General features: G+C 33.2%; 4 protein-coding genes across 11 annotated transcripts; all 4 read right to left on the minus strand.

Annotated features, from left to right (window-relative positions):
* Window positions 1-9,227: 9,227 nt before the first annotated feature.
* Window positions 9,228-16,816, minus strand: LOC25496938 (disease resistance protein RUN1). Its single transcript, XM_024785575.2, has 8 exons — window positions 16,157-16,816; window positions 14,854-15,958; window positions 14,451-14,720; window positions 13,032-14,365; window positions 12,262-12,759; window positions 11,361-12,064; window positions 10,755-10,968; window positions 9,228-9,896 (listed from the first exon to the last, which is right to left on the minus strand). Exons 1-5 carry the CDS (start codon window positions 16,654-16,656, stop codon window positions 12,495-12,497), a joined length of 3,474 nt encoding a protein of 1,157 aa, XP_024641343.1. The 5' UTR covers window positions 16,657-16,816; the 3' UTR covers window positions 9,228-9,896; window positions 10,755-10,968; window positions 11,361-12,064; window positions 12,262-12,494.
* A 4,061-nt stretch (window positions 16,817-20,877) lies between these two features.
* On the minus strand, window positions 20,878-29,504 carry LOC11436783 (disease resistance protein RUN1). Of its 6 annotated transcripts, none has more exons than XM_039826717.1 (9): window positions 28,693-29,441; window positions 27,397-28,498; window positions 27,028-27,291; window positions 23,950-25,322; window positions 23,232-23,416; window positions 23,020-23,115; window positions 22,417-22,799; window positions 21,553-21,641; window positions 20,878-21,016 (listed from the first exon to the last, which is right to left on the minus strand). In XM_039826717.1, the coding sequence occupies exons 1-7, from the start codon at window positions 29,190-29,192 to the stop codon at window positions 22,552-22,554; spliced, it is 3,768 nt and encodes a 1,255-aa protein (XP_039682651.1). In that variant the 5' UTR covers window positions 29,193-29,441; the 3' UTR covers window positions 20,878-21,016; window positions 21,553-21,641; window positions 22,417-22,551. The 6 variants fall into 6 exon arrangements, with proteins under 6 accessions (XP_039682651.1, XP_024641341.1, XP_024641340.1 ...); XM_024785573.2 differs by having other exon boundaries at window positions 21,553-21,644; XM_024785572.2 differs by having other exon boundaries at window positions 21,553-21,720.
* Window positions 29,505-32,898: 3,394 nt separating this feature from the next.
* Window positions 32,899-38,645, minus strand: LOC11440018 (disease resistance protein RUN1). Of its 2 annotated transcripts, none has more exons than XM_024786015.2 (8): window positions 37,997-38,645; window positions 36,733-37,834; window positions 36,345-36,641; window positions 34,858-36,251; window positions 34,140-34,324; window positions 33,928-34,023; window positions 33,364-33,704; window positions 32,899-33,224 (listed from the first exon to the last, which is right to left on the minus strand). In XM_024786015.2, exons 1-7 carry the CDS (start codon window positions 38,494-38,496, stop codon window positions 33,499-33,501), a joined length of 3,780 nt encoding a protein of 1,259 aa, XP_024641783.2. In that variant the 5' UTR covers window positions 38,497-38,645; the 3' UTR covers window positions 32,899-33,224; window positions 33,364-33,498. The 2 variants fall into 2 exon arrangements, with proteins under 2 accessions (XP_024641783.2, XP_024641782.2); XM_024786014.2 differs by having other exon boundaries at window positions 33,364-33,707.
* A 914-nt stretch (window positions 38,646-39,559) lies between these two features.
* On the minus strand, window positions 39,560-46,004 carry LOC11427581 (polyprotein of EF-Ts, chloroplastic). Of its 2 annotated transcripts, XM_039826718.1 has the most exons (7): window positions 45,839-46,004; window positions 43,253-44,443; window positions 42,826-43,189; window positions 42,545-42,640; window positions 42,142-42,303; window positions 41,090-41,801; window positions 39,560-40,525 (listed from the first exon to the last, which is right to left on the minus strand). In XM_039826718.1, the coding sequence occupies exons 2-7, from the start codon at window positions 44,384-44,386 to the stop codon at window positions 39,892-39,894; spliced, it is 3,102 nt and encodes a 1,033-aa protein (XP_039682652.1). In that variant the 5' UTR covers window positions 44,387-44,443; window positions 45,839-46,004; the 3' UTR covers window positions 39,560-39,891. The 2 variants fall into 2 exon arrangements, with proteins under 2 accessions (XP_039682652.1, XP_003620654.1); XM_003620606.4 differs by having other exon boundaries at window positions 42,826-44,443.
* Window positions 46,005-57,064: the final 11,060 nt, after the last annotated feature.

The raw sequence follows: 57,064 nt of genomic DNA on the forward strand, positions 1-57,064 counted from the left end.
GTCTGGTTGTGCAGTGCCCTTTGAGAAGTAGAGTCGGGAGTAATTCAGCATATAACATTGGTATCAGAGGAAAGGTAGGTCTAGCCTGTTGCTGCTGTCGTTGTTGAGCTGGAGGCTGTTGTTGCATTCGCTGGACGACGGCATTAACGGGTACCTGAGGTTGACCCGATGGCAAAGGATACTGATGATAGAATGGTGGAAAGAAGGGATGCTGAGAGTATTGCGCATACGTGTACGACGGAGGTAGCTGAGCAGCATTGATGTCCATGACCTGGAACGTGATCAGAAAGGTTTCGGGACAGATAGTTATTGGCAGATCTATCTCCCCAAGAATGTTCTTACGGGATCCGTCGAAGGCTTTAACCAGAAAGGTGCTCATTCCCAAGGGAGTTCCCCGATAGCTCAATCGATCCAGAGTGGCCGTTGTCTGAGGCAAGGTGGTATTGACAGAGACATGGTTCTTCCCAGGAATCTGGCCATTATTGACAGTACCAGAAACGCCAGCTGCAGTACTGGGAGTGAAGAACGGTGGAAGCCCATACGGAAACCCAGCTGTCATAGCAAAGCGAGCGTCTGCAGATGTGGTTGGGAGCACGCTTGTAGTCACCGGTGCAGCTGTGGCTATAGGGATAGCCGTAGCTGATTGTTCTTGAGCGGCTAGCAGAGCAGTCATGACATCATTAGCTTTAGCCAATTCCTCCCTTAGAGTGGCTAACTCGGTACGGAGCTGAGCGTTCTCTTCTTCCATAGCCTTTTTCCTTCTTCTGTACTCTCTGGTTCGATCGATTCTATCAGGTTCGTAGACCTTCTGAGCACGAGCCACTTTTCAAACTGTGGCAGAGGAACCAGGAAGTAGTGAGCAATTGGAAGCCTTTGTGACCGATGTATGATGCATATGATGCATGATATGCAGATGCAAATGCAAAAACGACTCTTTTTAATGTCATCGAAGGACTTTTGAAACAAATTCGAAACATTGTAAACACTGTTAAACAAGCAAAATAAGGTTTTACAATGGTAAACTTATGAATACAAGTTCACACCTGCGGTGTCTTACAATGTTTCGATCTGTCTAAAAAAATCTTCGATGTATGCGTGAAAAAAAACTTATGCATGAATGCATGTATGCATGGTTGTTTTGTTTAGTTACAAAGAACAAGGTGGGTTGAGATTCAAAGTAACAGGGCCATGGATGGACACGGCGTCCGGTGAACTAAGGCTTTGGATAGTAGTAACCAAGGTTCTAACACAGTTCCCAAACTGCAACCTCTCTCACATATATCATGGTAGTACAGGACGACACCCGTTCCATGATTATTTGTGAGAAGGTCTAGTTTGAGTGTAGTATCGCGTGACGACTAAAGTTTGAGACAACACTCAATTTAGCCACCGCACTACGTCCTAAAAAGGCTAGGATGGGTTTGGTAACTACGGTTCATAGCTTCGTCGAACAATTGAAAGTGAAGTGCCTAAGCATGACAACACACGCCGACAATATCACCTTCAAAATGCCTCAGCTATGTGAGATTGATCGCATAATCCAATACACGAGGCAACCCCCGGATCGAATTGTCGATTATATCTCTACCTAAACATAAGTTCACTCAGCCCGGGTATAGGACTTTTGATATTCTCACCCCACACGTCAAATGAAAATAAACAAGTATTCACATATGTAAGCAATAAAACAAAGCGTAAATATAAACTAAGGAAAACTAGGCGCGACCCGCTAAAAAGAATCCCCAGTGAAGTCGCCATTTCTGTTATCATGGTTTTTGGGTGCCAAGCCATTAATTGGACTTGAACCTTTTGACCGTTGATATTCTCTATTTTTTCTTGGGAAGGGCAAAATTGAGAAAAACCCTTAGATTCTAAGTTCGGGGGTCGTTTTCGCTACGGGAAGGTGTTAGGCACCCGGAGCGATTATGGTATTCCATAAGAACCGTTCTCCTAAGTTTATTTCTACGCTTTAGTTTTATTGCTTATTCGTATAAAAGGAAGTGTGATTAGTTAAGAATGGGGGGTGAGAAGAAGTAGAATTTGATTTTATTTCGGCTTGGATGAGTTTTGACTCATTGCCTACGTACCCTTTTAAGGGATCAAAACCGTTCGTAGTTCATTCTCAAAAATGGTTTTTGTTTTTGTTGGTTGATTTTAAGTTTGAAAAGAAATTTTGAAGAAAGGAGATGAGAGGCCTCAAGGGCATAAGATTTGGAAAGTGTGAGGTGGAATTAGTCATTTTGCAAAAATAAAGTCCAAGGAGGATTAAGATTTATTGAAAATTTTACTTAAGAAAATAAAGGGGGAAACAAGGAGTTTTGACTCCATTTTATTTTCAAAAAGGTTTTCAAGTGTTATTTGCATGTTTTGGAAAAAAGTTGATTTTTATCTAAGTGTTTAAGCCTAAGCATTCATCTAACCATACAATCCTATGCATACATCTAAGGTGAGTGTGTGCGTGCCGGTGCGTCATAGTGTCCATAGTCTATATTACAAAAATTCCCTAAATACATTCTATGGCCTCTTTGCCAAGCTACAAACCAATGGTAACAAATTACATCACCAAATGAATTAAAACTTGCAAAAAATAAATGCTAGGCTTAAAGAAAGTGGAGAGTGGAGAGGGTGGTGGAATGCTATGAAATGTATGACACATGAGATGAAATGGTTAGTAATCATAAAGCACAAAATAGTAGGAAGTAATTAAAAGGAAATGCATAAAAATGGCAAAGAAAAGGTAATAAAGTGGCAATAAACCTAAAAACTTTGATGTGATACCTAAAGGTGCTTGTAACCCATAATCATCACATCATGGCAATTTTGAAAGAAATTTTGTTTCAAGCCATGACATGAAATTAATGGAAACACATGCAAGCAAGGTATCACACCAAATTCATAGAGAAATTTGACACTTTATTCTCTAAAACAAACACTTGTTGCTCGTAAAACAAGAAATCCATAAAATCATATTCAAAACAGCAAAAAGAAGCACATGTCCAGAGGCATATTCATCATAAGATATGGTATCATTTATTCATAACACATATCAAAGTATCAAGAACAAAAACATAGCAAAAAGTATACCAAAAGTGTAAAAACACATGGAAATTAGTTCATGCCATTTTAACATTTTTTACATGCAAGAAAACACCATAAAAATGCCAAAAATATACCAAGAAACAACTAAGAATTTTTTAGGAATTTTTATAAAAAATGTAGGCAAGGAACAGGTTCAGATAGCAAGAAAAGCAGTGCAAATAGCAAGAAAATAACAAAAAAAACGTAAAAAGAACTAAGCCCAAACCAAAGCCCAATCCTACAAGGATCCGGATGCACAGGGGACGTACGATTGATCCAGGGTTCTGAAACCCTAGATCAAACGGCCAGGAACAAAAGGGACTGGACCGGTCTTGGACCGATCCGGTTCACTAGCTTATATAAACAAGAGAGCACCGGTTTTTTCCATTTTCCAAATCCTTTCTCTCTCTTCTCTCAGAGCTTCTCTCTCTAAACTCTTCTCTCTTCTCTCACCTCCACCGGTTTCTGGCTATGTCGCCGGAGAAGATGAAGGTGACCGGAAACTTCATCTTCTCCGATGAACCTCCTAGGGTTCCGGCGAAGAGATTTCCAGAATTTCAAGATTCTTACATCTTTTGATTCGTCTTATTCTACTGGTTACGTTTCTGGTACTTGTTTTCACATGCAAGGTCTGGATCCTTATGGATCTAGGTTTGAACTGACGGTTTTGATTTTTTTAAGTTTTGGAAATTCTGGATCTGTTCGTTTTTTACTTCACTGATTCATGCTTTTTCAAAGAAAGTGATGATGAAGTTGTTTACCTGTGGTTTCGGTTGGAATTCTGATGACGATTTTCTTCGGAAAACTGTGATCTGCTTGCTGCGTTCTTGATGATTTTTGTTGTTGAGCCACTGAAAATAAATCAGTATTTTTGCACGCGAATCTTCATCTTCTTCACCGGTTTAAACCTAGCTTCTTCCCTCTTCTTTCTCTTCACTGTTTCCTCGTGATCAGTGCTTGAGTTCGTCGCGTTTCAGTGATGAACTCGCACTTTGAATTGCGAGGAAATTGGTTCTGTGATGATGATTCCGTATTGAATCTCTGAGAATCAATGAGTAATCAAAGAAACTTGGTTGAGTTCTGTTGAATTTGGTGTTTTTGTGTTGATTCGGTGGAAATCAATGGTGGATTGAGGTGGTTAGGGTTTCTGCCATTGATGAATCTTTGAAGCTCTTTGTTGATACTGTTTTGATCTAACAGAAAGAGAGAGAAAGTTGGATTCTGTTTTGGTGAGTTGGCGCTTGGTAAATGGAAAACGTGTGAAATTCATTGCCACTGTGTTGCTTTTATAGCTGACAAGTGTGTATTGGAACCAATAGGAAACTGACATGTGGCATTGGACTGAAAAAAAAAAGCGCTGCCCTGTAATTTTAACTTGAAGGACCTGTTTGCAAATTTGAAAAATATATGGACTGGACTGAAAAAAAGAAAGTAAGGACTAAAATGCAATTAAAAAAAATTTGGACAAAACATGCAATTTTGGGATCTCAATTTGAGGGACCAAAATGCAATCTAAAAATAAAATTGAATAAAAAACGTAATTTGACCAAACGTAAAGCGAAACAAAAATAAAATTGACAAAACGGACTAAAACGAACCAATGGCCTAAATGAGGTACTTCAAAGTAACCTCCCCATGCCGAAATTTTATGTGAAATGACCAAAATGCCCCTAGGGCTAAAAATGACCTAAACAGATTCAAATTGACTCGACACTGACTCAGATGCAAGTTTGAAATGAATTTAACAAGGTTCACTAATGAAATGTTAAAAATCAATCTGAAAAGACTCAGAGACAGTCACAAGGATGAAAATGGGTCCCACTGCAGGAAATGACCAAAATACCCTTCTGTACGACTTTTTGCAAATTTTGAAATAAACTGTAGAAAAAGCAATGTAATGATTCAGAGACACTTTTGAATGACTTACAAGACAAGTAAAGACATTTCGAAAGGTTTTATGCAAGAAAAACACAGGTAAAATTGTGATTGAAAATACTGCGAGGCAGAGACAATTTGAACTGTGCAGTTGAAATTTGATAATTGACAAAGTTTGAAATGAAATTGGGCCCAGTATTTTTAGGTCCAAAAACAGGGTATAACAATGTCCATATATCACTATGCACAATATCAAAAGGTAATAAGCTAGACGACAATGACTCATAAAATGGTAACTTTATTTGTTTTCCAAGTTGACAAGACTGACAAAAGAAATTGTTCCGAAACTTGTTACATAAGATAGAATTGTTTCGGTGAAGAGAATTCAAAATAGATACTCCCGGATGTCCTAAACGATTATGCCATATTTCATTGGATAAAGCAGCAAAGGTAGATGGTGTGGTGCTTGGATAGTATGGTCTTGTGGTTAGAGGATAAAGCTCACCTGAGCTATTACATCTCATTAAAGGCATCCCTGTCTGAAAATCCTTCACAGAAAAACCAAAAGGGTCAAATTCAACAGAAACTTCATTGTCAATGGTAAATTTTCTCACAGAAACAAGATTTTTGATCAGTTTGAGTGCATGCAAGACATTGTTTAAGGTTAAGGGATATAGAGGATTCTGTACTAATGCATTACCACAACCAATAACAGGAATATTATGACCACTACCGACAGTAATATTGTTGCTAATATTGGAATAAGACGTAAGATTACCTCCATTTGCTGTCATGTGAGATGTAGCTCCGGTGTCCATGTACCACTGTTCGTCAGGAGGAGCAAGAGAAAGAGAGTGCATAGCGGCTTGGATGTCTGTTGGTGCATATGATGACGGAGTGGCAGCAACATGCGCTTGTTGTGGTTTTGCTCCAAGAATACCATCCTGACGATTTGGAACTACCTGTCTTTGCCAATTTCCGGTTGTAGGATAAGGACAATGAGGAGTGGCCCATGGCTGCCACTGTGCATTCCAAGAAGGATACTGGTAAGGAGGATAAGCCCACTGATGTTGCGGTGCCTGTGGTTGCTGCCATGATCCTTGTTGATAGTTATGAGATCGTCCGCCTCGACCTCCACCTCGTCCGCGACCGCGACCACCACGGTTATTACCAGAACCGCCACGACCACCACGACTGCCATTATTGTTGTTATTGTTGCGGTTGGGACGATGAGAAGGTGAATTACCTGAGTTGTTGTCTTCTTGAGCGGCTAAGAAAGTGGAATTGGCAGTGGTAACAGCCGTTCGTTTTGCACGTGCTGTTTCTTCCAAGACAACCATGGAACGAGCTTTGTAAAAAGGAGGAAGAGTATCAGAATGGCGGATTTGAGAACCGACAGTGTCATAAGCTTCAGAAAGACCGGAGACAAGTTGAAGCACCATACGATCATTGGAAACAGGTGCACCAACATTAGCGAGTTGATCGGAGAGAGACTTGATGTGTTGGCAGTATGACGAGGCATCAGAAAATTGTTCCATGGAAATTTTGGAAAATTCTTGCTCGAGGTAGAGAGCTCTTGAATTTTTGTTATAAAAAAATATATCAAAAAGGCGATCCCAGGCAAGTTGAGCTGTGGAATTACGTTCAAGAATGGTATGAAGCAGATCAGTAGAGATGGTTCCATAAATCCATTGTAAAACAATGGCATCTAGGCGTTTCCATAAGGCTGGATTGGTTTCTTTGAGAGAGGGTGAGGAAGTGGGATCGGTTGGTGAAGGGGGGATGATGTGGTCGAGAACATCATATGCTTCGGCATGGATTTTGAATAATTCAGACCATGTATTGTATTGGATTTTCTCAATGTCAAGGGTGACTTTGATGAAGTTTGTGATGTTAGAAACAATGAGTGCAGGGTGAATTGGAGATACTGTGGTTTGGACAGCATGTTTGGATGTTGATTTGGGAGAGGGGGGAGGAGTATTTTCGGCCATGATGATTTGAGGAATTAGGGCCGGCGGCAATTTGGAAGGAGTTCATTGAGATTTTAAATATTAATGTGGTGACATTACAATATTTGGAAGACCAAGTTCAGAATTTACTTTTTTTTTTCTTCTGAAAGAAGTTCAGAAATTACTTAAAAATTAACTAAATTTAATGAAAGGGGATATTTACATAAGGATGAGAAGTGAAAATCATAATTAAACAACTCTGCAACTGAACTTTGAATTAGTATGACCTTTTACACTAATCAGAATATTAACACAAAAGTTAAAAAAATAAGTAAACCACTATACCCCCTCCTCTTTATATTTTAAAGCATCTCTCTCATTTTTCATAGATAGTGGAGATTTTAGTGATGGAAATTTGACATGAGATAATCCATCATCAACATACAATATGAATGACTATCCTTTATATTTTAAAGCATCTCTCTCCCTTTGTGATTAAGGAGATTACTTATGAGATCAGCCAAAACGGAAGTTTTCAACTTGCAAGAAAAATAAAACTATTGATTTTGAAAGAAGAAATCAACACCATAAATTGTTGGAGGAAAACAATAATAATGCTCAAACTGTTTTGAATATTATTGTACATATGTTGAGTGACAAAGATTCAGGCCAATGTTTTGATTTTGATTTTGATTTTAATAATTTCATAAGTGCATTAAATTTATATAGTTTACAAGAAGCAATCGTTACGTTAAGATTGGCCGCTCCTAACTGATACACATTATTCCTTTGTTATTCAACAAAATCTGCAGCTGGGTATGGATCTTATTCAATCTAATATCATGGACTCGAGATGGGGAAGTATTTTCAAGTTTCAATCTAACATCATTCCTTTAATAGTATGATATCTTCACATTGTAACAAGTTTATAAGGACATTGATTCCATGTCATAAGATACCTGTTGACGGTCCTTGTTTCTTTTACGCTATTATTCACGAGTTATTATTCTTATTTGTGTAAGGTGTTTGAATGTTCTCTATGTGTCGAATTGGTTTGTGTTTTAACTCTTGCGATTTTACAACACATACCTGAAATTACATTGCATTCATTGATGGGTGAATTTTCAAACAAGTAGTTTATTTTGGAAATCATTTTCAATAACTGGTTTATTTTTAAAAAAAAAAAGTGATTTTCATTATGGTAAACAAATACAAAGTAGTTCCTACTTTTTTAAAGAATCTCTAAAATTTAATCTCAAGATTATGTATTGAGTATCATAATCACTTTTTTATAACTCTAACAAACAGATCCTTAATCTATGTTGTTTTTCAACATGAGTGAGTTTTTCCCTCATATGTGATGTGACAATACCATAAGTTAATTTTTATATGATTGCAGCATGTGAAATGTGCAGCCTTAAGGGATTTCAATGCTAGAAGTGCTGAAGTCATCTCATATCTGTGACGTGAGTGCAGTTGACTATATAGGATATTTCTGAGTCGCATTGTAAAAGTTAATAAATTTGTTCATGAAATTAAAAAAAAAAGCGTATTACTCATTTCCTTGTTGCGAACACATGGTTACTTTTCATGTTCCGCTTTACTGTAAAGTAACCATGGTGCAATTCTGGACATGTTCTCATATTGTTGAAATCTGATGTTGAGTTAAAACAGGTTTGAATTAAAAACCAGATTACAATCCGGTTTTAATAAAAAAATTGATTCAAAACTGATTTTGGAAGAGAATCCGGATTTTATGACAAACCGGATTTGAACTGGATCCAAACTGGTTTCAAACCATATCCGAACTTGTTTAGATAAGAGGTTTCAAAAACCAAACTAAAACTAAAATTTGGTTTGGATTCAAACCATGAACACCCCTACTTTGCAGGTTAAGTTTTATGTATCAAAATTGCACAAATTTCAAAAGAATAAAGAGGTAGATATCACTGTAGACCTATGGCATTTTTTATGTGCAAGTCACCAAAGCGAAAGAATTTAGTACAGACAGAGATTGTGTAATATTGCAATAGATGATTAGAATTGTGAATGATAGTTTACCATTTTTTTTTTGTCCACAAAAGTTTATGAATAAATCATTAGTTTTATCCTCCAGAGATAAAGTAATGACTTATGTCACATTGGTCCTTTAAATATATATGCCATCATATTGGTCCCATGATTTCCAAATTAATTCTTCAAACAATACTACTGCAAAATTTATCATTGTTGTTACTTTAAACAACCATTTTGATGAAGTTCATGACCAATTAATTTGAAAAAAAGATCCACTGAATGATTATTATAGTGACACTTAATGTTTTAAGGAACTAATTTAGAGATTAAAAAACTTAAAAGATTAATGTTTTTATGAAAGTAATATGGACTTGTTAACTTGACATCGCACAAAACCAACATATAGTTTGCCTAATGCTTCCGTCAAATGAGCTGTGCTGCTGTGGTCCAGGATCTATTGCCAAGGTTGTTTCACAGAGTGAACCGAACAAAACGCCCAGCTTTAATGTTCTCGCCAATGGCAGCTATACTTTGCCTCACCAAGTCTTTCACTGAAACACTGTCATCCTTAATGAAAGGCTGCTTTATAAGAGCGAGATCTGGTAACCTCTTTGAGATTCTTCCCTCAACAATTTTCTCTGTTATGTTCTCGGGTTTCAAAGCAAGGTCTTCTCTCTGCAACTCAAGTTCTTTTTCCTTCGTCACAATGGTTTCAAGAATATCTTCAACAGATACAAACTGAACCTCTGGACAAGCAAGCAGCCACTTGCATTGCAAGATCATCAACCAACTCCTTAATTTTCTCACTTCTGCCGACAAAGTCGGTTTGACAGTTCACTTCAATTAGAACACCGATGTGTGAATAGTGAATGAGAGACCCTTTTTTCAGCAAGAACTTTCTTACAGTCCATCATCTCTGCACCTGTTTCTTCTTGCAGTTGCTTAACCAAAGAGGCTGAGACCACTACCGTTGATTTCCTGCAAAACAACATTGAGCAATTTAATATTTGCATCAAAGACATCCATTTTTTTCTAAACTTTTCTTGAGTACAACCTACACATGTGGCTACGTTCAGTTGTTGCATTTTCTAAAATTATTACCAATGTCGACATGCCAGCGTTAGTATCGTGTCAAATGACCGTGTTTGTGTGGGAGCTTTCATAGACTAACGGTCACATGTCATACACATTCACTGATTAGGTTATGTTTTGTCTATACCAAGAACAATTCAGATAATGTTTAACATATATATAAGCATGGAGGGAAGGTTCGGGTGAAAATATTCTAGAAGCTTAGCATCCAGATAAAGCTTGGCATAATTATGGAAATGTTATAATGGGAAAAACTACAACATGTTCTTTAACTTAATTTAAATTTTAAACAGATCCTTTTATCTTTTCTTGGTGTCAAATTAGTCTTCAAAAATATTTACAACACTGAACCAACTTTATTCTTAGCCGACTTCTGTTACAGTTTTTAGTACACAATCAATCAATGATCAGTACAACAAGGTCACAGTTTTAGATAAAAACAAAAAACTGTCGTAACCTTAGATGAAACCTTGATGAATTGAAGATGTAATGTACCTTTTAAAATGGTCAGCTAGACATTTGGTAACATACATAAAAAATGACGCTATTGTAAACAAAACTACCAACTTGACATGAAGAAATGACTAAATTAACACGAAAACAATATCAAGGACTTGTTTGAACCTTTAAATTAAGTTAAAGGACCCCTGTTGTAGTTTGTTCTTTTAGAATGTAGTTTTCCAGGAACTAATTACCAAAATTTCATAATTAAATAACTCAATAACAAGTAGGAATTCATAGAACCTATCCTTCCTTTGGAACTTGTAAGAACCATCCTTCCTTCGGCAGCTGCTTTGGATGCTTTCTTGTCTGCACACTCTAATTAAGCCCTTTTCCCTAAGGAGCTCCTGTGCTTTGATAATGTCACCTTCACTCCCTGATAGAGCATTTTTGCAGTCCATCATTCCAGCCCCCGTTTCATTCCGAAGTTACTTCACAAGTGCTGGTGATATAGTTGCTGCAATCCAAAGGGCGGCGGAACAGACATTTAACGATTAGAAATCTTATGTAAGAATTCAAAGATAGGTGAACAGGCTGGAAACCTAAGATAAACAGCCTAATGAAAACTTATAAGATAAGCACTTTACATATAAGTGCTGATGTATAAGCAATTTTTATAACAAAAGATAAAATGAAGTCATACTTATGCTATAAGCTATTTTCATAAGCTTTTCTAGACAGTTTATGGAAAAAAGCTGAAAACAACTTTTATGGACATGTCATGAGCTGTTTCCATAAACTCTTCCAAACAGTTTCACAAGTGCTTATATCAGTAGATAAGTTCAAATGCATCCTTGTTTATACATCTTTCAGAAATGAAATATGAAATAAATAAGATGAAATTGCAACCTTTGCTCAAGCCTTCATCTGACGCTGTAATTCCGGTTTGTCCATTAGAGTTAGATACGCTGTTGTTTGTTTTTTAATGCAATTGCAACTTCTTCACCTTCAACTTGTACTGCTACTGGTGTTTGTTCTGGCACTTCTTCAGTTGGAGGACTTTCAGGAGAGGGAACTTTATTCTTTTCTTCAGTTACATTTATCCATAGAAGATTCAAAGTTAAATAAAACTCCCTTCATAACAAAAGAAAAAAAAAATCATCCATCTGTTAAATAATCTAACTATTATGATGTCATTCAATTGCTTTGGTTGCATAAAGTTGATTGATTCGGATCGTGTAGAAATTGAACGGGGTACAATATCATACAATCTGTGGTTTATACATAACAAATTCTGAAAACTTGTGTCAATAGTGACGCTATAGTGCTATAGAGAGTGGAATTTGAACAAATTGCTATTGTTCAAAATTACGATATTTGGTTCAAAATGTTGTGAAATAGCCTCTATAGTGGCGCTATAAAACTATTGTGTAGCGGTAACAAATTGTTACTTTCGGCGATACAAGAATGACAACACTAATTCAGTCAAGCAAGCATGATTTAAAAATGAATTGAGCCTTTATTCAAGATTTTCTCAGAAGACAAATCACCGCTTTGTCCAGTCAAACTAGCAGCGATCTCATTGTTCTCTGGAACAGCTCCAGCATTGTCACCTATTTGAAATGCAAAGGAAATATTATTCGGTAAGTTAATCGGAAAAACCATGTATATGTGTGTTACTGCAAAAAAATATGATTGATTTTTGTCGTAATTTCGAAAGAAACAAAAAAATACATACAATCAGTATTTCCATATGTAAAATACTAATGAGATAAATTAGCAGAAAAAGTGTGAGATAGAAAACTAGAACCTTCTCCTTCTTGAGCATCTGGTGCACTTGAGGTATTCAATAATTGAATTTACAGCATCTAAGTCTTCTTCAGAAACCAAACTTTTGGCATCTGAATTTACAGTGTCCGTGTCGTATCGGATGTCCGTATCCGTGCTACCTTGTTTGCAACAGTTGTCGAGGAACCGACCAACCAGTGAGTCATTTTCGACATTGCTTGTTGCAATATCTGTCTGAATAGGTTCTTCAATAATTTAAATTACAGCATCTGAATCTTCTTCAGAAACCAAACTTTCAGCATCTGAATTTACAGTGTCCATGTCGTATCTGATGTTCGTATCCGTGCTACCTTGTTGGCAAAAGTTGTTGAGGAACCGACCAATGAATCGACAAATGATATGGAGGTTTGAGATTTTTTTCTGTTGAGATTCAGTAGAAACTTCATCTGCAACAGGTGAATCTGCTGCCTCCACGGATACTTCTCTTTCTGTGGCTGATATGGAGGTTCGAGATTTATTTCTGTGGATGACATGAATGCAGATCTCAGTGATAAAGTGTTCCTAAAATTGTTGTTGTCTATGAAACACAGACACAGAAATCGAAAACGACACGGAGATTACAACCTAACACAAATTTAAAACCCCCACCAAACGGCACATCCACACCGCAAATTATAAAATTCAGTATAAATTGAAAATCAAACAAACATAGTCTCACTTCTGCCAACAAAATCAAGGAAAAAAAATGAATGATATAAAGTTAGCAAGATTCTTTTGAATTATCTTCAGTACCTCTGCTTGCGGTTGACAACAGAGATTGTTTTTGCGGTTAACTTGTTATCACTTGTTGAATTTTTTGTGATCCATCTGTTGTTTCTTCTCGGTGTACTAGTTATGACTTGTGACATGAATGATTCTTGTTGTGGTTGTAGTTGTGTCCCATCTTCAATTGCCAAAATCTTACACTTCGGAGCCAAGGAATTTTCGTGATTTATCATTGGTAAGTTGAATTCTTGTAGGTCTTGTTTACATACCCAACGATACCCGCAACTCTTCACCTCCATACCCAAAGCTTGCCCCTTAAAAATGTCAAAACAGATATTTCCAAATTCATCCGAGGACTCTCGTGGGAAGTAGATTATCCATAGGTGACTTGATTTGGTCGTAACAAGACCTCCATTGAGAATGACTGGAACACTCATTTTGATAGGATGATTGAAACTCAGTTTCATATTGGCCCATGAAAAGCACTCTGGATGAGGTTCCATTGTAAATACTGCACAACATAGAAAGCCAATGATATTATTGTTATTGTCATGCATAATAGGCAATTTGTCTATTAGTATTGAATCACCCATGCTCTGATTGTTGATCCAACTCGGTATTTCACTTCCTGTAGTAACAATTTGAATCGTATCAAAATAGGCAGGGTAGGTTTGTCGGTTTGCCTTAATAAATTGTGTCATCCATGAAAATGTCATGCTACTGCAACACTCCCTATCACCCAGTTTTGGACAGTTGAAAACGATCAATCCTGTGATCCACCCAAACTTATGCTTGTTCTCACGATGATCCCGCCCAATAGTGGTAAGAGAAGGAAGTTGAGGAAAAGATTTCAAGAACTTGCAATGCTCCAAATTTAAATATACAAGTTTGGAAAGCTTCCTCAAGCTAGGTAGTGTCACAAAATCGTTTCCCCCTAAATTTAATTTTTCTAGTGAGTGTAAACATTCAATTGAATCGGGAACTTGATTTAGATGACAAAAGCTAATGTCAACTTTACGCAAACAATTTAAGCTATGCACGGATGGCAACAAATATGTGTTTCTCATGGGAGTAGGCAACATGATGCTTGAACTGCTAAACGCTTTGGAACAACCACATATATTTAGATCTTCAAGAGAGCTAAGACCGGATATGTTGTTGGGTATGCTTACTAGATTTACGCAACCTTCCAAATTCAAGTAAACAAGCTTTCTTAGAAGTCCAATAGATGGATCTAACTCAACAAGGTTCGCACATAATTCCAAATTTAACCACTCAAGATTCGGGAACTCTCCAAAATCTACTATCTTTTCTAGATTTCTGGAGTGTCTTAGATCCAATCTTCTCAAATTGGGAAGATACTGACATGAAAAAACAACAAAAATAGAACCATTACAAATTTGTTTATATTTCTAAGATAAACATTAATAATCAAATGTATAATACCTTCTTGTTCTTCCATAGTTGTTTGATGTCGCTATACATCAAGATCAACTCTACAAGATCACTGGGGTGAAAACTTGATGGCAAATACTTGAAAGGATAATAATTCCACTCAACATATCTTAATGTGTTTGAAAGACTCGATGGGCTACTTGGGATATTCGGACCCCACTTGATGATGAGTAATCTAAGATTACTCATTTTTGACAACTGTTCAACGTCCACCTCTTCAACATCATCATCATTCAAAACTATGGCTTCAACATGCCTTTCCTAAAGCATTGCAAAAAATAAAAGTAAAAATAAATTACTTTCGATATTTGTAGTTTTTATAAAAATGGAAACATTCTGTCAATAAAAAATTAAAATTAAAATATGTTTCTTTATTTCTAAATGGTAATTTTACCATTTTCTCCATCGTAACATTGTAGAGTTGTTTTTGGGACCACACCCTGCTCCACTTTCTTTGCTCTTTGCTTGAATTTTCTCGCACAATTTTTCTGCCTAGCTCAACCAATAAAGAATGCATTTCAATCACTGAATCACTATTAATGCTTATAAGTGATTTATCAATGAGAACTCTTAATCCAATATCAGCATGAAATCCACAATGATTTAGAACGTTTTTTACATATTTCTCTGATTCGCGGTTGAAAAAACAAGCAATATCAAGAAATATTTCTTTTTCCATATGATTTAGACCATCAAAACTTAACTGTAGCACATCCATGACATCGTTATCTGGCCTTTCTCTCAATCTAGCCAATGCACTCTTCCATTCAGTCACATTACGACCAAACAAAAATGAGCCCAATACTTTAATTGCTAGTGGAAGACCATTAGCATAACTCAGTATCTCAAAATCCAAATTTTGGTAACTACTCATAATAATTTTCTCATGTTTGAAAGCTTTTTGACAAAATAACTTGTGAGAATCGGTCCGATTCAAAAGTGGAACTTTGTAAACTACGTCCACTCCATACTCTTTCAATATATGCTCATCTCTAGAAATGATAATTATTCTACTACCTGCACCTAACCACTCACGATGCACAGCTATTTTTTCCGATTGTTCACCTTGATCCACATTATCAAGAATCACTAGGGTCTTTTCACGACTTAGCCTACGTCGTATCAAATCAGTTGCAATGTAACGATTGCATATTTGATGGTGTTTTATGTCGAGAGTTTGAAATAGAATTTGCTTTTGTGCATCCAAAGGACCATCACATAATCTATATATTTTGCTTACATCATCAATAAAACAATTTGCACTAAATCGATGAGATATTTGGTCATATAAAGTCATGGCAAGGGTTGTCTTCCCTATTCCTCCCATTCCACAAATTCCTATAGCATGAACACCATCAACTGAGTCCAAAAGCAAATGATTTTGTAATGCTTCTATAGGAGAATCAATCCCTACTAAATCTTTCGAAACACATGAAGAATTGCACTCCAATATATTCATTATCCTTTGAACAATCTTTTTAATCTCACCAACTTGTGGCCTGAAAGTTCAAAATGTTGTTCAATAAAATTATACCATCACGTACAAAAACCCAAAAAAAATGTTTAAACTCCAAATATTTGATTTTGAGACAAAAAAAAAAAAAAACTTTGAGTTTCTGTTCAGGACTCGTGCACCATCTCTTCAACTTATATTTTCTACGGAAAAAAAAAAAAAAAAAAAACTATAAATTTCTTACTTATCACATAGATCCCAACCAGAGATACTCCCCACTTGTTTTAGAGCTTCTCTCCATCTTGACACCATCTGAGAGTTTTGTTGGAATCTTTGTTCATGTTTGACAAAAGCTTTATCATAAATTCCACTTTGCTTTCGAACCTCAGAAGGATCAACATCATAAAAAACAGGAAGAACAAGTTTTTCGGATCCTTGGACACATTCCCAAATCTTCTCTATTTCTTGCAAACACCATGTTGAGAAAGCATAGTTTCTTGAGAAAACCGCAACATAAACCTGAGATCCTTCGATTGATTGAAGAAGTTCAGGTCCTATGGATTCACCTTTTTGAAGATTTCTGTTATCCCGAAATACAAGAATGCCTTTTGTTTCCAGGGCATCAAAAAGAAAATCAATGAAATTGTTGCGAGTGTCTTCACCTCGGAAGGTGACAAACACATCATAATAATATCTTTTTGAAGAAGTCACAAGAGCTGAAGATGAGTTGCTATTGCTAGCCATCTGAATAAGCTAAATGTTTAGCTGAGTTAATTGGACAACGTGAATGGATTGGAGTATAATCAAAACAAACATATATTATGAACAAACGAACTTTATGCGTCCATTTCGTGGCACCTTCTTTTCTTAATTGAATGAATATAACTTTAAGCGTTAATTCCTCTCCTACTTTTCATAATCGCTGCTCTTTACTTTTCATTTTTTATTATAAACGGTGCATTCCATTTAAACTTTATTGGGTAGTAAAAATAGCGCATAATTCATAAGATAGTTGATAGTTTATAGCTGATGATAGTTGATAAGATAATTTAAATTTCTTAATATAATATATCATTTATATTATATTATTAAATTAATTTTTATTCAACAAAATTTAGTTTCATATTTATTTCATTTAGAAGTTTATACTACATTATTTTTTTTATAGAAAATGTTAATTAGTGCTCCGAAGAGACAGGTTAAAGAAACAAAAATAGTTTGAATTTTGTGGAACTTATGTAATTAAATACTTAAAGTGTAAAAAAAAAAATTGTTTTCAATGCAAAAATTACCTTTTTATAAAAAAAAAAAAGCAAAACTTGTCATTTTTGTTTCCCTAACTAATGCCTCGGGGCACAGTTATAGCATGACCCACTCTTTTATTTCTTTTATTACAATAGTACTGCATTACTAGAAAGGCAATTAACCAAAGTTTCTAGATATGTTTTTTTTGTTACAGCGTTTCTATATATGTTTGATTTCGAACAATATATAGTTTACTACCTTTTATAAAGAAAAATGGTATTTAGTTATCATCAAAGGCATTTTAAAGGCAATTACTAAATGTCTAAAGAACAACTTTCATATTAATATTTTAAACGATAAACTTGAGACTTTTGAGATTTTGGGTGCTAAAGATAAACTCCCATGATTTCATGGCACCTTTTTTTCATAGTGGAATATCTCTGGAATTCACGGGTTGCCTATTGACACACAGCTTTCCCTATTGCCATATGGTCTTTTATTTATTTTCAGCGGGGTTTTGATGCCCTATTGACACATTATGAAAAAACTTTCTTTATGAGAACAAATTTGTTACATTCAAACAAAGGTTTTCTGTAAGCATTTTATTTTCGGCTCATACACACTACAGTAGATGTTTGATTATTCTTAGTAAAGTATGGCTGAGTTTATTACTTGTTAATTGTTATGAAGCAACAAATTAATGTGATGTTGGTGCATGATGAGAATGTTTAAAAATATATATAAATGAACATTTTAAACATTAATATTGATCTAATGACCGAAACAGATAATAAATTTCAATGTTCTTCGTACACATCAAGAGTTTGAGTCTAATCAAGAATTAGGATCCAAACTACAGATATCGAGAGTTAGGACTTAGGGCCGGATAGGTTGGATGGTAAGCTTTGATTATATTTTTTGGGTCATGTGCTAACAAGTGCTCTAAAAGTGTTGTTTAAGAAAGCTACAAAGGAAAAGTTTGTCTTCGAAATATAAGTATCTATGCAAAAGTTACTTCTTTTGATTTTTTAAACGAGCCATGCTATATCTTGCAAAGAGAGTTCTCATGAATTCCGTGAATACGGCGTTTTATACTTCTCTCTTATATGCTCTTAAAGTCCTCTAATATTTATAGCTAAAAAGAATAGATGATTAATTGTAAGGACCATAGGTAATAGAAAATCAAGAATTTATGCAAATTTCCATGGACACATACACCATCAATATTAAAGCTGATTTTTTTTTAAAAATAATTATAGTTCAATTTGCTGAACAGCTTCAAACATTTAAATTAGTAAGAACCACTGATTTCTTGGCATGTTTAGAAGCTTCAATTTCTTATGGTTTTTGCATATATTCCATAGCCAACCAATTCCACGATCTTTAAATTTCTAAGAACCATTTAAATTAGTAAGAACACATTTTTTTTTATGTTAACTCTAATTTCTAGAGAAAACTCTGTCTGATAGGGTTTAAATGTCGACCAGATAATAATGTGTGTGATAAAAATAGGGAGCTCGTATTAAACGACTCTCTCCCATCCACATTGATGTGGATAAAAGATAGAAGGGTGCTCCTATACCTTTTGTTTTCCAATTTAATCCTCGTAATAGACAAAAATTATACTCCTTTAATTTTATATATAAGAGAAATTTGAGTCAATAAAAGTTGATGTATCTAGTTTAAAATTTTAATCAATTACATCAACTTTTTTTACCCTAATTTTCTTTTATATATAAGCCCTGAGAAGTATAATATAGAATTGTATATTATTTTATAAGAAAGAATATTATTGTCTATTCAAAATATAAAACTATGCTCTTTTTCTTTTTACTTGAAGTCACAAATACACGCTCGTGATATTTCCCGAAGAATAATTCGGGACATATATAGCATTGCTCTGATAGATTTATTCTATTTCTTTCTTATTTTTCTCATTTACAAATCTTTCTCACCTCTTTCTTTCTTTACATCTTCTTCTTACAACAAAACACTATAATTAAACATAAAAACGAAACCACGTGATGATGACTAAGCATATGTTTGTTTTCACGTTCAAAGACCACCCCACATGCTACCAATGTGAATATAAATTTTGTTGCTTTCTTATTTCCCAAACCATCAAGTGGCCATAGAGCAAGAAGCCAAAAGGAAACACTGGTAAATGCACGTTTCACTTCTCCCCAAAAACATAAAAATATAGTAAACAAACAACTAAACTCATGTTATTAAACATATCAAACATAACAAAAGTTATTAAACATAACAAAAGGGGACCATAATGCATGTTTCCGTGGCCATAGAGTAAGAAGCCAAAAGGAAACACTTCTCCCAAAAAGCAAAGCACATGCACGTTCCACCCAAAAAGCTTAAAAAAAATAGTAACCAAACCACAAACAAACTAGAGTAGAACTTTTTTTGGTCGCGTAATTTTTTGACCATTCTCGTACTGTTGAAATCTTTTATATTTTGGATGCAAATTTCAGTTTTCATAAGAAGAAAGAGGTAGATATTTGAAATTAGAAATATCAAATACTCCTATATAGTAAAATAAAACTAGCAAAATAAAATTAGAAATATTTAAAATTAGAAATATTCACCTTCGCTTCTTGTGGTATGCTTTTGTTATGACCTATGGCGTTTTGTACCTGTAAGTGATCCAAGCAGAATCATTTGGTAAAGACATTGTGTGATATTGTAATTGTATAATAATAGATTATGATAGATAGAAAATCAAATTATTTTGGGTAATTCCTCTTTGATAATTGCGCACAACTTATGAATTAAATTATCTTGTATTAACAAATATTTGTTGTTAGTATGTTATGTTAGAAGTCAGGGTTTCAAGTTGGTGTCAAGGATGTATGACTATGAATCATAGTGATGTGTTGCCACTTTATTTACTGAAGTGATATTTTTATCATCAAATTACCCTTTTATTCATTGATTGTCAACCTATTAGTTTCTATCACTGATTTAGTCACAAAATTTTTACCAATTTTTATCTCCCCAAAAGTTTATGAATAAATAATTAGTTTTATGCTCCAAAGATCAAGTTATGACTTATGTCTCCATGATTTCCGAATTCATTCTTCAAACAATGCTACTACCAAATTTATCTTTTCTTGTTGTTACAAACCTCCATTTGGATGAACTTGATGGCAAATTGATTCTAAAAAAATCCACTGAATGATTTTTGTAGTGACACTTCATGTTTTGAGGAACTAATTTAGAGATTAAAAAACTTAAAAGATTAATGTTTCTATCAAAGTAAAATTGACCTGTTAACTTGTGATCGTACAAAACCCAACATATAGTTAGCATGAGAATGAAAAAGTGAACACATTGGTTTAATATATCCTTCGTTTACACTCTACCGTCAGATTCACTTACACTCTTTGAGATTCTTCCCCTCAACTATTTTCTCTCTTATGTTCCCGGGTTTCAAAGCAAGGTCTTCTCTCTACATCTCGAGTTCTTTTTCCTTCGTCGCAATGGTTTCAAGAATACCTTCAATAGATACAAACTGAACCTGTGGACAAGCAGCCTATTGCATTGAAAGATCAGCAACCAACTCCTTGAATCTATCACTTCTGTGCCAACAAAGTCGGTTTCACAGTTCACTTCAATCAGAACATAGATGCGTGCATCGTCAATGTATTTACCGATTCTTCCTTCAGCTGCTAGCCTACCGGATTTCTTGTCAGCTGATGAGAGACCCTTTGTTCTAAGGTATGATTGGGCCTTTTCAAGATCACCTTTAGTTTCGGCTAAGGCTTTCTTACAGTCCATAATCCCAGCACTTGTTTCTTGACTTAATTGTTGAAATAATGAGGCCGAAACCACTACTGTTGATTTCCTACAAAACAATATTGAAGAGTTTAAGACTTCTAAAAATATTTACAATGTTGAACCAACTTTATTCTTAGTCTACATATATTACAAATTTGTGTACAAAAAATCAATCAATGATATACTATAAAGAATGTTTCATCACTCAGTACCACAATTGGACTTTTGTTAGACAGCGAGGTCACAATCTTAGATAAAAACTATAAAAGATCATATTAATTCTGATGTAATTTAGATGTAATGTACCTTTTAACATGGCCAGATATAATTTTGGAAACATACATAGACGAAAAATGAAGTTTGGTCCAACATTGTTGAAGTTTTTAAACATAAAGGACTAATTTAATATGAAGAAATGACTTATTCGACACGAAAAAAAATACTATGGACCTGTTTGAAACTTTAAATTATGTTAAAGGACCCTTGGTGTAGTTTTGCCTTTTAGAAACTAAACACCAAAATTTTATAGTTCACTTTCAATTAAGTCGGTTTCATAGTTCAATTCAACTAGAACACTAATGCATGAATTGTGAATTTATGTACCGGTTTTTCCTTCGGCTGTTAGTCTTCTCGATTTCTTATCAGCAATTGGAGAATTTCAACAAATTCTCCAAAGAATGTATTCCATATTTCTTCTATATATCAGCCAACAGTAAGCAAACACAACATTTTTAGTTCCATAATGTATTCCCATCCTTTCATACTACTTTTCTGGAAAAAAAACTGCTAACATATCTTATTCACTAAGAAAAAAAATTACCACTACAAATTTGAATCATCCATATTGCTAAATCAATATAACCAAAACTAAGTTTTCGATCCAATTATCCAAGTCAATATAAATATGTCATAGCATCTGATTACTAGTTGCTTTCAAGATTAAAAAAGAACATTAAACCAACGACCATACTGTTAGCGGCCAACACTAGGGTGGGATTTAGTCCCACATCGGATAGATAGGATTCTTGAGAAGAGTTTATAAAGAGGAGGCACTCCTCATTGTAAAAGCTGGTTTTGTAAGGATGAGTTAGGAGCTGATTTTCGTTACATGGTATCAGAGCCTGTCGGGTCCATCGTTGGGCTTCCTGCATCTCCACGCTTTAGACCGGGCCTGAAGCGTGACGGGGTGTGTTAGCGGCCAACACTCGGGTGGGATTTAGTCCACATCGGATAGATAGGATTTTTGAGAAGAGTTTATAAAGAGGAGGCACTAAAAGCCGGTTTTGTAAGGATGAGTTAGGAGCTGATTTTCGTTACACATACTACCAAATGCCAAAATATATGAGGATAAAAGATGTCATTTTTTAAACATTTCTCCTTGTAATTACAATAAAGAATGATCAAGTTAAAGTAAGGTAGATATTCCATGAATGATAAATTGCTAGTTCGGTGAGCATTATTTCATACCTTATGTGTTATGCTATCACTACTCTTCAATTTCCAAAATCTTGCACTTCTGAACCAAGGAATTTTCATGATTCATCATTGTTAAGTTGAACTTTTGTAGGTCTTGTTTACATACCCAACTATACCTGCAGCTCTTCACCTCCATACCCACATCCTTAATAATTTCAACACAGGTAGGGACAAAAACAAGATGATCATCGGGCGACTGAAATTGAAACCTTCACTCGAGCCTTCTGTTTGTCCATTAGAATTAGATATCCGGTTTGTCTCGGATGCAATTGCAACCTCTTCAACTTGTACGGTGACAGGTATTTGTTCTTCTTGCACTTCTTCAGTGGCAGGACTTTCAGGAGAGGGAACTTGTTCAGTTTCTTCTGTTACATCTGTTAATAAAGGATCCAAAGTTAAAGAAAACTATAATGATGTCTTTCAATTTTGGTTGCATAAAATTGATTGATCCGGATCGTGTAGAAAATGAAAGGGGTACTAGATCATGCAATATGTGGTTTATATATAACAAATTCAGAAAACATGCAATCAATTTCAATTCATTAACCAAAATTCATTGAGGCAAGCATGACTTGAAAATTAATAAAGCATAACCTTTATTCACGCCTCCCTCAGGAGACAAATCATCACTTTGTCCACTCAAACTAGCATCAATCTCATTGTTATCTAGAACATCTTCAACATTGTCATCTACTTGAAACGGAAAGGAAATATTATTCGGAATATGACATACAATCAATAGTTCCATATTTAAATTATGAATGCCATAAATTAGCAGAAAAAGCGTGAGATAAAAAAAGAAAAACCTTCTGATTCTGTGATAACATGGCAAGGCTCAACTGCATCACTGTCTGTCTGTGTTGCAGCGGAATCATCTTCCTTTCCATTATCGATATGTGATTGTTGTTCATATTCGGCAACAATTTGATCAACTACATTTTCTGTTACACTTTCATCAGCCACTTCAACTGTAGAGGTTTGAGATTTATTTCTGTGGATGACATGAATGCAGATTTCAGTGATAAAGTGTTCCTTAAAATGTTGTCTATGGACTATGAGTCACAGACACCGGACACGGCACGGATACAACCTAGCTAACACAAATTTAAAACCCCCACCCCGTAAATCATAAAATTCAGTCTAAAAAATAATAATATAAAGTTAACAAAATTCTTTTGAATTATCTTCAGTACCTCTGCTAGCGGTTGACAACAAAGATTGTTTTTGCGGTCAACTTGTTATCACTTGTTGACATTTAAAAATTATAAATCTTATGTAAGAATTCAACGATATGTCCAAACTCCTTGTTCTACCCAGGGACAAGATATCCAATATGATAACATTGCATTGTCTCATTTTTTAAAATTAGTATTGGTGTCAACATGTCAATATATTTGTGTCGAGTTATATGTCCGTGTCAGTGTTTCATATAATTTACTCAAAAAAGAAAACTTATAAAAAATTCAAACTCAATTTATTTTTGAACAAGGAACTCAATTATTGAAATTAAAAAAAAAAACTTACTTTAAAAATCCAAACGTGTTAGGTTGAAACTCTTCGTGACCTTCTTGTGATCCATCTGTTGTTTCTTCCTTCTTCGAAGTAGTTATGACTTGTGAGATGAATGATTCTTGTTCTGGTTGTGGTTGTGTCTCGCCTTCAATTGCCATAATCTTACACTTTTGAGCAAAGGAATTTTCATGATTCATCATTGTGAAGTTCAACTTTCGTAGGTCTTGTTTACATACCCAACGATACCCGCAACTCTTCACCTCAAAACCCAAACCTTCACTCTCCTCGATACCCAATAATTTTATAATACTTATTTCCATTTTAAAATACATATTTCCATTTTCAGGATAGGAATCTCGGGGGATGTAGGCTATCCATAGGTGACTTGATTCGGTCGTAACAAGATCTCTATTGATACTTATGGGAATCCACATAATGCTGGAATTATCGAAAATCAGTAACATATTGGCTGACAACTGAGGCACCATGGTAAATACTGCACAACATACAAAGTAATGGCTCTGATTGTTATTATCATGCATAGCAGGAGATAGGTCTATTTGTATTGAATCACCCACACACTGATTGTTGATCCAACTTGGTATTTCACTTCCTGGAATAACAATTTGAGAGGTGGATTGTGGATTGGCCAGAATGAATTGTATCATCCATGAAAATGTCATGCTACTGCAACGTTCCCTCTCACCCAATTTTGAACAGTTGAAAATGACCAATCCTGAAATCCAGTCATCGTCATTCTCATCTCGTTCCCGCCCAATAGTGGTAGGGGAAGGAAGTTGAGGCAAAGATTCCAACAACTTGCAGTGTTCCAAATTTAAATATACAAGTTCGGAAAGCTTCCTCAGGCTAGGTAGTGTCACAAAATTGTTTCCCTTTAAATTTAATCTTTCTAGCCAATGTAAATCTTCAATTGCATCAGGAACTTGGCTTAGATTGCAAAAGCTAATGTCAACTCCACGCAAACAATCTAAGCTATGCAAGGATGGCAACAAATATGTGTGTCTTGTGGGAGATGGCAATGAATTGTTAAACACTTTGGAACAGCCATTCATATTTAGATATTCAAGAGAGCTAAGATCGAATATGTTGTTGGGTATGCTTACCAGATTTTCACAATCTTTTACATTCAAGCAAACAAGCTTTCTTAGAAGTCCAATAGATGGATCCAACTCCACAAGTTTTTTACATCCTCCCAAATTCAAGTAAACAAGCTTTCTTAGAAGTCCAATAGATGGATCCAACTCAACAAGGTTCTTACATAATTCCAAATCTAACCACTCAAGATTTGGGAACTCTCCAAAATCTATTATCTTTTCTAGATTTATTGAACCCATTAGATCCAATTTTCGCAAATTGCGAAGATACTGTGACATGATTAAACAATAAAAACAGAGACATTACTTTGATTATAAAAGAATTGTTTCGAATTTGTTTATATTTCTAAGATGATAAATATCAATAGGCTTAATAGCAGTTTTAGCCCCTAACTTTTCCAAAGTTGCGATTTTGGCCCTCTAAGAAAAAAACTACAAAACCGGACCCTAAGTTTTACATTTGTGGCAGTTTTGGCCCCTAAGGTCAATTTTGACTCGGTCTACGCTGACGTGGCACCCTAAGTGATGTGTCACGTGTTATTTTTTTGGCTTAAATATGCTTTTCATCCCTGTAATTATAGGCCGTTTGATTTTTCATCCCTGAACTTACTAATCCTTCCATTTTGCCCCTGTAATTACTAATCATTTGAAAGTTCGTCCCTCTTCCCGGATAATCACTGCCACGTCATCAAATTAGCAAAATGGCATGGGAATTGACAAAAATACCCCTGACTTATTTTTAAAATTCTGAAAATTGTTTTTATAAATTAAAAAATCTGAAAATAATTTTAAAAAATAAAAAAAATTCTAAAAATATTTTGAAAATAACTTTTTCGAAAAAAAATGAAATAATTTTTCACATAATTTTAAAAAATATATAATCAGATTTTTCGAAATTAATATTCTGATTTTTAAAAAAATCTTTAAAAAAAATCAGATTTTTTAATAATTTTCGAAATTATATATTCTGATTTTAAAAAAAATATATAATTTTCCTTTTTTTTTTCATATTTCAAAAAATATATTTTTTAAAATTATATAATCGTAAATTTTTTCGAAATTATTATTATGATTTTTAAAAAAATCAGATTTTTTAATAATTTTCGAAATTATATATTCAGATTTTAAAAAATTATATAATTTTATATTTTTTTCATATTTCAAAAAATTAAATTTTTTTTTATTTTTTAAAATTCTGAAAATTGTTTTTATAAATGAAAAAATAAAAAATTTCTAAAAAAATATAATTTTTTAAAATCTGAATATATAATTTCGAAAATTATTAATAAATCTGATTTTTTAAAAAAACATAATATTAATTTCGAAAAAATCTGATTATATATTTTTTAAAATTATGTGAAAAATTATTTTATTTTTTTCAAAAATTTCAGATTATATATTTTTAAAATTATATAATAAAAAAATTCGGTAAATTATTTAAATTATAAGTTAGGGGTATTTTTGTCAATTCCCATGCCATTTTGCTAATATTACAATATATAATTTTCTATTTTTTTCATATTTCAAAAAATTATATTTTTTTAGAATTTTTTTGTTTTTTAAAATTATTTTCAGATTTTTTTAATTTATAAAAACAATTTTTAGAATTTTAAAAATAAGCCAGGGGTATTTTTGTCAATTCCCATGCCATTTTTGCTAATTTGATGACGTGGCAGTGGTTAACCGGGAAGAGGTACGAATATTCAAATGATTAACTTTTACAGGGGCAAAATGGGAGGATTAGTAAGTTCAGGGATGAAAAATCAAACGGCCTATAATTGCAGGGATGAAAAGCATATTTAAGCCTATTTTTTTTTACCAAAAATTGGTCTTGGGGGGCCAAAACTGCTACAGTTGCAAAACTTAGGGGACAGTTTTGTAGTTTTTTTTTAGGGAGCCAAAATCGTAACTTCGTAAAAGTTAGGGGGTGAAAACTGCTATTAAGCCATATAAATAATAAGAGAATTTATAGTACCTTCTTGTTTTTCCATAGTTGTTTAATGTTGCTACACCACAAGATCAATTCTACAAGTTCATTGGGGTGAAAACTTGTTGGCAAATACTTGAAAGGATATTCATGCCAATCAACATATCTTAATTCGTTTGAAAGAAAATTTGAGCCTCCTGAGATATTCCAATTGCACTTGATGATGAGAAGTCTAAGATTACTCATTTTTGATAAGTGTTCAACATCCACCTCTTCATTACGTTTCAAAAGTATGGCTTCAACATTCTTTTCCTAAAGCATTGCAAAACATATAAGAAAAAATAAATTACTTTCAATATTTATAGTTTTTATAAAAATGGAAATATATTTTTTTTTTATTTCTAAGCAACTACTTACCATATTCTCCATCTTAACATCGTAGAGTTGTTTTGCAGACCACAACCTGCTCCATTTTCTTGGCTCTTTGCTTGAAGTTTTTTGCACAATTTTTCTGCCTAGCTCTTTCAACAAAGAATGCATTTCAATATTTTGACCATTAATGCTTATAAGTGATTTATCAATGAGAACTCTTATTCCAATATCAGCATTAAATCCACAACAATTTAGAATGTTTTTAACATATTCCATGTCCAGACAATTGAAAAGACAAGCAATATCAAGAAATATTTGTTTTTCCGTCTTCTCTAACCCATCAAAACTTAATTGCAGCACATCCATGACATCTTTATTTGGACTTTCTCTCAATTTAGCCAATGCACTCTTCCATTCAGTCACATTACGACCGAACAAAAATGAGCCCAATACTTTAATTGCAAGTGGTAGACCACTAGCATAATTCAATATCTTATTTGCCAAATTTTGATAATTACTCATAATAATTTTCTCAGCTTTGAAAGCTTTTCGACAAAATAACTTATGAGATTCGGTCCAATTCAAAAGTTGAACTTTGTAAACTACGTCCACTTCATACTCTTTCAATATATGTTCATCTCTAGAAATGATAATAATTCTACTACCCGCACCTAAACATTCACGATGCACACCTATTTTTTCCAATTGTTCAACTTGATCCACATTATCAAAAATCAGAAGAGCCTTTTCACGACGTAGCCTACGTTGTATCAAATCAATTGCACTGTAACGATTGCATATTTGATGGTGTTCTATGCCGAGAGTTTGATGTAGGATTTGCTTTTGTGCATCAATTGGGCCATCATATAATCTATAAATTTTGCTTACATCATCAATGAAACAGGATGCACTAAATCGATGAGAGATTTGGCCATATAAATTCATAGCAAGGGTTGTCTTCCCTATTCCTCCCATTCCACAAATTCTTATAGCACGAACACCATCAACCAAGTCCAAAACCAAATGATTTTTTAATGCTTCTATAGGAGAATCAATCCCAACTAAATCTTTTGAAACACATGAAGATTTGCACTCCAATATATTCATTATCTTTTGAACAATCTTTTTAATCTCTCCAGCTTGTGGCCTGAAAGTTCCAAAAGTTGTTCAAAAACATTATATCATCATGTAAAAAACAAAAAAAAAATATATAATAAATAGTTTGAACTCCAAATATTTGTTCTAGAGGCAAATAAAAAACACTCTGAGTTTCTGTCCTGGACTCGTGCACCATCTCTTCACCTTATATTTACTACAAAAAAAACACTATAAATTACTTACTTATCACATAGATCCCAACCAGATATACTCCCCACTTGTTTTAGAGCTTCCCTCCATCTTGACACCATCTCAAAGCCTTGTTGGAATCTTTTTTCATGCTTGACAAAGGCTTCACAATAAATACCACTTTGCTTTCGAACCTCAGAAGGATCAACATCATAGAAAACAGGAATAACATGTTTTTTGGATCCCTTAACGCATTCACATATCTTCTCTAATTCTTTTAAGCACCATGTTGAGGAAGCATAGTTCCTTGAAAAGACGACAACGAAAACCTGAAATCCTTTGATTGCTCGAAGAAGCTCGGGTTCTAAGGATTCACCCTGTTGAAGATTAGTGTCATCTCGAAATGCAAAAATGCCTTTTGTTTCAAGGGCATCAAAAAGAAAATCAGTGAAATTGTTCCGAGTGTCTTCACCTCTAAAGGTGATAAACACATCGTAATAATTTCTTCTTGAAGAAGTCACAAGAGCTGAAGACGAGTTGCTGCTGCTAGCCATCTGAATATACAAGTGTTTAGAGGATTGGATATGGCAACGTGAATCTTTTTTTGGTTACAATATGGTAACGTGAATCTATCACTTGAAAAGAAGCATATATTAATATTATGAACAATGAACTTGAAACGTTTATTTCGTGGCACTTTCTTTGAAATTTGAAAGGTAATTTACTAGTGTTACTGTATATGGCAGAGTTCACGGGGTTGGTTCTTTTCAATAATGGAGCTCACGGGTTGGTTACTTCTTCACAGCTTCCACATGGGCCATATATACGGTGCTTTAGTCACTTCCAGTTCCAGGATGCAGTGTTGATGCCCCACTTCAATGTACGAAAATCTTAAAGCTGAAAAAGTATTTATATTTCTCTCCTTTTAAGAGCGTTAACAAAGCTTTTACCTATGAATTTCGAGATCTGTTTTTTTAACTATCAGAGTTGTGATAGTTTTACAATTCACCTACAAATATATCTTATGGCATACGTGTTAAGGATTCTACAATAAATTAACACAATTTATATTTCCTATATATAATTTTCAATATGTATCCTTATGACGTTATGTTAAAAATTGACACAATTTTTAATATATAATTTACACTTTTGGAATAGTAATATGTGTCATTATGGCACATATTAGAGGAAGTCTGACCACAAATTAATTTTATAATTTTAAAAAGAAAAAACCAAAAAAAAAAATCTTACCCTAAGAATCAGAAGATTAACAACTATATTCCCTCTTTTTTATATTTTAAACCATCTCTCTCATTTTTCATAGATGGTAGAGATTTTAATGATGGAAATGTGACTTGAGATAATCCATCATCAGCATACAACAAGAATGGCTATCCTTTATATTTTAAAGCATATCTCTCCATTTGTGATTAAAAAGAACATACATACAATACACAAAAATCATAAATATTGTAAGTTGGTGATGAATTTATCAAAACACATAAATTATAGGTGTTGCACCTCATGCCACCATTTTTATTTATACAAAATATATTCACATAACTTTTTTTACAAAAAAAAATAAAATTCATTTCATGTATGATATCAGTCTCAATACAGGATAACATATGATCATGAATTTGAAATATTGCTAATAAACGAGTTACATTATTTGTTTGTCTCCAAATATTATTTATTTTGAAATACTAAGTGATTCTTTACAAACATTTTGAATTGCTCCAAACATGGAATTAGTACTAAGCCACTTTATCGCTTCCTTTAAGCATAGAGCAAAGAAAGAAGAAAAACAATGCAAATGAAGATTGGTTTTTGAAGTTTTGAGTGTAAAAATATAATCTTTTTGGTGAAAGTGGAAATGGGTTGTGTCGCCTTCACAAACAAATATGAAACTTTCTTATTTTTCAGGATTAGTTCATCCTGTGTCGCCTTCAAAAACATATGAAGAATATCAATAACAGTATTGCATAAATACACAAACCACGTTACATTCATCAAGCATAATCACATCTTCAAATTATGAGTGAATATGCACAATGACTACATTGTAGATAAATGTCTACAAGAAAACTAATACTACTGAATTTTACTGCAACAAAGATCGTCAATAAATTAATCTATGTGAAAAATTCTAGGAGCCTATGGTATTCAAGAACTTCCACTTAAGTGTACCAAGGGAATTTAAATTCCTAAATGCTGATTTCAATGATAAAGTGTTCCTTAAAATGTTATCTATGAAGTACCAACACAGACATTGGACTTGGCATGGACACTAACACGTCGAAACCAATAAATAATTTGAAAATAATAATATAACTCAATGTAATCATATGTGTTGGTGCCAGACACCGACGCGTGTCCAACACCAGGACAGGCTTAATCCGAAAAGTGTGTGTGCTTCGTATGTTGTTATTCACTCCCAAAACATTATCGGTTACTTCTTTATCAATTCATTCCTGCATGATGTATTAAAATTGTTCAAAGCTTCAACCAATATCCAAAAAACTGTAAGTTGTTGAATTTCAATATCTGGATTTCACAATCAAACTCTTAGACAAATTCAATTGTCTCCTTTATCTCATCAATGTTATTTTCAAAGTACTGACATTTCCATTATCACTATGTAACAACAAGATGAAAATACAACCAAACACAAATTATCAATTATAGTCCAAAATGAAAATCAGACTAACAAATTGAACCAAAAGCATACTTTCAATATTTAAATTCAATTATAGAAAAATACCACATTCATTTCATAAAGATAATTGAGCATAAAAATACCACATCCATGAAACACCAAAACCACTTTTTTTTCTTTCAAAACTAACACAATTAACTTATTGAATTAACAGCAATTAAGCATTCTGTTTCAGTTTCAAGACAAACAAAAAGAAATAAAGTTCAAACTCATTTCATGAAAATACCACATTCATAAAGATAATTGGCTAGACCATGACATTCAAAAAGTACTTTTTTTGCTAAATTAACACAAATACCTTAGTGAATTAACTAGAATTGAGCATTCAGTTTCAATTTTAATCAAATTGTGGAACAAGAATGCACTAAAGAGACTCAAGTGATTCCGAAGTTCAATTAATCAATTTCAATATTCAACATAGTAAAGTGAAATAAACACAATTAACTCTTAGAAATGGAACCCCAAAAAAAAAAATCATACTTTCAAAATTCAAACTCAATTAATGAAATTATCACATTCACTTCATAAAGATAATTAAGTTAAATCAGTGAAGAATTAACTAGAATTGAGCATTCTGTTACAATTTCAAGCACAGTGTAACATACTTTCAAAATTCAAACTCAATTATGGAAAAATATCACATTCATTTCACATAGATAATTGGCTGAAGCCATGAAACCCAAAAATCACTTTTTTCCAAAATTAACACAAATAACTAATTGAATTAACTTCAATTGGCCATTGAACTTCAATTTCAAACACAGTGTAACAAGAATGAATTAATAAGATGAAATTTCAACCAAGCTTAATAAAAATTCATGTTTTGTAACATAATCTATTACCTTAGTCCAAACTTCAATTAACAAAAAATCAATTTTCATAAACTTAGTACATTAAAATAAACAAAATTAACTCAAAGAATTGCCACATAAAAAAATAAAAAATAAAAACACACTTCATGGTATGAAACAAAACATATACCTCGGAAGCTTTAAAAGGGATCAAAGAAAGAAGAAAAACAACGCAAATGAAGATTGGTTTTTGAAGTTGAGTGTAAAAATGTAATCTTTTTGGTGAAAGTGGAAATGGGTTGTGAAGAAGGAGGGAAATGAATGGAGCAGCGTGTAATTCGTCTAATAGCTCAACCACGGTGGGCATAGGGAAGCTGTCCTGGATCGTTACAACCAACTCCTCGAATTGCTCACTTCTGCCAACAAAGTCGGTTTCATAGTTCACTACAATTATAACACTAATGCATAAATTGTCAATATATGTACCGGTTTTTCCATCGGCTGCTAGTCTTCTGGATTTCTTATCAGCAGTAGGAGAATTTCAACAAATTCTCCAAAAGAATGCCTTCCAAATTTCTTCTATATATCAGCCAACAGTAAGCAAACACAACATTTTTAGTTCCATAATGTATTGCCATCCTTTGATACTATTTTTCTGGAAAAACAACTGCTATCATATCTTATTCACTAAGAAAAAACAATTAACAAAGTCTCCAAATTTCAATCATCCATATTGCTAAATCAATATAACAAAGAATAAGTTTTCAATCCAATTATCCAAGTTCAATATAAATATGTCATAGCATCTGATGTACTAGTTGCTTTCAAAATTAAAAAAGAACCTGATACTCAACCCAATTGTGTCATTTAAAAAATAGAGCAGAAATTGTATCAGTCTTAGGTGAACATTACAACTAAAACAGGTAAAAAAACAAAATGATTATATTGTTAACAAGATTCTTTTGAAATAGCTTTAGTCTTAGAGATGTAAATCATGTCGATGCCTCTCCTCTTGTCCATTTTTTTTAGACTCTTCATGATGACCTTCTTGTAATCCATGTGTTTTTTCTTCTCTGTGAAGTGGTTATGAGAATAAAAGATGTCATTTTTTAAACATTTATCCTTGGAATTACAATAAAGAATGATCAAGTTAAAGTAAGGTAGATATTCCATTAATGATAAATTGCAAGTTCCGTGAGCATTCTTTCATACCTTATGTGCTACGCTATCACTATTCTTCAATTTCCAAAATCTTGCACTTCTGAGCCAAGGAATTTTCGTGATTCATCATTGTTAAGTTGAACTTTTGTAGGTCTTGTTTACATACCCAACTATACCCGCAGCTCTTCACCTTCGTACCCACATCCCTAATAATTTCAACACAGGTAGGGACAAAAACAAGATGATCATCGGGCGACTGAAATTAAAACCTTTACTCGAGCCTTCTGTTTCTTCAGTAGAATTAGATATGCTGTTTGTCTCAGATGCAATTGCAACCTCTTCAACATGTGCTGCGACAGGTGTTTGTTCTTCTTGCACTTCTTCAGTTACATCTACTAATAGAGGATCCAAAGTTAAAGAAAACTATAACGATGTCTTTCAATTGCTTTGGTTGCATAAAATTGATTGATGCAGACCGTGTAGAAAATGAAATGGGTACTAGATCATGCAATATGTGGTTTATACATAACAAATTCAGAAAACATGCGATCAATTTCAATTGATTAACCAAAAGTCATTGAGCCAAGCAGGACTTGAAAATTAATAGAGCATAACCTTTATTCATGCTGCCCTCAGGAGATGAATCACCACTTTGTCCGGCCAAACTAGCATCAATCTCATTGTTATCTAGAACATCTTCAACATTGTCATCTACTTGAAACGGAAAGGAAATATTATTCGGAATATGACATACAATCAATAGTTCCATATGTAAATTATGAATGCGATAAATTAGCAGAAAAAGCGTGAGATAAAAAAAGAAAAACCTTCTGATTCTGTGATAACATGGCAAGGCTCAACTGCATCACTGTCTGTCTGTGTTGCAGCGGAATCATCTTCCTTTCCATTATCGATATGTGATTGTTGTTCATATTCGGCAACAATTTGATCAACTACATTTTCTGTTACACTTTCATCAGCCACTTCAACTGTAGAGGTTTGAGATTTATTTCTGTGGATGACATGAATGCAGATTTCAGTGATAAAGTGTTCCTTAAAATGTTGTCTATGGACTATGAGTCACAGACACCGGACACGGCACGGATACAACCTAGCTAACACAAATTTAAAACCCCCACCCCGTAAATCATAAAATCAGTCTAAAAAATAATAATATAAAGTTAACAAAATTCTTTTGAATTATCTTCAGTACCTCTGCTAGCGGTTGACAACAAAGATTGTTTTTCCGGTCGACTTGTTATCACTTGTTGACATTTAAAAATTATAAATCTTATGTAAGAATTCAACGATATGTCCAAACTCCTTGTTCTACCCAGGGACAAGATATCCAATATGATAACATTGCATTGTCTCATTTTTTAAAATTAGTATTGGTGTCAACATGTCAATATATTTGTGTCGAGTTATGTGTCCGTGTCAGTGTTTCATATAATTTACCCAAAAAAGAAAACTTATAAAAAATTCAAACTCAATTTATTTTTGAACAAGGAACTCAATTATTGAAATTAAAAAAAAAAAACTTACTTTAAAAATCCAAACGTGTTAGGTTGAAACTCTTCTTGACCTTCTTGTGATCCATCTGTTGTTTCTTCTTTCTTCGAAGTAGTTATGACTTGTGAGATGAATGATTCTTGTTCTGGTTGTGGTTGTGTCTCGCCTTCAATTGCCATAATCTTACACTTCTGAGCCAAGGAATTTTCATGATTCATCATTGTGAAGTTGAACTTTTGTAGGTCTTGTTTACATACCCAACGATACCCGCAACTTTTCACCTCAAAACCCACAACTTCACCCTGATAACATTTCGCACGGAGAGTTCCATAAACATCATAGGACTCTCGGGGGAAGTAGACTAGCCATAGGTGACTTGATTTGGTTGTAATAAGATCTCTTACGATAATCACTGGAAGCTTTCTACGGTTTCGCTTAGCACCCATTTTCATATAGATGGAGAGTGGAAAACAATGCATCATTGTTGTATCTTGAGGTGCCATGGAAATTAATACACAACTTACAAAGCCAATAATATTATTGTTATTGTCATTTATAACAGGAGATTCATCAATTGATATTGAAGCACCCACGCTCTGATTGTTGATCCAACTTGGTATTTCACTTCCTGGAGTTACAATTTGAAGCGCCGACAATTTGTTGGGTTGTTGGTTTGCCTGAATGAAATGTGCCATCCATGAAATTGTGATGCTACTGCAACGTTCCCTCTCAACCAATTTTGGACAGTTGAAAATGAACAATCCTATTAAAGCAGGACCGTGATTAGTCCGCCTATATCCCGAAAAATCCTGTGAACGAATCCACCAATCTTGTTCAGTAGTGGTAGGAAAAGGAAGTTGAGGCAAAGATTCCAACAACTTGCAATGCTGCAAATCTAAATATTCAAGTTTGGAAAGCTTCCTCAAGCTAGGTAGTGTCACAAAATAGTTTCCCGCTAAATATAATCTTTCTAGCGAATGTAAACCTTCAATTGCATCAGGAACTTGGTTTAGATGGCAAAAGCTAATATCAACTTGACGCAAACAATATAAGCTATGCAATGATGGCAAGCAATATGTGTTTCTCGTGGGAGTGGGCAAAATGATCCATTTGTGGAAACTTTCATTTATATCATGCTTCTTCTCGATCAAATTCCTTGAATTGTTAAACACTTTGGAACAGCCACACATATATAGATCTTCAAGAGAGCTAAGACAGAATATGCTGTTGGGTATGCTTACTAAATTTATGCAATAGTCCAAATTCAAGTAAACAAGCTTTCTTAGAAGTCCAATCGATGAATCCAACTCCACAAGTTTTTCACATCTTTCCAAATTTAACGACTCAAGATTCGGGAACTCTCCAAAATCTATTATCTTTTCTATTTTGGAGTCACTTAGATCCAATGCTTTCAAATTGGGAAAATACTGTGACATGAAAAGCAAACAAAAATAGAGACATTACTTTGATTATAACAGAATTGTTTTGAATTTGTTTATATCTCTAAGAATTTATAGTACCTTCTTGCTTTTCCATAGTTGTTTGAAGCTGCTATTCTTCAAGATCAATTCAACAAGTTCATTAGGGTGAAAACTTAATGGCAATTCCCAGAAAGGATAATGCTCCCAGTCAAAATACCTTAATTTGTTTGAAAGACAACTCAGTTTTCCATGAAAGCAAGGTCTTTTATAGGTTGTATAATTCCATGCCGAATTGTTGTAGATGATGAGCAATCTAAGATTACTCATTTTTGAAAAGTGTTCAACGTTCATATCAATCCCATCATCATTCAAAAATATGGCTTCAACATGCTCTTCCTAATGCATTACAAAAAATAAATTACTTTCAATATTTATAGTTTTTATAAAAATGGAAATGTGTTTTTTAATTTCTAAACAGTTACTTTACCATATTCTCCATCATAACGTTGTAGAGTTGTTTTTTGGACCAGATCCTGCTCCACTTTCTTTGCTCTTTGCTTGAATTTTCTTGCACAATTTTTCTGCCTAGCTCTTCCAACAAAGAATGCATTTTAATATTTGCATCCTCAATGCTTATAAGTGATTTATCAATGAGAACTCCTAATCCAATATCAGCATGAAATCCACAACAATTTAGAACGTTTTTAACATATTTCTCGGGCTGAGAGTTGAAAAAACAAGCAATATCAAGAAATATTTCTTTTTCCTTTTCATCTAACCCATCAAAACTTAAGTGCAGCACATCCATGACATCATTATGCGGACTTTCTCTCAATCTAGCCAATGCACTCTTCCATTCAGCCACACTATGACCAAACAAAAATGAGCCCAATACTTTAATTGCTAGTGGTAGACCTTTAGCATAATCTAGTATCTCATTTGCCAAATTTTGATAATCACTCATAATAATTTTCTCAACTTTGAAAGCTTTTCGACAAAATAACTCGTAAGAATCTGTACTATTCATAAGTGGAACTTTGTAAACTACATCCACTCCGTACTCTTTCAATATATGCTCATCTCTAGAAATGATAACGATTCTACTACCCGCACCTAACCATTCACGATGCACAGCTATTTTTTCCAATTGTTCAACTTGATCCACATTATCAAAAATCAGAAGGGCCTTTTCATGACGTAACCTACGTCGTATCAAATCAGTTGCACTGTAACGATTGCATATTTGATGGTGTTCTATGCCGACAGTTTGAAGTAGGATTTGCCTTTGTGCATCGAGGGGACCATCATATAATCTATAAATTTTGCTTACATCGTCTATAAAACAAGATGCACTAAATTGATGAGATATCTGGCCATATAAAGTCATAGCAAGGGTTGTCTTTCCTATTCCGCCCATTCCACAAATTCCAATAGCACAAACACCATCAACCGAGTCCAAAAGTAAATGATTTTGTAATACTTCTATCCGAGAATTTATCCCAACTAAATCTTTTGAAATGAATGAAGATTTACAATCCAATATATTCATTATATTTTGAACAATCTTTTTAATCTCTCCAGCTTGTGGCCTGAAAGTTCAGAAAGTTGTTCAATAACATTATATCATCACGTACAAAAACAAAAAAAAATAGTTTGAACTTCAAATATTTGTTCTAGAGGCAAAAAAAAGTACTCTGTTTTTTTCCTAGACTCATGTACAAAAAAAACAAAGAAAACCATAAATAACTTACTTATCACGTAGATCCCAACCAGAGATACTCCCCACTTGGTTTAAAGCTTCCCTCCATCTTGACACCTTATGAGGGTCTTGTTGGAATCTTTGTTCATGTTTGACAAAAGATTCACAATAAATCCCACTTTGCTTCCGCACCTCAGAAGGATCAATATCATAAAAAACAGGAAGAACGTGTTTTTCAGGTCCCTGAACACATTCACAGATCTTTTCTAATTCTTGCAGGCACCATGTTGAGGAAGCATAGTTCCTTGAAAAGACTGCGACGAAAACCTGAGATCCTTCGATTGCACGAAGGAGCTCAGGTCCTATGACTTCACCTTTTTTAAGATTTGTGTCATCCCTAAATGCATAAATACCTTTGGTTTCAAGTGCATCAAAAAGATAATCAGTGAAATTGTTGCGAGTGTCTTCACCTCTGAAGGTGACAAACACATCATAATAATTTCTTCTTGAAGAAGTCACAAGAGCTAAAGATGAGTTGCTACTGTTGGCCATTTGATTAAGCTAAATTTTTAGAGGATTGGATATGGCAACTATTATGAATGAACTTTACAGCTTCCCCATTTACATACCAAATACTGGTTGCTTCTTGACAGCTTCCAAGTGGGTAGTATGGTGTTTTAGTCCACAATGGAGGTTTGGAATTCACTGGTTGCTTCTTGACAGCTTTCCAGTGGGCCATATAGTCTTTTTTATATCTATTGTTTTATATCAATACATAAATAAAATAATAGAGTATTACTTTTCCCACCCTTTCAGATTCTCGCCGCCCTGTGTTTTTTTCACAAATGTCCTTGTGCAGTTTGGATTTTAAAATCCGGATCCGAACAATTCTTATGTGTAATCAGCCATCAGACTCTCTCACATTTCAGCAGTTTTGAGTTTTGCTTTTAAAAACAACAAAAAAACTAAGTAAAAAATGCTAAAAACCTGTAAAATAAAATCATAAAAATATAAAAATACCATCAAAAATGGAAAGAGTATTATTTTTTGGGGAAGTTTCAGAGCAATCCGATCAAGTAGCCCGAAAATCCGAACTGTTTTACCTTGAAAAAGGTTGTTTAGGGGGTTTCCAGATTATGTAATCTGGAAACATCATGTAACGCGCCCTATTTTTGAAGTTTCCGGATTACAAAATTCAGAAAAATTCGTAACTCCATTTTTCACCCTATAACAAAGGAAAACACCATTCCGGATTATGAAATCCGGAAACATCAAAGGCATTTTTGGAAAAAAAAAATGCAAAGCGCACGAGAATCCTATAGAGTGGGAAATGTAATACACTCTAAATAATACTCTTTCCGTTTTAGTTTAAGCGAGTCATTTGCTAATTTTACACATTAAAAAAAAATGTATAAGTAAAGAAAAGAGAAAAATAGTTTTAAGTTTTTTGTTAAGTATTACTGCATTCACTATTATCATATATGCAAAGTATTTTAAAGCCACTTTATCGCTCCCTTTAAGCTTCCACTTCTTAGATATACGCATAACTTATCGAGCATATTTTACAATATTCGAAATATTCAACTGTGCCAGCATACTATAAGCAAAGAGTGCCTATCTTCAAACAGATCAATGATTAATGATTATTATCATTTACATGATAAGTAACAAATGTCAAGAATTAATGAAACAAACAATTCAAACCTTAATGAAACATGTAATTGAAAAATGCATCAACTAATAATTTCAACACAAACAACAGAGAATTACACAAAATTCAGTCCTCATGTATCCTCAATACAGATACAGATCAGTAAAACGTGTCCGCGCCTAATCAACATTTGGTTATTATGAAGAAGCAGATTTCTGTTTCAAAATTGGTCTCACTCTGCCGCATACTTCTTCCTATGAAAATGCAACGATTACTTCTCTTGAAAACCTAGTAAGCTATGCTGGTATGGCTGTTTCTTTTTGAACTGTTTCTCCGAGAGTGAACCGAACAAAACGCCGCACTTTAATGTTCTCTCCAATAGCAGCTATACTTTGCCTCACCAAGTCTTTCACTACAACACTGTCATCCTTAATAAAAGGCTGCTCTAGAAGAGCAAGCTCTCCTAACCTCTTTGAGATTCTTCCCTCGACAATTTTCTCTCTAATGTTCTCGGGTTTTGAAGCAAGGTCTTCTCTTTGCATCTCAAGTTCTTTTTCCTTCGTCACAATAGTTTCGGGAATATCTTCAATAGATACAAACTGAACCTGTGGACAAGCAGCAACTTGCATTGCAAGATCATCAACCAACTCCTTGAATTTCTCACTTCTGCCAACAAAGTCCGTTTCACAGTTCACTTCAATTAGAACACCAATACGTGCATCGTGAATGTATGTACCGATTCTTCCTTCAGCTGCTAGTCTTCCGGATTTCTTATCAGCGGATGAGAGACCCTTTTTCCTGAGATATGCTTGCGCCTTTTCAAGATCGCCTTCCGTTTCAGCAAGAGCTTTCTTACAGTCCATCATCCCTGCACCAGTTTCTTCTCGTAGTTGCTTGACCAAAGAGGCCGAGACTACTACTTTGGATTTCCTACAACACAAAATTGAACAATTTAATATTATATTTGCGTCAAACACATCCATTTTTTTCTCAAATTTTGTGTGTACAGCTAGCACGTACACATGTTGTTACATTCAGTTGTTGCATTTTCTAAAATTACTACTGGTGTCGGCATTGTCATATTACTGTTGTGTCAAATGTCCATATTTGTGTCAGTGCTTTCATAGACTGACGTTCACAAATCATACAGTCACAGCTTAGGTTAAGTTTTGTCTATAGCAGGAATAACTCATAGGTAATATCTAGCAGAAATACAAATATGCAGGGAAGATTAGGGTTAAAATATTCAAGAAAACTTAGCACCATGATATAGTTTGTAGATTTCAAAACTGAGTCAGTTCTTCACATCATTTGTAAAAAGAGTAATATAAAACTTGAAGTGAATGAAAAAGAGTAGGAAAATGAGAAATCCAAGCCATTGCCTGAACGATTTAGCACACAGCTGAGCCAAGAAATATCTACTTTGGCATAATTATGCAAATTTCATAATTAAATAACTCAATAACAAGTAGAAATTCATTGAACTACACTTACTTTGGTTCAGTCTCCTTGGCTTCTGCGGCAGCAGGCTCCTCTGTCACTGGAGTAGTTACCGCTTTTGCTGAAGTTTGTGCGGCGACTTCAGCAGCAAAATCCTGGCTTTTCTTTTCCAAACCTTCTCCGAGGTTGAAACGCACAAACCTTGTAACTTTCATATTTTCTCCAATGGTTGCAATTGTCTGCTTAACCATATCCTTTACTGTCACTTTATCATTCTTGATGTAGGGCTGCTCAAGCAACGCTAAATCCTCAAGTCTTTTCCTTATCCGTCCTTCAACAATCCTTGATCTTATTTGCTCCGGTTTTGACGCAAGATCTTCTTTTTGCATTTCTATCTCCGTTTCTTTCTTCAGGAACTCCTCGGGAACGTCTTCAGTAACAACATACTCTACTTGGGGGCACGCAGCCACTTGCATGGCTATATCATCGACAAGCTCTTTGAAAATTTCACCTCGGGAGACAAAATCTGTCTCGCAGTTTACTTCTACTAAAACACCGATCCTGCTGTCATGGATGTAAGAACCTATCCTTCCTTCGGCAGTTGCTCTGGTTGCTTTCTTGTCTGCACTCGCTAAGCCTTTTTTTCTAAGGAGCTCTTGTGCTTTGATAATGTCACCTTCACTTTCAGAAAGAGCATTTTTGCAGTCCATCATTCCAGCTCCTGTTTCGTCCCGAAGTTGCTTCACAAGTGCTGGTGATATAGTTGCTGCAATCCAAAGGGCGGCGGAACAGACATTTAACAATTAGAAGTCTTAACTAAAAATTCAAAGATAGGTGAACAGACTAGAAAACCATGACCTTGTTTGGATAAACAACCTAATTAAAGCTTATAAGATAAGCGCTCATTATCAAAGTGCTTATGTATAAGCTATTTTTATAACAAAAGATAAAATACATTAAAAATGGAAGTATATTCATCTTTTCTTCTCTTTTACATGTAAAAACTGAAATACATGTATAAATTCAAATCTGTCCAACATATTTACTTCTATTTGATATAGAAAAATGAGAATTGAAATATGAAGCAAATAAGATGAAATGGAAACCTTTACTCGAGCCTTCATCTGAAGCAGATAAGTTGCTGTTTGTTTCAGATGCAATTGCAACCGCTTCATCTTCAACTTGTGCTGATACAGGTGTTTGTTCTTGCACCTCTTCAGTGGCAGGACTTTCAGGAGAGGGAACTTGATTGTTTTCTTCAGTTAAATCTGCGGATAGAGGATTCGAAGTTAAAATAGGATACTATAGGAAAAGAAAGGGTGCAATTGCTTCGGTTGCATAAAGTTGATTGGGATCATATAGGAAATGAAAGGGGTGTAATATCATGTAATATATGATTTAAATATAAAGTTCAAATAAGCAAAAAGCTCAAAACACTTTCTATCAATTTCAATTCAATAACCAAAATTCAATCAGGAAAGCAGAATTTGAAAAGGAATGAAGCATAACCTTTATTCAAGCTTTCCTCGGGGGATAAATCACCATTTTGTCCAGTCAAATTAGCATCAATCTCATTGTTCTCTGGAACAGCTGCAACGTTGTCATCTATTTGAAATGCAAAAGAAATATTATTTGTTAAGTTAATAAGAAAACCTTAAACATGCAACTTACTGCACAAAATATGTTTGATTTTAGTTGTAATTTCGGATAATGACATACGACCAATATTTCCATATGTAAATACAAATGAGATAGAAGGGCAGAAAGAGAAACAGATAGACAACAAAAACCTGGTGTTTCTTGAGGAGCTGGTGCACTTAACGTAATCTCTGATTCTGTAACAACAGGGCCAGGCTCAACTGCATCCCTATCTGCCTCGGTTGTAGCTACAAATTCTTCCTTTCCATTGTCAGTTTCTGATAGTTTTTCATCTTCCGCAACAATTTGATCAGCCACTTCAACCAGTGAGTCAGTTTCTATTAAACTTTCATCAGCCACTTCAACCGGTGAATCAGTTTCGACGTTGCTTGTTGCAATATCTGTCTGAATAGCTTCCTCGATAATTGAATTTACAGCATCTAAATCTTCTTCTGAAGCCAGACTTTCAGCAATCGCCTCTGTTTCCTTCTCAGCGGCACCATTTATAATACTTCCTTCTTGGTTGCCTTCAGCGTCCACAACAGTTGTCGAGGAATCGACCAGTGAATCTTCCACAATTTCTGTAGTTGATGATTTAACTTCACTCTGAAGTTTCTCCCTCTGATCCAAAAATTTAGCAATATCCTTATTTCTACGAAAAGCCAATACAAAAGGGTTTGTTGCGACGTCATCACCCACTTGTGCATATGCTATGTCCAATTCTGCAGCAGCTCCTTCCTTCTTCATAGTCAACGTCGCTTGTCCTCTTGTGATACGCAAAACTCGTACGCTAACTTCTCGACCAATCTCCAAAGAAGATTTTCCCATTATCTTCCCAAATCCACCGTCATCTTCCTCAGCTAATGGTAGAAATCCTTCCTCTCCTTCAGGAAGTGATATAAAAGTACCACTCCTCGTCATATTCTTCACCGTACCCTGCAACTCCTGACCTACAACAAATTTCGTTTTTTTCATATCTTTCCTTGGACCCGATTTCGAAGAATCCCTCCTCCCATAGCCGGATTTCTCATCATTGTTCGGTGCATTACGTTTACCAGTATCAGTGTTTTCACGCATAGATAGAGATATACGCTTAGTTTCAGCGTTCACTTCAATCACCTTCACCGTAACTTCTTGTCCTAGAGACACAACACTTGAGACATCCTTTACAAAGCTATCACTCAACATTGAAATATGAACAAGTCCGTCCGTGAAAGCTCCGAAATCAACAAACGCACCAAACGGTTGGATAGATTTTACTTTCCCCGTAAAAGCTGCCCCGGGAACCAAATCCTCATTCTTTACAGGAGGCATTTCGCTTTTCCTTGCACGTCTTGAACGTTTGGCTTTCGCAGAACCGGTATTGGCATCGGACTTAGGAGATGAGTCTCCACTTGTTCCAACTTCATTTGAAGGAGATTCACCAGAAACTTCATCGGCAACAGGTGAATCTTGTACCTCCACGGATACTTCCGTTTCTGTGGCTGATATGAAAGTTCGAGATTTTTTCCGGTAAGAGTATATTCGCTTGTTCTGAGGAAAAACTCCATTGACGACAAATGAAGGAAAGAGAAATCTCCGAGTTGATGACCCGTGTCTTAAAGAACTCCTTGAAAAGTTGAGTCTAGTTAACGAGTTATTCTTTCTTGTCAAATAGGCAACTCCAGGAATAACCGAAGAATTTCCGACAGAGCATGATATTATGGGATTCATGTTGGATTTGAATTATGAAACTTTCTTATTTTTCAGGATCAGTTCATCCTGTGTCACCTTCAGAAACATATGAAGAATATCAATAAGTATTGCATAAATACACAAATCACATTACATTACATCAAGCATAATCACATCTTCTACAAATTATGAGTGAATATGCACAATGACTACATTGTAGAGAAATGACTACTAGAAAACTACTCCTACTGAATTTTACTGCAACAAAGATCGTCAATAAATTATTCCACGTGAAAAATTCTAGGACCCTATGGTATTCAAGAACTTCCACTTAAGTGTACCAAGGGAATTTAAATTCATGAATGCTGATTTCAATGATAAAGTGCTCCTTAAAATGTTGTTATCTATGAAGCAACAACACAGACAATAGACTCGGCATGGACACTAACATGTCGAAACCACTAATAATTTGAAAAATTGATATAATTCAATGTAATTATATGTGTTGGTGTCAGACACCAACGCGTGTCCAACACCAGGACATGCCTAATCCAAGAAGTATTTGTGCTTCATATGTTGTTATTCACTCCCAAAACATTATCGGTTACTACTTATCAATTCATTCATACATGGTGTATTAAAATTGTTCAAAGCTTCAATCAATATCAAAAAAACTTGAAGTTGTTGAATTTCAATATCTGGATTTCACAATCAAAACTCTCAAGACAAATTCAATTGTCTCCTTTATGAAAATAACACATTCATAAAAATAATTGGCTAGGTCATGACATTCAAAAAAAGCACTTTTTTTGCTAAATTAACACAAATAGCTTAGTGAATTAACTAGAATTGGGCATTCAGTTTCAATTTTAATCAAATTGTGGAACAACAATGCACTAAAGCGACTCAAGTGATTCCAAAGTTCAATTAATCAATTTCAATCTTCAACATAGTAAAGTCAAATAAACACAATTAACTCTAAGAAATGGAACCAAAAAAAATTTATCATACTTCCAATATTCAAACTCAATTCATGAAAATATCACATTCATTTCATCAAGACAATTGGCTAAGCCATAAAACCCCAAAAGCACTTTTTTTTAAAAATTAACACAATTAAGTTAAATTAGTGAAGAATTAACTAGAATTGAGCATTATGTTACAATTTCAAGCACAGTATACATACTTTCAAAATTCAAACTCAATTATGGAAAAATATCACATTCATTTCAAAATTAACTTATTGAACTAACTCCAATTGGCCATTCAACTTCAATTTCAAACACAGTGTAACAAGAATGCATTAAGGAGTTAAAATTTCAACCAAGCTTAATAAAAATTCATGCTTTGTAACATAATCTATTACCATAGTCCAAATTTCAATTAACAAAACTTCAATTTTCAACTTAATAAAGTAAAATTAACTCAAAGAATTTCCACATAAAAACAAAAAAGAAAAAAAAACTTCATCGTATGAAACAAAACATATACCTCGGAAGCTTCAAAAGGGTAGAAAGAAAGAAGAAAAAGAATGAAAATGAAGATTGGATTTTGAAGTTTTGAGTGTAAAAATGTAATCTTTTTGGTGAAAGTGGAAATGGGTTGTGATGATAGAAGGAGGGAAATGAATGGAGTGGCTTTAAATCCTTATCTTCAATGTTTTCACAGTTTTCTTTGTTTTTTGTTTTTCTGATAAACCGAACCTAACTCCGAAGCTGAGGTTTGGGTTGAGTCTTGTTATAGAGCCCATGTTGTTGGGCTTTAAAAGCCTAATCATCCATCATCTCTTTTAACAAAAATTAGAATGTTGCTTAATAAACATCTCAATTTTGCTTTTGATCGGCTGTTTTTCCGTGTAAAATTTGATCGGTCGTAACTTTTGACCATCTCTTTTTAATCAAGTGAGCAATTTTGAGATGTCTATTGAACAACTAAAATTATGTATTGTAAATTTCATATTTACGATATACGTTTTTTGAATGTTAGTGCATAGAAAACATTGAGTTTAAATTAAGTGGTTGAACTTAAATCGTTGATGAACTTCAATGAAGGTAAATCATTTGTTAGAATTCAAGTTTAAATTATGTCTAAAACAATGCTCTAGATTATTATAGCTCATTTTTCCTGAGAATGGAGAAATTAAATGGTTAAGACAAAAACGGAAAAGAAAAAAAAACAAACATGTAGGTTTCGACAAATCTAAAATATTAAAGAAATAATATGGGGGTGGTGGTGATATTTTCTTGTTATTGTTGTTGTCAAAATAGCCTAGTGGAGATAATAACACATATTAAGTGTGAGAAATGGAGAATCATAGGTTCGAACTTGTGTTTCAATACATCAAATATTTATATAGTTCGGTGGTTATTCTTGAAAGTGTAAAGATATATTTTGTGTCAAAAAAGAAAAGTGTAAAGACATATTTAAAAGGTGCGGATGTATCTTTAATAATCGTGTAGCCTTTTTTTAAAAGAAAGAAAGAACGTTCAGTTTAGACCTTGAATACAAGGATTGACCAAGATTTAATTTGGGGAGAAATTATCAAACATATTTAGGAGAATCTGAGTTTGATCCCGATAGAATAATTTTTTACTAGTTTTACTTACCTTCTGAACGAATTTTAAATCACCATGACCTCTTGGAACCACGGGATTAACAAGAAAAAATTATAACCAAACAATTATAGTAAAAAATAATCAATTATAAAACTAAATTTATTTTATTTCACTGATCGAGAGATGTAGTTAGCTCCAAATAATTTAAGAGACCAATCAAAATTATTAAGTCAAAAACATTAGAAAATAGCAGCAACAAAAAAATAATACCAACACGTGCATAAAACAATTGAATAATTTTTTTTTCAATATTTAAATTTGACGTCTATTTATATTCACACTAGTTAGGCAAGTACAGAAAGTGAAAGAAATCATAAACAACTTAAAGAAAAATAATACGTGGTGTGAGCCCAGCAGCTACAACACAGTAACACATTATATCATGAAACATACACATTGTTAATTTATATCTTCAAATTTCAATAAGAGAAATGATATTTGAACATCCATTTTGTGACAACTTTTGTTACAACTTTCTCTTTCATACTCACATCATTTTTTACTTTATCTCTCTATTGCTTTGATTTTCGTGCAATACCTATTTTTTCTTTGCAAATTTTAGTTGTCCCTATAAGTTGTCAATTAAAGGTTGTTCAAATAACACTCCTCATCTTCAAATTTCAATAATAGGATCATTCAACAAGAATAAAAAACGTGGGAAAAATATGAATTACTTCTATAATTAAGAAGACACGTTATGTTCAAATGTACATTTTACTATTTTTAACTATTTATGAATCTATCTAGTATTGTAGTAATGGATGCTACCAAACTTATCTTAGCCAAACTAGTGTTATTTTGGAATATGTTCATGTATGTATACATGAAAGTTTACACATTGACATATACATAAACTAAATTTAATTAATTAACAATCTTGGGCTCTTTACCTTGCTCTATTTTTTTCCATAAGTTCCTTTTATTAGAAACAATAATGTTTGAGATGTATATATATTAAATATAAATACTTCTTATAATCGAGATTCAAATTTTAATTTGACACATTTTAAAAGTCTAGCTCGTTCTATTAGACCCAACCTTATTGATACTTTACCTTATTCTTTAATTGTTAATGTATGGTCAAGTTCTACTAGTAGACATTGATTATTTATATGTAATTAGGATAATTGATAGCGAATAAGTGGAAAATACTCATACAGATTGGACAAAAAAAGTTTTTTATTGATTTTTTTATACTTCCTTAAAAAAAAAATTGTAGGGACTAATAGTTATGATAAAGGGTGTTCACATGTTTAGTTTAACGGGGAATGATTGTTAGGTAAATAGTTATTTGATCCGATGCGGTTCTATTTGATTTGGATTGTCTCTTTCAAATTATTTGATGTGATTAAATGTAGTGAGGAATTGATAAATTTGTTGGATTTGCTTGGATGCATACTTAAATATTTATATAACACAAACATTTTACAAGTGATTGTGCAAAATAATGTGCAAGTATACATCATAATAATAAGTAATAAAGAGTAGGCAACATTAAGAGGGAAATGACATCGCATCTTGAGAGGTCACAAAATCACCTTACATCGCTATGAGAATTGATGCTCCTCCGACGAAGTTTCTCTTGCATTTTCCCTGAAAATTCTCTGGAATCCTTCGATTTTAGCTCACTCAACTCGCCCGTCAAATGTGTTATGGATCAGAATCCTTACTCTTTATCCTTCATGGTTATTAATCACCAAAACCTACAAAATATGAAGGAAATATGTAAAAGAAACTTAATTGACCCAACACTATAAATATTAGATATTTACAATTAATTGGGGATTTTTAACTAGATTACTTGTAAAGCAAGTTAATAAGTGATATGTAAATTATCAAGAATTTGACACTTGTCACTTTATACAAGATATGGGATCTTGGATTGAAGGAGTTTGGGTACTGAAATTAACATGATTGAGACATTTATTTACCTAAGAGGAGAAAATATTCTCTAATTTGTAGAATCTAATTCATATAACTCTAAGCCAAGAAGGGAGGGATGGTTGGAAGAGGGAACTAGATAAGATAATTACATTTATTATGAGACCTCAATATACGCCAATATGTGAAAAACGTCTTCTAAGTCCTTTGAGTTTAGATATGTGTCGAATTTTGAGGGGTATATTGGATAGTTATGCTACTTCAAATATCATAGTCTTTTCCTGGAAAGTGCTTCTCCATCATGTGCCTACCATGTTGAATCTTTTTAGAAGGGGTTTTCTACAAGAGGCTTTGGTCTGAACTTGTAGGTTGTGTCTAGGGAAAAAAGAGTTTGAAGATCACTTAGTTTGTAAATGTGGTTTTGTGAGGGTGATTTGGTATGAAATTTTCATTTGAGCTATGTTATTTATACAACCAATACAACAACTCATAATTTTGTGAGTAGTGCGGAAATCGAAATTGGGCAAAATATATTAAAAAATAGCAATTAAGTTGTTGGTTGTTCACATATCATTCCTCTTTTCATATAGGGTGTGGCGTTCATGATTTTTCATGTGAAATTAATTGTGTTATGGAGTGCTTTACTGCAGTATACAAGAAAAATAAAGGAAGGAAATGGTTTATATTTGTTAACAATATAGATACAAAATAGAGAAAGAGAGAACGATAACAATAAAGACGGCTAGGGTTTCGTAGAATAACAATAGCTCAACATTACAAAGGGTTATGGGAGAATATATAATAAAACCTAATGAACTTTAACTTACTAATATAAAGACGCAATAACTTAAGCTCAATACTTTATTATCTAACGTCAACCCTCAAACTCACAATGAGTCAACAAGAATAAGCATTACGAATTTTTCAATCAAAATACGAAAAACATACTAAATAATATAAAGTTCTAACACTACCCCTCAAGTTGAAGCTTACTAAGCTTTAAGTTTGTTACAAATTAATCCAGAAAATAAACCAAATTAGCTCGTAGCACAACCAATGAAGAGCGGCAAGAACCATCAAGCAAAAGAACCATTTCAAACTAAACCAAACAAGAATCGGTAAGGAGAAGCAACCATAGAGAAGAACCAAGAGAGAGAGAGAGAGAGAGAGAGAGAGAGAGAGAGAACCAATGAATCATCAAGTCGAACCAGACCTTTGATATCACTCAGTAACTCGAACCAGACCTTTGATATCACTTGTTGGGTAGTATGTGGAAGCCGAGAGCAACGACGTCTATCCAATGCTCCATGACCACAAGAGAGGAAAACATCACATCTCTACCTAAAACTTAAGACATTTGGTATATGAGTCACATCTCTTATATATCTATCATTTTAATTACCTATTCATAGGCTATGTAAAATTTAACCAATTACACTTGAAATTCAACATATACCCTCTTAAATCCAAATCCAATTCCAATATACATAGATTAGTTCGGTTGAATCAAACCTAAAGTTCAGTGTAAAAATACACGTTTAGGAGTTCTCAAATGGAGTCTTCATCAATTTCCTCATTGTTCCAGTGTTAGAGCATCTTCCTCAAAACAATCTTTCTAACATGTTCTTTTGATGTCGGTAGTGTACCCCTTGTACTTTTTCTAATTTGCTAGTACTTCTTCCATTGTGGCATTTTAATAAACTCTTGTTTTACTTTTGAAAAATAATCAACATCGTCATTTGGTAGACGTTTCAATGAATTATATTAGTTTAGTGACTATATTGATCCTTATTTACTTTTGTAAAGGACTAAGAAAAATTTCTTTAAGACAAATAAGGAATATGTAATATTTTGTAAGAAACCAAAATAATACTTGACTCTAAAAAAAAATAAAAAAATATTAACTGATTCCTAGTTTCGATCTTTCTTTCTTTTTTTTTTTTAAATTGAGGATTTTTGAATCATTTCGTGATTGAACAACTTCTTTATAGAAATGATGATTGAAATCCGACGTACACATGTACAGACTTGGATGCATAACTCTGCTACTGCAATCCAATAAAGATACTTAACCTTGGGTGGTGTAATATATATTTCTGCATATGCATAAGACCAAGTTATGAAAATTAATTTGATTCAGGGTCTATGATCTTGAAAGAATTTTGGAAGATTCTCTTTGCTGAATTTTCCATCTCAAAATGTTTGTGACAGATCGAAGGATTTGAATTCTCTGTCATGAATCAAATAAAATAATCCTATAGATCATAGAAGCACTTAAATATTGTTTATTGAAGACTAACGGGTTGATTTGGTTTACGTTTGGGGAGAAAAAATTGGAACCAACCAAGCAAGCATTTTCTTAATGGGGAGATCAACTGCATAAATCAACTTATTTGATGGATTAATAGTGTTTTATCTCTCTAATATATAAGTCATTTTTAGATTATCCTATAAAAAAAATTGTTTAGATTTCGTCCTTGTAATTTGAAGATTATTTATTTTGAACTTTCATCACATCAAATTGTGTAATAAAATATTTTAAAAGTTAATAAAATATAATTTTCAATATAAGACTTCCGGCTTTTTAGATTCTTCAACAAATTTTCAAAAACCATCTCTAATGAAAGAATCTTCACTTCATAAGACATGGTACCTCATAGGTACCTCATTGGAGAGAAATACAAAATGATACTTATAGAGTAGAGATGTTACAATAAGAACTCGCTCTTTTTGTGGGTCTCACAATAATTTTATGTTAAAATATTAAAATATAATGAATAAAAGTTAGTGATAGACGATATAAAGTTATTGGTAAGATCTATTTAGTCATTTTTTTAGAGATGTTAAGCTTAGGTTGGAGTGATTGACTGTTTATTAGGTATTATTATTTTTTTTTTAAAAAAATTAGTGATGTGTACAAATTTGACGTATTTAGGTACCAAAAAAAATGAGTGTATGTGAATCCTCTAAGAATACTTGTGAGAAAAACCCTTATTAAATTAATATGAATTGAATCTTCAAGTTTCTCTCATATCATTAATTATTTAGTCATAACCATAGTGAAAGTTAATTAGACTCAACCAACATAGTGCGACATAGATAGTAAATACTTGAATCATTTAACTATTTTCTTTTTTATTTGACTCATATCTATTGTGTATGAAAAAATATTTGTTAGGAGAGATCAACCTCTTGTATAGATCAATTCCGCACTTTCGCGTGGAAGTTACATTTAGCTCTTTGAAAAAAATAGGCTCAAGTTCCCGTGTGAGTGATACATCTGACAGAATAAAATTTTGGAAATCTGATATACTAAGATAATGTTGTGGCTGATATATCTTGATATGAAACTTAGGCTTCACTAAATACATACAACATTTTCAATGTAAATCATTTTCCTTTTCTAATCCTTTGGTATGCAACATGCATGTTTGAGTTTGCATGTGCCCACACAAATGTATATAGTAGGTAATACCATATATTCCCTACATCTTTCTCCACTTCTTTTTGTCAACGTTTTCTTATTTCTATATTTTACAACATGCATAAAGATGCACAAACAATCTCTATGTATCTCTGTCCATAATAATACACTAAAATCAAATCGGATCAACATAATCCCTTGTTTTAATCCTTACTTTGCATCTAATCATCATTATCGTTATCTGAGATTTGGTATATCATGATTTCTTTCTCTTTTTCTAATTATCTCTTTATAAATATTAAACCGATCGTTAACATTAACAACTAGTGGTTCAACGACATTTTGCAAAGAGTATTGCTATATATCTAAAAAGAATTTAGCACGATGTGGTCACGAAAAGCAAGTTAGCCAATTAAAATAATGTCTGGCCAAAAATCACGGTTTACTGATCTTATCTTTTATTTTTTATGATCCAAAAGTGAACTAAATTGAAAATCTAAGGGACACAAATATGACAAATCGTTCGTAAACCCATCACGATTTAGCCTCTCGCTGTAACTAGCATTTCCGTTTTGCAAATTGTCTCTAAATTGGTCACAATTTGCACGGCTTATTTTATTTTTTTATTCTAATTTAAATAATCTAATCACTAAATAAAATAAAAAAATAGTAGTAGGGTTTATATTGCCACTAGTCAGCACCCTAGTGATCGTGACTATCTTCATTTTCCACAAGAGTAAAAAAAGATGAAACACATTGACAAAATTAGAATTATGAAATAAATCATAAATACAAAAGGAATTCAAAGAGCTTGAATAGATGTGAAGTCAAAATCTTTTAGAGGAAGAGGAATGACTCTATTTTTGTAAACAATCAATAGCCCTAAGGTAGGAGATCTAGTTGGAAAAAGTTAATGTAATGTCCTGAAAGTTGATTTCTAGCTAGGGCATAAGTTCATACAGTGAGGGTACAATTACTCTCATACTTATATATTTATTGGTAGGGTGGACATTGTTCAGTTCGGAATGAAAACTGAACCGAACTAAACTGAATTATTTGTTAAATTTAAAATAACTGAATTGAACTGTTTGCATTTTGAACTGAACTGTTTCAAATCGAATTAAACTGTTCCGAACTGAACCGAACTGTTATTATTGGTATAGTTGAAAAAAATAAAAATAAAAACATACGAAATCAAATTTTAGTTACCGAACTGAACTGAAATGTTCTGAACTGAACCGAACTATTTCGAATCAAACTGAATTGTTTTGAACCGAATTGTTCAATTTTTTTTTGGTTCAGTTCGTTTTTTTCAGTTTTTTTTTCCACCCTATTTATTGCTGCTCCAAGATGTTTCTAAGTAGAATATATTTTTGGCTATTTTTACTTTTCTAAATTACATTGCTATTAAAGTTTCTAAGATACAACTTAATCTTGATTAATATAGGTAGTTTAAGTGTCTCCATTTCCAAGTCACTAACTAATTAGCTCTAAGTGTGATTAGTTCTAAGTCGATGCAGAAATGGAGACTTAGAACTAAAATAATAATTAAGTAGTACCTTTTAGGTCAGCATTTCCATCAACCCAACCATAGTGTCCAAGAAAATCATTAGAAGAGAAGAGGAATAACAAAAAAGGTAAAGAAAGAAAAGTGAAAAAGAAAAAGAAATTAAGGAAAGAGGCAGATCCCTAAATAACGTAAAGTAACAAAATCATAATATTTTTCTTTTTAATCTTAACACCTTTGTATTATATTCTGTCGTCTAATTAAGCAACAAATGACATGCTTTTGTTGGGGTTTGTGGGGTCCATTGTAATTTGCTAGGGTTCACATGTCTGGCCAACAAATTGGAGGCTATTCTTATTCCACCACACATACAACTCATAAGATATATTATTATGACCCACATAGTTCAATAGAAGAATTTACTAATAAGAATTATTACAATATTATATATAATCATATGGTATAATAGAAGAATTTATTAATATGCACTATTGAACAAATCATATGCACTGACGATATAACGCATACAACCATTCATAATATATCAAAATTTAGAAATTTGTATAAATATTTTATAAAAGACTGTTACTTATTTTAATGATGATATCTTATTGAATGTGTGTACAAAAATTGTACACCATCTTTGCATACAAATTCAACTCTATATATTTTGAAGAAAGCTTAGATACCTCTAAAAACACTATATATCTATAAGTGTGTACGTCTAACATTTTAACGTTCAATAAGTAATTTTTAGGAATAAAATAAGCATCTCCTAATAGTTTAATTATATAAATATAGTTAAATATATGACTATAATTCCTTTGTGTACCCTATCTATGAATAGTAATATAAATTAAATTATAATATTTTTTTATGAATAACGAAGCTTACATCATATTGGGTCTTGCATCAAGTGTTTTGAGACACTAGTTAAGAAACAAAAAGGGAAATAAAAGAAAAATTATATTTTGGAAATATCAAAATTTCAATTTTTAAGATGTTGACTTTCAAAAACATATTTCTATTTCTAAATTTAAATTCTTATGGAACATTTCTTAACATTTCACACACTAGTAGCTGAGCAATACAAGGGGGTGTAGTGGTAAAACAATTGGGGACTAGTCATGAATTGTGTTTCCTTAGCAAGAGGACTGGTCATGACTTGTGGTTCCTTAACATGAGTAAAACATTTATGAAAAAATTGTCATGCTAACAAGTATCTTAATAGCATTGTTTAAACAATCTTAAAATAAATAAAAATATTGTGAAAACTTACGTATTTTGTAAGTTACCTTATCAAAAAAGATTTTAGTAATAGTGAACTCATCCGATTTTTTGTGTCTACTTTTAACGATGCAGTTCATACAAAAGTATAGACTAGTGACCCCATCTATTAAACCGTCTCATTTTGACATATCTAGTTAAAAAAAAATTAAGCAAACAAACTTATGTAATTTCAGTAAGAATAATAATAATATCAATGAGAGGTAGACTTAAAGATAATGGGGTTAAAATTGAAATAAATACGTTCTAATAAGATTAAGAGCGACTCTAATAGTTTGTCGTAGAATAAAAGATAGGTTGAAACTAGCAACACTAAGTTCATTATCATAAAAACAACCATTATGCACCGTAGTAACAACAATTTGATCCGATCAAAGCCTCTATCAATTGATAATGACGAACATAGTGATACCCCTAAAGTTTGGTTGATTATATACCTATCCAAGGCCAATTTTGTGCAAATGCAACAAGACCCTTAGTAGAGGGGCTCAAGTTTTCAAAACAAAAAGGAAAAGAAAAAAAAAACTTCTAGGCAACTGACAAAATCCATCATTAAATGTTGTTTGTTTGTAGGTAGAAGTCTGAAAGACAAGAATTTTAGTGTCATTTAGTGTATATTAATTTGTCCAACGGTAAAAATCAAGTTTAAACCGTAACTTATATTTTAGAGTCCATTTTCAATATTTAAAGCTAACGTCTGATTTGATTGAACTGATCATATATCTATCATCTAATTATACAATTTCATAAAATGAAGTTTTGAATAAACTTATCAACAAAATGTCGGTATCTAACCAAACTTCAAGATATATAAGAAAGAGTTGTGTTATTTGGACATTCATATATGTGACAACTTTTGTGACAACCAAAATTTTACAAAGGAAATGAGGTAGTGACACAAAAACCAAAGCTAGAGAAAGTAAAAAGATAATATGAGTATAAAAAAGAAAGTTGTCGCAAAAGTTATAAAAAATGGTTGTTCAATTATCATTTCTCTGTAAAAAAAATCTCCCAATCAATTGACACATTAAAAAGTTCACTACCAAATTTGATTTACTTTTCCTCCTTAATAAGCTACTTTTATAGAATTTTACAGCTAGGCCTTTTTAGATTAGGCCCTTCAAAGGTACTATCAGCTGAGACAAATTGACCGAGAACTAGGAAACCACATGCATAGTGGAACCTACTCCCTCGTGGCTTAATTTCTTATAATTTTTATAAATATTTTTTCCTTTTTTTTCTTGACCAGATAAATATTTTTTTTCCTAAGGCACACGAAGTTATGTAATCTACTTTGATCAGTGTAATCATAATAATCTTATATAAAAGTACCATAAAATTAAATCCATCAAGTGGACAAGAATCAGAGACAACTAATTTATAATTAATTACTTATATGCCACTTTAGATTATATATGCTGATTGCTTAGATAAAGACTGATGATAAAAGTGACAACCTCATCATCATCGATCATAGCATACCTTAGTCTAATTTTTTAATAGAAAGAAGGTTTGAGCAAACATCTACAAAAAACAATGCAAATATTCAATCACCAATATCATATGAGCAATAAATAAAGATGCACAAAAAATATTAAATATTTCACTTGCACCCTACCTTTGTGGCGCGTGGCTACAAGCCTATGCCAATACAGCTTATGTAACATTTTTAAATTAGAGACAATCACTTTCAAAGATAGTCTCCAAAGTACCAATAATAAATAGCTAATATATCATCAATAAGGTTGAGTTTAACAGAAGATGTTAGATATATAAATAATACTTTATCAAAAAAGATATATAAATAATACGATGAATTAAGATTTAAATATTTGATTGAAAGATGTACTCATATTTAATGTGCATTTTAAAATTCAGTAAATAAAACTTGGTTAATAGAAAAAGAAACTAATAAAAATTATTTCTGATCATATATTATATTTAATGACCAAAGAAAAATATATCCCTCCATATTTAAAGAAATTTCTTTCAAAAAATAAATA

The sequence above is a fragment of the Medicago truncatula genome, chromosome 6 (assembly GCF_003473485.1).
Source record: "Medicago truncatula cultivar Jemalong A17 chromosome 6, MtrunA17r5.0-ANR, whole genome shotgun sequence".
Lineage (NCBI taxonomy): Eukaryota > Viridiplantae > Streptophyta > Magnoliopsida > Fabales > Fabaceae > Medicago > Medicago truncatula.

Coding starts and splice junctions, on each gene's coding strand:
- LOC25496938 (XM_024785575.2), bottom strand. CDS start 16,656: ATGGCTAGCAATAGCAACTCATCTTCAGCTCTTGTGACTTCTTCAAAA. Junction 14,721..14,853: donor ATGTTACGATGGAGAAAATG/GTAAAATTACCA, acceptor GCAATGCTTTAG/GAAAGGCATGTTGAAGCCAT. Junction 14,366..14,450: donor AACTATGGAAGAACAAGAAG/GTATTATACATT, acceptor TTTTCATGTCAG/TATCTTCCCAATTTGAGAAG.
- LOC11436783 (XM_013597684.3), bottom strand. CDS start 29,192: ATGGCTAGCAGCAGCAACTCGTCTTCAGCTCTTGTGACTTCTTCAAGA. Junction 28,499..28,692: donor GGTTGGGATCTATGTGATAA/GTAAGTAATTTA, acceptor TGGAACTTTCAG/GCCACAAGCTGGAGAGATTA. Junction 27,292..27,396: donor ATGTTAAGATGGAGAATATG/GTAAGTAGTTGC, acceptor GCAATGCTTTAG/GAAAAGAATGTTGAAGCCAT.
- LOC11440018 (XM_024786014.2), bottom strand. CDS start 38,496: ATGGCCAACAGTAGCAACTCATCTTTAGCTCTTGTGACTTCTTCAAGA. Junction 36,252..36,344: donor AACTATGGAAAAGCAAGAAG/GTACTATAAATT, acceptor TTCATGTCACAG/TATTTTCCCAATTTGAAAGC. Junction 34,024..34,139: donor TGTTATCACAGAATCAGAAG/GTTTTTCTTTTT, acceptor CGTTTCAAGTAG/ATGACAATGTTGAAGATGTT.
- LOC11427581 (XM_003620606.4), bottom strand. CDS start 44,386: ATGAATCCCATAATATCATGCTCTGTCGGAAATTCTTCGGTTATTCCT. Junction 42,641..42,825: donor AGCTCCTCAAGAAACACCAG/GTTTTTGTTGTC, acceptor CATTTCAAATAG/ATGACAACGTTGCAGCTGTT. Junction 40,526..41,089: donor GCCAAGGAGACTGAACCAAA/GTAAGTGTAGTT, acceptor TTTGTGTTGTAG/GAAATCCAAAGTAGTAGTCT.